We start from the raw sequence: 68,159 nt of genomic DNA, 5'->3' as shown, positions 1-68,159 counted from the left end.
AAATCATTAAAAGCACATCCACCTGAGAGAGGTGGCCTCAGGCCAGAAACAGAGAGAATGAGTCCCTGCCCGGAAAGGAGTGCCTACTACGGGAGCCTTTCCCTTCTCAGGGCCTCAGTTTCCCAAAACTGTAATCACAGGACGGTAGACCACAGCGCCAGCTCGAGCTCTCTTCTGGGGCAGAGCTGAGGTTGTTGTCTCTACGCCGCTCGGGCAGGTGTCTCAACCCGTGGGCCTGGTTAAGGCAGAAATCCTGCTCGCGTCTCTCAGCCTCGACGGCCCCTACGCTGCCACCCTAGCCCATCATGTACCTACCTCTAGTCAGCTAATGCCTCTGAGGACACTCCAGGTTATCCGTCCGTCGTCCGCCCCGCCAGTCAGCCCCTTCAGGCTGTCGGGTAAAAGCTGCGATTCCCTTCTACGCGAACTCCGGTCACCTGACATAGGTCCGCCCCTCTCCTAGGGACTTCCGGCCACAACCGGAAAAGGTTGATTCGCCGCGCCCCCGCCCAGGTCGGCTCTAAGGTTCCGCCTGAGGGCAGGAAGCGGAGAAACGGGGGCTGTTTGGCAGCTTTTTAGAGAACTTGGGTCCGGGCAGGGAAAGTACCAGATAAGGTTGAAACATCATGTTGCCCCAGAATGTAAGGATAATGGACATCAGAATGATGGGAGCATGTTAAAGAACACGGTCGCTAACTTGAAAGAGCAGGAGCTCAAACACAAACTGGCTGCTTGAGCATCAAAGTAACATAATGATAGTGACAGAGTCGAACTAATTGAATAAAACGATAACCCATGAGTCTTTACTGAAATAAGGAAGTAAATAAATAAATGGGGAGAAAGAAAAATGCTTTTTTAGTAGAATGCCAACTAACAAGCATGATGTAGTTAGAAATCAAGTATAAATGATAAAAATAGAAGACTGGTATTATTTATTAAAAGTGTCTCATAAGTTACTTATTGATTACAAAAGGAAAATGGTAATTTTACAGAGGTATAACCTCGAAAAACAAGTGAATCAAAATGATCAAAGTTAACATTACCAATTATAGGTCAAGTAAAGATCTTGTGTCTCCTAATAGGATGCACTCAAAAGGACACAACGTCTCTTCTGTGATATTTCTGTCAAAAATGTATAACCCAAATCTCATGAGGAAGCATGACATAAACCCAAAAAGAGGGCACTCTACAAAATAACTGTCAGTATTATGAAAGGCAGAGAAAGGCTGAGGAACTATCCTGGTTTGAAAAAGATTAAAGAGGCAGGACAACAAAATGTAGTGTGTGATTGAATTCTGGACTGAGAAAACAGGAAGTAGAATAGGTATAAGGTACAATATTGGGACAAGTGACAGATTTGAATATGGATGTGGACCAGCTGTTAATGCATATTCTTTTTTTTAATATTTTTATTTATTTCTAGGAGAGAGAGAGAGAGACAGCGTGAGCAGGGGAGGGTCAGAGAGAGAGGGAGTCACAGACCGAAACAGGCTCCAGGCTCCGAGCTGGCAGTCAGCACAGAGCCCGACGCGGGGCTCGAACCCACGAACCGCGAGATCATGACCTAAGCGAAAGTCGGACGCTTAACCGACTAAGCCACCCAGGCGCCCCTGTTAATGCATATTCTATCAACATTAAATTTTCTAAATTTGATCACTGTGTTGTGGTTATGTTAAAAGAAAGTCCTTGTTCTTAGGAAATATTCACTGAAGTGTTTAAGGATTAATTACAATGTCTCCAACTTGAAATTATTCAGAGAAAACTGCATGTGTGTGTGTGTGTGTGTGTGTGTATTGGGGGGGGGTGATTAAGCAAATAAGGCAAATATAAACAAGTAGTGAAGTTATTTATTTTATTTTTTTCTGAGAGAGAAAGACAGCATGAGCAGGGGAGGGTCAGAGAGAGAGGGAGATACAAGAATCTGAAACAGGCTCAGGCTCTGAGCTAGCTGTCAGCACAGAGACTGACGCGGAGCTTGAACCCACGAACCGTGAGATCATGACCTGAGCCGAAGTCGGACGCTTAACTGACTGAGCCACCCAGGTGCCCGAAACAAGTAGTGAATTTAGATAAAGTGTACATGGGGTTCCTTACATTCTTTTTGCAATGATATAAAAATTAAAGTTTATCCCCCAAATGGGGGTGTTGCAGGATTCTTGCTCAGAGAGTCGTGACACCGAGACTTTTCTTTCCAGGAAGCAACTTTATTTTGCCGGCACCGCTCAGTTGGGTTCGTACCCAAAAGAACTGAGCGGCCCACATCATATGGCATAGGGTTTTTTTTATACATTTTCTATTTCTTTGTCTCCCATATATGGTAACACACATAAACATGCAGTCTGATTAAGTTGTTTCAGTTTACAGGAACACCGGGGGATGTAGGCGGCTGGACTCATATCTAGGTGACCTTGAAGTCTTCTCTTCTCTCTTCTTCAATTTTTTCTTTCTCCTTAGGGAGGGGTTCCTACCACAGGGGCAGTTCCTGGGTTTTAGCCAATTTACTTGTTTATTTATCAAACATTTGTTTATGTGCTAGGCATTGGTGATATAGTAAGAGACAAGACAAGATCTTTGCTTTCATGCCTAGTGAGGAGAATATCAAACATGATCACAAAGCTAATGGACTACTTATCCTGAAAATAACAATAGCTAACATTTGCAGAGCTGAAGTAAGCGCACTCCACACAACAGTTCATTTGACCCTCACAGCAGTCCTTTGAATGTTTTTGGTGATTATCTCCATTGTACAAATGGGTAAAGAAAAACCTTTTAAAGTTCACACAATTTTATCATTTAATTGAAAATTTCCAAATCACATATTGATAAGTGGTGGAGATGCAATTTGCACCCAGGCAGTTGTTCTCTGGAATTCTTGACATCTTCATTGTTTCATTAATTCAACAAACATTTATTAAGCGCCTACAATGATCCCAGGGACAATGATCTCAGGGACTAGAGATCTGAATAGGTGGTGAAGATAGTAGACAAAATAAGCTCATAGATGAAATTTCTCATCTGCTAGTCTTTTCAGGTTTCCTGTGAGTAACAAAGGAAATGTTTCCAGCCACACAAACTTTGTTCTGAGTTCAGGCTCTGAGAAAAAGAAAAGCAATCCCTGATATCCAGGAGCTGGCCTGGCACTCACAGGTGGTCTTGGTGTTCTGTTGAACGTACCCCCTCCCCCCAAATTATTTAACACAAACTCAAATCCTAAATGTCCTTTCTAACACTCTGGTACTGAGATGTCCCGTCATTCCTCATGGTTCACATCCCCTGCTTTGCTATAATAAAGTAATAAACCCAGCCTGTCCAACCACAGGTGTGTTTCTCATGGTCTTTGCTTGGAAGGCATTTAAACTCCCCATGCTCACTAGCTATGTGATTTTAGACCAGCAGTTTCACTTACAGAAGCCTCCATTTCTTCATCTGTTTAATGGAGAACTTTGTTTCTACAGCAAATGATTGTTGTGAGGATACAGAGCAGGCTTAACACTGAGTGACCTCTCAGTATACTTTTAAAAATTCCTGCTTGAGCTCCTCCTTTGAAAAAGTCACAAAGTACCATCACTATGAAAAGACATTGAAACATTAGCTTCAGTTAAGACAAGCTCATTGTGGGGCACCTGGGAGGCTCAGTTGGTTAAGCATCCAACTTTTCCTCACAGTTTGTGAGTTCAGGCTCCGCATTGGACTCTGTGCTAACAGCTTGGAGACTGCTTTGGATTCTGTGTCTCCCTCTTTCTCTCTACTCCTTCCCTGTTCACACTCTTTCTCTCTCAAAAGTAAATAAACATTAAAAATAATTTTTAAAAAAAGACAAGCTCATTGATTATACTCTCCTTTGCTGTATTTGTTGGGCTCACCAGGCAGATTTAAAGGCAAAAGTTCAACTTTTCCTTTGTCAGAAATCAGCTCATCTTCATGGCCTCTTCTGGAAAATAATAACCACATTCCTGAATCTTTAATGTTAGGGAACCAGCACTGTTTATTTCTTCATGTTCCTGTTATTAAAGATGTTCCCAAGAAATAACAGAATTGGAACTACCAAACTTGGAAGCACTTCAGCTTCAAAAATACATCAAGTAATATCTTCTCTATTTTAGCACAATAAGGCATTTATGGACCATAAAAGTACTGTTGGTGATGCTTGCATTCATCCTGCTAGGACCTGGCCTGGATTTCATATTATTTAATGCTTACAACAAATTATGCTGAATAAAAAATACTCATTCAGTGGGAAAGAATAAAATAAAAAGAAATGTTCTGATTTCTTCCTCTGCTTGCTCTGAGAATCCCAAGGGTTCTCATTTTATTTATTTTTTTAGATTTTTTTTTTTAATTTCTAGGGGAGAGAGAGAGAGACAGCGTGAGCAGGGGAGGGTCAGAGAGAGAGGGAGTCACAGACTGAAACAGGCTCCAGGCTCTGAGCTGGCAGTCAGCACAGAGCCTGATGCAGGGCTCGAACCCACGAACTGCGAGATCATGACCTAAGCGAAAGTCGGACACTTAACTGACTAAGCCACCCAGGCACCCCCCAAGGGCTCTCATTTTAATAGCTCTAATCTTTCTCCTGCTCCCTTTCCTTCTTTCTCCTACCCCCTTTCCTTCTCTCTCCTTACTCTTCTGATACAACACTAATATTAATACTAATGCTAGCAGAATATTTGTTGAATGTTTATTGATTTGCTACACATTGTGCTAAGAGTTTTGTGCAATTTAATCCTTACCCTCAAGTTGTGAAGTATTACTGTATATAAGGAGCTAGAGGCCCAGAGAAGTTAAATTACATACCCAATGCCACACAGCTGGTAAGACTCAAGCTCAAGATTGGAATCTGCCTACAAAACCTGCTCTTATTGAAATGCTGCCTCACCACCCAGGGCCTGTGAAGGGATGGAGGGAGGGGTGGGCTGGAAAGGAAGGAAAAGAAGGGGCGGGGGGGGGGGTAGGGGAATGGGAATCCATGGTGAGGCATTCAGATCTTCTCCAGAGTACAAGCGGGGAGAGATGGAGATTAGGAGTACAAGGCAAGTAGGAGGCCACTGCAGAGCCTCAGAGGGATCAGGAACCTCAGTCAAGGAGTTTGGGGGCCAGGAAAGTTGTTGAATAGTGGGAAAAGAAAAGTAATTAGGTGGAGAAAGCTGTGATTAACGACTTGAGGCCTCAGGTGTATATCTGTCAGATGAGGAGAGGCAAAGAATCTGGTAGACCTATTGGCTTATTTGATCTGTTGAGACTCACAGGTCCTTGCTCTTCTCTGAGCCTGTTTTTTCTTCTGTTCAGTGCCCAGAGAGAAGATTCCAGAATCCTAGGAACCAGCCCAGTTCCATTAAGGTAGCATCACTTTTTTTTTTAATACTGAAAAAAAATTTTTAATGTTTATTATTTTTGAGAAAGAGAGAGAGAGACAGAGTGTGAGCAAGGAAGGGGCAGAGAGAGAGGGAGACACAGAATCCAAAGCAGGCTCTAGGCTCTGAGCTGTCAGTACAGAGCCCGACGTGGGGCTTGAATTCACAGACCATGAGATCATGACCTGATCCAGAGTCGGATGCTTAACTGACTGAGTCACCCAGGTGCCCCAAAGGTAGCATCACTTTTTCCTCCAGTCTCCTCACATGACATAGGGGAGAATGTTCCCTGGGCCTGGCGCATCCCCACGCTCATCCAAGGTTGGGGTCAGTTTCTTCTCATGGATATAGGAAGCTCAGAGAGGAAGACCATGTTTGCAGCCAGAGGGTGAATAAGCTAGAGAAAGTGTCCCCTAATCCTACTGAACTCTAAAGCTTCCACAGAGGAGGTTGGCGGGTTAGGAACAAGATCTCATTTGTTACCCAACCAGAGGCAAATGCGCTGATCTTGCTGCATGCCTTCAGGCATGTTACCAAAACTTTAGGATCCTTTCATTCTCTGCCACCAAGCCTTGCCCCAGACAGCTCAGGGTCAAGCTCTTCTGCCTCCTGCTGGGCTGGCATAGGTCTCTGCCAAGATGGTGACCCTGCTGGTTGAGGGCACAGTGAACAAGTCTGAGTTCCTAAGTTTGGGTCTGAATAGTATTATTTGTTTAGGAATGTGGCCACTAAATGGTATCATGGCCATATTCTGGAATCTGGGAGCTAGATCAAGAAGACCTTATTCCTGGGTGATAGGCTCTTCCCAGAGGATTCCGGTATGTTCTAAACCTTTCTAGACAAAGGTCTAGAAAACCAAGGACTGGAAAACTAATAAAGAAGAGGAAAATCTAGAAGGCACTAAGAAATCATGGGGTTCAACCCCTGGACAGTGTAGGGAGGGAGGTGGGGTACTCACCCATCTCTGCCCTGCACCTCTGGAAGCCCGTGAAAGAAGGGTTGAATGTTCACTCAGGGCCTAATAATATGTGCCAGGCCTAATATGTGCTAGACATTATGGAGAGATCCTTCTTTTTTGTTATCGTTGGAAATTTTTTTTTCAATTTTTAACGTGTGTTTTTGATAGAGAGAGAGAGTGAGCATGGGGGGGGGGGTAGAGAGAGAGGGAGACACAAAATCCAAAGCAGGCTCCCTCCAATGTGGGGCTTGAACACAGAACTGTGAGACCATTACCTGAGCCAAAGTTAGATGCTTAACCGACTGAGCCACGCAGGTGTCCTGGAAATTTTTTTTTTTTTTTTAGTGCTTATTTATTTTGAGAGAGAGAGAGAGAGAGAATCCCAAGCCGGGTCTGAGCTCTCAACGTAGAGCCCAAGGTGAGGCACGATCTCACAAACCATGAGATCCTGACCTAAGTTGAAACCAAGAGTTGGATGCTTAACTGACTGAGCCACCCAGGAACCTCTGGGAGATCCTTCTTAAAAAATTTTCTCAGTGAATCTTCTCAATAAGGTCTTTAAAGAAAGAATTGTTGACGATTTTACAGAAGAGAAAGCTGAAGCTCAGAGTGATAAAGAAATGTGGCCAGCATCACACAAGGAAGTAGAGCTGGATTCCTTCCTTCAGAGTCGTGAAGATGAGATAAAAGTCAGATTGCCAGGTAAAACACACAACATCCAGTTAAATCTGAATTTCATGTAAACAAACATCTGGGACATAATTCTACTAAAAAATTATTTGTTGTCAGGGTGCCTGAGTGACTCAGTCTGTTAAGTGTCCAACTTCAGCTTAGGTCATGATCTTACAGTTGGTAGTTCCAGTTCCATGTCAGGCTCTGTACTGTCAGTACAGAGACTTCTTTGAATTTTGTGTCTCCCTCTCTCTCTCTATGCCCCTCCCCTGCTTGTGTTCTCTCTCTCTCAAAAATAAACATTTTAAAATTTAAAAATTATTTGTTGTTTATCAGAATTCAGATTTAAGTTGGTGACTTTTATTTTTTGCTAACCTAGCAATCCTAGGTAGAGGAGATGCCCAGAGCCCCAACATGAGAACAGGCAGAACCTAGGACTGTGGAGTCTAAGAGAAGTTTGAGTGGCACTGTGAACCCCCCTCTCAAGTTTTGGGGATAAGTCCCAGGCACCAAGGCCATTTATTCTCTGCCACCTGCTACCTGGACAGCTCCTGGTTAGGTGACCCTGGAAACTTTACTAGGGCCTGAGGGCAACAAAGACCTAAAAGAACAAAGATCCTCAGACCCTCAGCTTTTTCTCACCCAGCACCCCATCTGTTCACCTTAAACCTCTCCCATTCCAGGAAATTGTCTCACCCTTTGTCCATCTCTTTTCAGGCTAGAAACCTGGAATTACTCTTTTTTTTTCCTCAAGACTAGATATAACTTGCATACAAAAAAGTCAAAGTCTTAAATGTTCAGCTCCACAAAATTTCACATATATACACACTCATGTAACAGCCACACAGATCAAGATACAGAGCTCTGCTGTCCAATACAGTGGCTTTTAGCTTCATGTAGCTACTGAGTGCTTGAAATGTGGAACCCAAACTGAGACACATAGTAAGTTAAAATACCAGATTTCAAAGACTTAGTGTCTTATATTTAAATAATTTAAAAATATTGATTACATGTTGAAATAATATTTTACACATGGATTACATAAAAAATGTGTCATTAAAATTAATTTCCCTTGTTACTTTCACTTTTTAAACTGGAGCTAGAAAATTCCAAATTACTTTTGTGGCTCACACTAGAGTTATATTTTTCAGCACTGGTATAGACAGAGTCTGATTTATTCATCTGTGAAAAAATGACTCTGAGAGGTGGAGCTGATATTCACACTGCCCAACTGTGGCAGAATGGGATGGGAAATCAGGTCAGTTTTAACCCTGAGCCCGTGATTCCCCACATGGACTGAGTGGATTGCCATTTGACCTCTTCCAGGGTGATATCTCCTTTGAGATCTAAATCATTCTTTAGTGGGAACCTAAAGTACACTTGCCCATCCTGGGTTAGGGGCATCAAGGAAGAGGGGGCTTCCTGGAGGGGATAATTGACATTTGGAGAAAGAATAGGAGCAAGCAAGCCAGGTGAAAGAGTGTTTGGGGCAAAGGGAATAGCATATATAAAGGCCCTAAGAGGGACCGGTGATTGAGGAAATGAATGTAGCAGAGAAGTGGGGATGTGGTAGGTCAGCCAGGCTCAGATCTGGAGGGTATGACAGACTTCAACCTGAAGTTCAGGGTGGGTCAGGGGACAAACCTGGCCAGGTCTGTGTTTTAGAAAGATCAGGCCAGCTGCAAGTTGGAGAACTCTTATTCTAAGAGAGAAAACTGAGACCCAGAGAGGCAAAGGGCTTGTCGGGGTTCCACAGCAAATCAGAGGGTAGAGCCCAGGCAAGAAGGACCAGGCAAGTGCAAAAAGGGACCAGGAACTTGTAAAGACAGCCTTCTTTGTTCAGTTCCTTTCTAAGAGGTGTTGGTTTTGGGTGCCCACCAGATGGCAGCAGAGGCTCAACAAAATACTGGAGCCTATAGGCTCCAGAAAGGCCTACCCTGCTCTCCCACAGGCCTTCCTGCTCCCATCTCCCAGGTCTGGGCATGAGAGGGCTCCTCCCTGGGACCTCTTGTCCAGGCCCCATAGCAACAGGAAAAGTGCTGGGGGTCCAAGGGCTCAAAGTCTGGTTCTAGCTCTGCTGTTGACCTTGGACAAATTCACAGATAAAACTGTGCTTGAGAACTTGAGTCCTTGGCTGTAGAAATGGGAGATTTATTGGTCTACCAGGGCCTGAATTCTGCAGTCAGATCTCTTCTTGCCCTCCTGATCTTTCTTTTATGCTCCCCACCCACCCTCTTAATCTTGTTGAGTGAGTTAAACTTACAGGGCCTCTCAAGGACCTCAAGGACCAGTCCAATGGTAAAAGAGAAGGAGAAGATGTGAGCTCTGAGTTAGAGCCAATAAACAACCCAGGTTTCAACCTCAACCACAGAACCCTGTGTAGAATGAAAAGGTGAATAAGCAGCAGAGGTTTGGGCAAGTCCAATATCCCCTCTGTGCCTCCTCTGTGAAGTGGGGCAAAGAGTTGCTGCCCTGCTTCTCCTCACCTCACTGCTGGGTAAGGTTACCAGATGTAGCAAATAAAAACACAGGAAACCCGTTTAAATTAGAATTTCAGATAACCAAAAATAATTGCAATGTTGGGAGCATACACTTACACTAAAAATTATTCACTGAGTTTTGAAATTCAAATATAATGGGCATCTCTGTTTTATCTAGCAACACTACCACTTGGGCTTGGTGAGAATATAAAGGTCAAATGCCATCTGAATAGAAGAGGTGTAATTCTTGCACTCAGTGTCATTCTGTCCCATACCCCAAGGCCCTCTGTGGCCCCCATGTTGAGCTATACAGAGCTCAGGGCCTATTCTGCCCCCTTATTCCTGTTGGGTTCTCCTACAATTCTGGGGGTGGGATCTCATGCCACATGAGTGTCTCATGTGGGCTATTCTTGGCCTAAAGTGAGGTTTTCCCCTCAGTAAGCTCCTTTTCCATTCTTTCCATTCTCTGATCTTTACCATAGCCCCTGGGAAGTGAAAAAAAAATCTATATCAATCAATAAATTAATTCCATCATGGGGACTCAGCCAAGACAAGGAAGTTGCCCTAACCTGCCCAACGAGAGGGAGTGGAGCCAGAGGTTGAATCCAGCATATGGATAAGGATCTACTGAACCTCCTAGGACCCTACTAGTAGGCTGGAGTCAGTTGGAAGAATGGAAGGACCCCACATTCTGCAGCCTGGGGAACTGGGCATTAAATTAATCACACTGCAATCCTGCCTGCGTCGTACCTTCAAATCCCCTTCGACTTATCAAAGCCTGCTGTATGTCAGCCACTGAAGTACCTTATATACACTTAACATTAATCCTCATGGTATAGTATTATTCTCATCTCCATTTTACCAGTGAGGCACAAAGGGGCAAAAGGACTTGCCTAACATCACAGAAAGTAAGGGAGAAGATAGGACTCAAATCTGGGTCTGTCCTGGGCTTCTTCTATTCCATTACTGTGCTTTCTCTACATAAGGAATTGGATACACCTGCAGTTTCTAGGTAGCTAAATCAATTTACAAACAATGACAGTTTTGTTTCTTCCATTTCAAACTTGACGATTTGTATTTCTTTTTCTTATGTTATTGCATTGGCTGGACTTCCAGTAGCATTAATAGTAGGCACCCATGACATATGTCCAATCCTGCCCAATCCTGCTTATTCCCTACCCCCTTTATCTTTCACAGGCATTTCTTCCAATAAATCTTTTGCACTTTAAAAACATTTTTTAATGCTTTTATTTTATTTTTGAAAGAGAGACAAAGCTCTAGTTAGAGAGGGGCAGAGAGAGAGGGAGACACAAAATCTGAAGCAGGCTCCAGGCTTCAGGCTCTGAGCTGTCTGCACAGAGCCCGACACAGGGCTTGAACTCACAGACTGGGAGATCATAACCTGAGCTGAAGTCAACCACTCAACCAACTGAGCCACCCAGGCACCCCATGCACTTCTAACTCCATCTTAGTGGTAGCTTCCTAGAGGACCCAAGTGACACTCAGGCCCTGGCTCCCCTGGGCTGCCAGACCCTGTCCCCTCAGGGGATGACTTCCTCTCCCTCTCTCTACTTGAGCATGCTCTCTCCTTCTCCCTCCCTATCTGTTCAGGGCCTCTCCCTGCACCTGGCAGTAGTGGACGCCCAGTAACTATCTGTTTTTGAGTGAATGCAGAATGTTCTGGAGCTAGGCACTGCCCACACCATTCTCCTGGCACAGAGAAGTGCAGAGAGCCCTCCTGGTGGGGTAGAGAAGGCAAGCTCCAAGGGCTCCAGGCAGTGGGGAGAAGTCCCTGAGTTAGGGAAGTGGTAGGGGAGCCAAGAGTCTCCCAGGATCATAGGAAATCCTCCCCACAGGCCAAGAAAAGTCTGATCTGGCTTTTCCCCACTCTTCTGTGTGACTCCTGGCAAGTTACTTACCTTCTGGAGACTCACTCCATCCATCTCAATAATGGGATGAGAAGCCCTATCCTGCCTGTCTCCCTAGGGAGGGGCAGGGGTTGTGAGCATCAGATGAGGCCATGGCTGGGAAAGGGTGGAGTACCCTGGGTCCTGGGCCTGGGGTGAGGGTGGGGAGGGAGAGAGAAAACAGAGAAGGAAGGAAGAGAGAAAAATGAAGGAAGAGAAACAGACACAGACACACACACAGGGAGGAAACCATGAGACATAATGAGGGAATGAGCGAGAAAAAGAACAAAAAGGGAAGAGAAAAACCAGAAGACACCAAGAAACAAAAAGAGAGGAAAACAGAGAGAGGGATAAAAATTAAGAGAGAAACAGGAAAAAGAGGGAAAGAGAGTCAGGGGAGAGGACAGGGATCCTCAGAGACACAAGGGCACAAGAAATGAGATAGAGAGGGAGGGAGGGAGGGAAAGAGGCAGAGACAATAACAGAGGGAGGGGCAGTGAAAAGCCACACAAGAGAGACAGAAGGGAGGAAGAGAAAGAAATGGAGGGAGAAAATGAGATGGAATATTAGAGTCAGAGAAAGATGGAGAGAGAGAGGGATGCAGGAGAGAGAAAGAAATGGGGAGAATCAGGGCCAGAGAGGGAAACAGACCAAGAGAGAGAAGGATGAGGAGAGAAGCCAAAGGTGAAAGAGCGATGGGGACTGATGCTCATAGAGAGCGATAAATGATCAGACCCCACAGACCCCTGACCCTCACTGGGGCACCCACTGTGCACCCTGCCCCACCCCAGACAGACAGGGATCGAGAGGAAAGCCTCAGCTCCACTTTTGTCTACAGGGTCTGGCCTATCCTGTCCTGCTGGTTTGGCTCTTGCCATCCTCTGTGCCAAGGCTTCTGAGGTGCACCGAGTGGGAGGGAGGGCTCTAAAGCCTGTCCTGTAGGTTGACTGACGTGGCCACTGGGTGGAATCTGAAGGGAAAATCCAGTGACACCTTCCCTTGAGGCCTGGGCAGGCCCCAGCCTGCCTTCTTTTGGGGCCCAGACTAAAAGAGACCTCAAAAGTCACCTCCATCATGCTTTTTACTATACAGAGTAGGAAACTGAGGCCTAGAGAGGGAAAGGGACAAGCCTGAAGTCACACAATCAGGTCATGGCCTAGCTGGGACTAGCTTTCATGGATGTTGTAGCCTGAAAATCTGGGGACTTGCTTTCTCCTGGTTAATTTGCTTCCTGCCCAGGGATGTCCTGAGGGTTTAGTGACAGTGTCCTGGATGCCAGTCCCTGTGCAGAGAGTCTTACCCAACATCCCGTGAACTGACTACTGTGATTAGACCCATCACCCAGATGAGGAGACTGAGACTCAGAGAAGTTAAGACTTCAAAGCCTGTGGTCACACAGTGTCAAGACCCAGGATAGGTCTGTCTGACTTTGAAAGTTGGATTCCTGCCATGGGACCTCCCAGCCTCCCTGGGTGATGAGCTCTGTAATATGGAAAAGGTGGGCAGAGGTGGGTTCCCATTCCTATAATTAAGGAAAATTACCAGAACAATAGTTTCCAAACATTAGAATTCTTCCCAGAGGGACCCACCTTTGTTCAGTGGTGTTCCTACCTTTTGGGAACCCCAGGTCTCCCTACCCTTCCTATCACCACACTCTCTATTTCACACCCCTTTTCCCAACCTCTGGAGAGAAGAAGTTTGGCTCTGGGCTACTCCCATCCACTCTCCCTCTTCATTGTCCCCAGCTATGACCTCCTGAACCCCAGGCCCAGGCTGGTTCTGAAGCAGAGATAGGCCTGCACACCCTAAATCTCCCTTCTCGCTGCTGTACACAGTGAGCTTCTCTTCCCCAGCTCTGCCCATGGCTCTGCCTCACTGGGGCTCACCCTCCTGGAAGAGATTTGGATGGAGATTGGGAAGAATGTTGGGGGAGCAGTAGGCTGATGGGAAGATGGACAATCACTGTCCTAGTAGCTCTGATCTCCCACTAAAGCTTTCCAAGAACTATACTGACAGCTTCTAACCCCTCCCTAGCTGGAGCCTGTCTCCCAAGGCTTCCTTACCCTCAATGATCCTCAGTTTCTTCTTCTGCTTTATGAGTGTAAGCACCCCAGCTTCCCTGAATCATTGGAAGCTGAATGATATGTTAGCTTTGGGACACAGGAACACATGCTGGCTGTAACTCTTCCCTGGTGGAGAGGCCACTCCTCTTGGGGAGCACATGATGACTGCTGTGTCCCACTGGTGGCCATAGTCCATGGATGGATGGAGATGGCTGCAGACTCAGCCCCCTGACCAGCCCTCTGCTCCTCTGGGGACCATAGTCCCTTTAAGTCCAGAGCATAGCCCTGCCCCATGTTGCTTGCAAGTTCTGCTCTGGCTGTGTCTCCACTCCACCATCTATCAGATCAGGAAGGTTGCTGCTTGGCCAGGCCTCTGACTTGGAGTCCCAGGAAGTAGAGAGCCCTGGGGCACTGTCCCCTGATTATGCCAAGAGGTTTTCTTAGAACCAGCCCTGGGCAGTGGTGGGAAGGTGTACTCCAGGTAGCCACGGGACAGATGCTCCCTTTTCCAGAAACTTCAGGAGCTCCTTGGGTGGGGGTGGCTATGGAGCCCAAGCCCTGCCCTCACCTCTTTCACCCAACTCTGGTAGAGGCCATGGCCCTCTGCCAACTTCCTGGAGGTGGGTGTGGCACCCACTACTGGGGTCGGGGGTTGAGGATAAGTTCTAGGAGCTTCCTCTGAGCCCCTGAACCCTCTTCCCTCCCTAGGAAGAAAGAGATCCCTCTCCTAGCCCCCTGTCCCAGGGCCCAAGGCTTTGGCTCCCACAGTCCCCATCCTGGCGGGGCTGGTAGTAGGTGACTGGATGAGAAAAGCATGGTAAATGGGGGCGTGGGCCTTGGCAAGTACACTCCTTGGCCAATCAGCGGCCTGCCCAGCCGGTGGATTCAGTTACAAGCCAGAGATCACCCCATACTCCAGTCTCCTTCCTACTCCTCCCAAAGCTCCATTCATTGGCCCTGCTGCACCGGGTCTGCAGGGCACCGCTTCCGCTCAGCTGCTAAAGCTGCTGCCTCGTGGGCTGCCAGCGGTAGGTGTTCTGGGGGCTTTGTCTGACTGGGCTGGGCCAAGACGGAATGGGGATTCTGGTAGTGCTGTTAGGGATGCTGAGCTTCCTGGGAGTGGCTGTGGGGGGCTCATCTGTCCTCCTCTGGGACAGCACCTCCTGTCACTTGGCCAGGCCCATCTCCGGCAGCCCCTTGGGGACCCTGAGCTTTTTGGGCAAGAATGCCCAGGGACTGGCCCTGTTCCACACCCACTGGGATGGGCACGGGAGGCTGCAAGCTTGTAGCCAGCAAGATGAGCCAGAGCTCACTGCAGCCTTCAGTGCCCTCTGTGCTGGTGAGATCACCCGGGGCTCCTTTATCCACACCCCTGGACCTGAGCTGCAGAGAGCCCTGGCCACACTTCAGAGTCAGTGGGGAGCCTGCCGAGGGACTGAAGAGGGTCCAGCAGCGGCTAGGGAGAAGCGTGCAGCAGGGGCCGGGAAAGAGCAAGCAGAAGGACACAGAGGAGTACCCAGCGGCATAGGACACCAGCGGTTGAAGAGAGGCTGGACCATGCCTGGCACGCTGTGGTGTGGAGTTGGGGATTCTGCTGGGAACTTCACAGAGCTGGGTGAGTGATGGGGATGTGGACAAGGGGGCAGGGGAGGGAAGTGCAGGCTTTTGCCCTGGCCCCCATTCTCCCAGGCTGTGTGTCCTTGGGGGAGTGAGTGACTTAACCACTGTCAACTTCAATGTCCTCATCTGTAAAATGGGGTGACCATAATAAGTCTCATCCTGGGTTGCTTGAATTAGGTCATAAAAGGGAAACATCCTAGTCAAACCTCAGAGTCCTCATTAACCACCATCCTAGGGAGGGGGTAGACTGGGGTGCATCCTAGGTTGGCTGGGCCAAAATGCCATCACCTAAGAGGCTTTATGAGGACAAGGCGCCCGGTGGAATGGATACTGAGACCCAAAGGCCTGGGTTAGCAAATTCAAGCTAAGAAGGTCACTTCCTCTCTCTGAACCTTGGTTTTCTCACTTGTACAATGAAAGTGACATTTCCCTCACAGGGCTGCCATTAGCTTGGGTGTGGGAAGTGCCAGGCACTTGGGAAATGTTCAGTAAAAGGCACTATTGCTCAGATGGTGACAAACACAGATGACTTTTTTGCACCATCAGTACAGCTGTCTTTGTGCATGCATTGAGGGCTGGGGGAAGGCTTTGGCACCTGAGTTGGAGCAGACTGGCATCCTGGCAATGCCTCATTGTGCCAATGAAAAAGGTTGCACCCTGCCTGTTTGCCATTCCATTCCATACACATTCATAACTTTGGAGTTTTATTTGGGGTGTGAGCTTGGGAGTTCTGGAGGCAGACTTTAGTTCCCCTGAGGAAGTCCCTTTCCTGGATAACCGCTCCTGGGTGGGCTGCCCAGCATTTGGACCTGCCCAGTAGAGTCTGCGCCTGAAGGCTCTCTTCAGGTTTTGAAACTGAGAGTCCCAAAGATGGAGAGTGGCCTGAGGCCACCCAGGGCATCTGCATCAGGGCTGGGGTGAGAACAAGGTCCCTGCTTCTTGCACTGGATGGTGGGTATAGCCCGTGTGTGGTGTCCAGGACCCTGCTGAGCTGGTGCCCTGCCCACCCCCCTCCGCTTCCTGCAGGGATCTTCCAGGGCCCTGATCTCTGCTGCCGGGAACATGACCAGTGCCCACAGAACATCTCGCCCTTCCAGTACAGCTATGGTATCAGAAACTACCGATTCCACACCATCTCCCACTGTGACTGTGATGCCAGGTTGGCAGTGGGCAGAGAGGGTTGGGGACTCAGGGGTGGAGTAGTTCCTGGGTGCAGAAACTGGAATTCTAAAGAATCCTAAAGGATCAGCCAGCCAGACCCTCATCATGCAGGTGGGAAAGCTGAGCCCTAGGAGAAGAGACTCTGGGATCCCAAACCACCTGTATGGTAGTGGATGGGTGGGCTGGAGTAGGAGCCAGGTGGCTGGCTCTCTGTGGTCCAGGGACCTGAGTACCAGCTCTGGGGCAGGTTCCAGCAATGCCTGAAGAACCAGCAGGACTCCATCTCGGACATCGTGGGCGTGGCCTTCTTCAATGTGCTGGAGGTCCCCTGCTTCATGCTGGAGGAGCAGGAGGCGTGTGTGGCGTGGTACTGGTGGGGAGGGTATGTAGCTTCCCCCCTCAATCTCCTTCCTAGCCAGAGACGGAGCCCAGCCTCCAAACCCAGGGAGGGAGGCCTGTCTGTATGTCTGTCCTCCAAGGAATGATGCCTCCTCCTCCCTGTCTTCTCCTCAGGACAGGGCCCAGGATGCAGACCTTCCCTGGGTGCCCAACACAACCCAGTGGGACAAGGGATGGGACTGGCAGAAACTTGGTCTCTATGGAGATGAACCTGGGGCTTATTGGAGGGGTATTGTGAGTTACCAATTGCCACCTTTCAGGTGCAGAACATATGGCTCCATACCTCTTGCCCGCCTCCAGCCCAGGACCCTCTATAATGCCTCCTGGAGCTCCCCTGCCACCCCCCAGCCTCCCAACCTCCAGAACCCAGCCCCTAGCAAGCCACGACAGAAGCAGCATCCTCAGAAGCGACCACCACAATGGAAAGGGTCTAAGCACCCCGGCAAAACCAACACCACAGCTCTCTGGACCCCTGTGTCCTCCACCCAACCTGATATGTCCCCCACAGCCTGGCTGGAAGTCACCCATCCAGGCCTCCAGGGGCATTGGAATGGCCTAAAACCTCAGGGTGAGTTCCAAACCTAACTTCGGGGGTTCCTGATGTGGGAAGGTGTCCCTGCCTCTGTGCAAGGTCAAGGAGCCCTATGTTGCTTCCCTTCCTGTTCCAAACTTCTCCTGGGGTCTCCCAACCTCTCCCATCAAATCACACTACAGCCAGAGGAATTTTCATAAGCCCTAAACTTGACCATATCACTGCTCACTGAGCCCCCACCATGGCTCCTCTTACCTCAGATGATGATGTCCCAGCACCCAGGGGGCTTAGGTACTGGTCCTGCAGACTCTCCTCCCCAGCTGAAACTCACAAACCTCATTTGGTTGTTCAAAAACAGCTTGCTCTCTCCCACCTCTGGGCCTTTGTGCATGCTGTTCCTTCTCCCTGGAGCACTCTCCCAACTTCTTCTCCTTGCCTTGGTTTAGCAGTCTATGCCTCCAAAAAGCCTTTCCTGACCACCCTCTTCCCCTATGGTGGCACTGCTGTGTGTGTCTGTGTGTGCGGTGTGTGTATGTGATGTGTGTGGCACTCTGAGGGCATGAAGGGCATGAGACAGGGGGACACTGTGTTTGTTTGACTGAGTGCGTGTGCCTATGTTCCTCCTAAATGGCAGTGGGCATTGGAAGGCTTTGCTGGGGACTGGGCTCCCTTCATCACCATGCTCCCCCCACCCAGATGCCCGCCGGGCCTGCCGCAGCTTCCGCCACCTGGATCAATGTGAGCAGCAGATCGGACCTCTGGAAACAAAGTTCCAACTGCTCAATAGTGCCCATGAACCCCTCTTCCACTGCAACTGCACTCGCCGGTGAGACCTGTTTGGACCCCTGGGGGTAGGCAGCCTTTTGCCAGTCACTGAGAGGGGGCTGCTAGGTGGCCAGTTCCTGCCCTATCCTAACGCTGCCTCTGCCCTCAGCCTGGCACGCTTCCTGAGGCTCCACAGCCCACCTGCAGGCACTAGCATACTTTGGGAGCTGCTAGGCACAACCTGTTTCCAGCTGGCCCCTCCACTGGACTGTGCTGAGGGCACAGGGTAAGTCATGGAAGCCAGTAGGGAGGGGGCACTTTCCCAAGGGGTGGGCAAAGCCATGGAGAAAGGGGTTAGGGCACCTCTGAGCTCCATTTTCATCATACCCTACTCCCTGGTGCCCCGGGTTAAGCTCTGCAGTTGGTTCATATGGGTTGATGTTGACTCTCTCACTTCCTGTGTGACCTTGCAAGTTGAGTCACCTCTCCATGTCTCCATTTTCTTATTTGTAAAATGGATGTAGAAGCCAAAGAAATGGTGTGTGTGACACACATAGCCCAAGGCCTGTCTGGCACACAGTAAAAGGCTTGCTTGCTTGACTCTTACTTTTAACCTAAAGTCTCATTTCAATTCTGATTCCCAGGGCAAGCCCCTTGTTACCTCTCCCTTTTAACAAGTGAGGAAACCGAGGCCAAGATTGGCCTAGGCTTCTGCAGCCAGCTAATGGCAGAACTGGGGCCTCTAGATGCTAGCCCAGGTTTATTCTGCACCCTTCTAGATGTAATCCACCCTTCCCTGGCTCCAGCCTTGCTCCTCTCTAGGCCTTGGTCCCCTGTCTGCAGAGCAGGGTGGGATCCTTGGTAGCCATGACCACCTGCTCCACCTTTCTCTGCCCACAGCTGTTACAGAGACCCTAGGGCCATCAAGGTGTCAGCTCAGCACTTGCGGCGACTTCAGCAGAGGCGACTCCAGCTCTGGGGTACGGGCACAGATGAGGGGCAGGCATGGCCTTCAAATCACCCAAGAGCCCCCGTGTCATTCTATGACCGGTGTCTGCAGCTGACCCAGGCAGCCTGGAGACCTGATGGGCAGCAGAAATCCTAGAACCAGTGACCTCAGTTCCAGCTCTCCTGGGCACCAAACTGGACCTTGCCCCTGGCTCTGCTAGGCCCTGGGGGTCTTGGCCTCCTCTCCACATGTTAGATTGCAGCATGGCACAAGCCCTTGTAGACAGCCAGGAGGCTGGATGGGGGGAAGGGAGAGCAAGGCTGAAATGCTGGACCACATCTGCTGTGCTGAGCAATCTTGAGCTGGTGATACAACCCTTCTGTGCTTGGATGTGGTGTTCAGGAGCTCATTCTGGGGAATGGGGAAAGGGTAACTTATTACAGCAGCCTCAGGAGGTACTAGTAGGAGGTACATGTATCTCCAGGTTGCAAAATTAATACATGTCTCAAGACCCTGCCCAGAAGAGCCCCAGCACCTATCTGCTGAGGCCTGAGGCAGCAGATCAAGGGATGGGATGTCACAGAAGTGCCTGTGTCTGACTACAGGAAAGGGGAGGGTGGCTAGAGAGAGATTCCCAACTCTTCTCCCTGTGGGGGACTCCCTTCTCTTAACAGTTGCCGTGCCCTTCTTGGCCCAGCCCTGGCCCAAATCTCCTCTGTTTCCTTGAGCAAGGGGCCTCTTCCACTCTGAGCCTTAGTTTTCTCCTCTGAAAAAGGGGAGTGTAATCAGGACCTACCTCATAGGATTGTTGAGGATTAAGTAAACCAATACATGGACAGTGCTTAGCACCTTGTAAACGTTCCCTTCCTGCAACACAGAGCCAAACTGTGGTTAGGTGTCTGATTTCAAGAGGTTTACCTCCTGGAGGGCTCAGTTTGCCCATCTGTGAAAGGGGTTTAAGAACTGCACTGAACTCAGCACCACAACTCAGGGTTGTGGTGCATATTAAAAAGAGATGGCATGTGCCATATATACAGCTGGTGCCTGGTAATTGTCAGATCTGTCATCCTCTTGCCTCTTTTGTCTCATTCTCTGACTACCCCAACCCCCAGACTGCTAACAAGTTAGGAAGGAGTCAGGAGTGATTCTGGAGAATTTAATTTCTAATTGATGACCTCCAGGATTACCACCCCCATCCCAGATGGGGGCCAATAGGTGACTGTCACAGTGGAGGTGCCAGGACTCAGTTTGGGGGACCCCAGTTGGCCACCCCTGGCCAAGACAGAGTGGCAGGTGCAGATAAAGCTGGAGCAGCAGCAAGAGGGACACGGGTGGGTTTACAGACGATTGGGGCACAGTGGGAGCCACCTGGACCATCTGCCCATCCACCCTCAGGGCCCCAGGCCCCCTTCCTCCAGCCCCTGCCGGCCCTGAGGACTGGGAGACAGGCTATGGGGGGCTAGGGCCTCCCGATTAGGTCTCCAGGAACCACCACCACCAGGGTCAACAGTCTCCAGGCGCAAGGCAGGCAGCAAGCCCAGGCTTCGAGGCATAGATGGTGGGAAGGCCCAGGGACCAGGCAGCCCAGAGGGCCCCTCCTCACTACTGCCCCGGCTGCCACCATCATTGCCCCTGTCAGGGGCCACCCGAGGCAGGCGGCGGCTCTGAGGCGAGGGGCTGCGGCTGGCACCGCGGCGTTCACGGGATGAAGGCCGCAGGGCAAGGCCGGGGAAGCGGGCCAGGCCCGGGCTGCGGCTACGGTGTCTCTTGGACTTGCCAGGGCTGGGGCTGCGGGACTTGGGTGCAAGCAGCTCTAGGGTACTGTCATCCTCGTCCTCTGAGCTGGCACTTGAGCTATCTGTGCTGCTGCTGGCCAACTCCGAAGTAGGCAACGAGATCTGGGGGGAAGGCTGGTTACTGGTGTGCCCCACTCCATAACCAGCCACTGATAGCATCTTGGAACCACTCCAGCCCTTCCCATTGGCAGACCCAGGAAGGTTAGGCTACTTATAGGAGATCATGGAACAGAATGTGGAGGCTGTGGCATTTGAACAGGGTCTTTTAGCACCCCAGATCCTGTGGTCTGACCTACTCACCTGGAAGGGCTCAGTGACACCGATGAGGATGCTGTGGGTGTGGCTATAATAGCCCAGTATGAAATCTCCATGGCCCTTGGGCAGTGACTCCTCACTGAAGGTCACCTGATGGGCCCAGGGCATAGGCCCAGGTTGGGGTCAGGGAAGTAGCCTCAAAGACTGCCCAAACCAAGTCCTGAGCCCCAAGGGCCACAGAGACTTCCTTCCACTCTCCCCCTCCCCTTAAGTACCTGGTAGATGTTCCCATCCACATCCTCATGTTTGGCCCAGACATAAGCCACATAATCCTTGAAGTGGCGGAAACCCACCTGGGATGAGAGGAATCAGGGTTGTGACTCCTATCACCTTATTCCAGTGACCCAGCCCCCCAGTGTTAACAACAAACTCTGGAAAAGCCAGTGATTCCCCCTGGGTACCCAGTTCCTCTTCCAGGCCCTCCCTTCCCCAAGTCACTGACCATCTATGCCCTTCTCACCCGGTACAAGCCGATCCAGTCCCAGGAGCTGCGGGCGAACACCGTTTCTATGCGGTACCTCACCACAGCCTGCTCTGGCCGCACCCACTCGTCTGCCACCTCCAGCCGCACTAGGGGCACGTCGTCTCTGTAAGCAAACTGCGCCGGGGCAGGGGAAACATCAGGGAAGACCCTCGAGTATCCCATGCACCTAGGGCCCTTGGGCCTGAGTCTGCACAAATAGGCTGTGATAAAGGGCCTTTGAAACCATGTTACAGACTGGGAAACCGAAGCAGAATAGGTCTAGGATAGGGGCGTCCGTCAGCTAAGCACCCACCTCTTGATTTCAGCTCAGGTCATGATCTCACTGTTAATGGGTTCAAGCCCCGCATTGGGCTCTGTGCTGACAGTATGGAGCCTGTTTGGGATTTTCTCTCTCTCATTCTCTCTCTCTGCCCCTCCTCCCCCCTCTCAAAATAAACAAACTTAAAAAAAAACAAAAACAAAAACCCAAGCAGGTCTAGGATAAATGCCAGGCTTCCTGCCTCCAAATCCAGGGCTCTTTATGCCCATAGCCTCCTTAGGGCATAAGAATACAGCTCTGAAGTGAATAGTGTAGCCCTGTTTCAGTCATTGCTCTATCTCTGTCCCTCAGGAAAGGACTCAGATGGTATGTCAGCCTCCAGCTTTTGTTTGCTCCCCTGTTTATGTGGTTTCAGGTTTCCCTCTCTCCTCAGCTTCTGAGCCAGGCTGTTCCGGAAGAAACCAGCACATCCTCTCCCTGTCCCTAAGTTCCTAATAGCAGGAGTTGGAGTGGCCTGGAGTGGCCTCTTAGAAATGCTCTCTAGGGCCTTGCAGGCCAAAACTCCCACTAAGCCCCATTCTGATTGTGTTGCTTTGGGTGAGAGACTTAAGTTCTCTGAGACTCAGTTTCCCTGACCAGTAAAACTGGGAGAAGAATTTGGATACCACAGGGCCTACTAAGGCATTCAAAGGGATGGCAAAGCCACAGGGACTGGCATGTACTAGGTGCTCAACAGGTAACATTCTGCAAGGGTCAGAGTCCTTGAGGAGGTAAGGTCAGGGTATCCAAAAGGAGCAGCACCCAAAAGGCACCCAAAAGGAGTGGTTCTGAAGGTGAGGCCCCTGATTGAAAGTGAAACTTCACACCCGAGTCTTTTACCAAAAATCATGGGAGGCCAGATGTGGGCAGATTCACATTCTCAGCTGAGGATACTGACCAATGTCCCCCTGACTGACCACATGACAAAGTAACCAGGGAAAACATTCTCTGGTCTACAGGGCTCCCTCTTATCAGATCAAGGGAATTGGAGAGCCCAGAGTTGGGTTTCAGGACTGGAAAGGCAGAATCTACCCTCCTCTGCTGCTAAGAGTATATGCAGCCTGGAGTACATGCCTACCCCACTGGAAGGCCTCAGTTTCCCCTATAGAAAAACAGAATGTTGGACTACATGGTCTCTCAGGTCCCATTCTGACATTCTAGCATTTCTCCTTTTTACTTTGCCAACCAGAGACCTCAAGCCTAAACACAATGTTAAATTATTTTTTTTTATTTTTTAAATATTTTTATTTATTTCTAGGAGAGAGAGAGAGACAGCGTGAGCAGGGGAGGGTCGGAGAGAGAGGGAGATACAGACTCTGAAATAGGCTCCAGGCTCTGAGCTGGCAGTCAGCACAGAGCCCAACGCGGGGCTCAAACCCACGAACCATGAGATCATGACCTAAGCGAAAGCTGGACGCTTAACCAACTAAGCCACCCAGGCGCCCCACACAATGTTAAATTATAGTAACTAGAATTTAGCTTTGTATTTTTCATGTCTCTACTCCTCCTCCCTATTACTACCTCACTCATAGCGCCTGGCACATGGTAAAATGGTAAATAAATAATGAATGAAAACTATATGGAGTTTTGATTTTGCTGGTCTTATTACATACATAATACATAATGAATACATAAAGTGAACTTTAACATAAATTACCCTAATCCTTTCTCAGAACAGAGTTAGGGATTAGTGGAAAAGGCATGGACTCTGAAATCAGGCTAGCTTGGGTGCAAATCCTGGTTCTTCTGTGTATCGGCTGTGTGACCCTGTTGTGATGCTGTGCCTCTGAACCTCCATCTCCTCATCTGAAAATGGAGATCATAACCCACTCTCACTCTGCTATGATGAGTGAATGCTGCTGAGGGCAGATACAAGGGATTACTGGTGGGCCATGGGATGCTGAGCTGGACCTGCGGATATCATGAGGGGAAGATAAGGCCAGGACTCACCTGCAGGACAAACTGGGCAGCCACAGGCTTGTGATCACTGACTGTGTATTCCATGTGGCTACGGTAGCTGTGCTGGGTCACCTGGAGACGGTGGCTTTCACGTCCTGAGGGGCTGGGACCCACACCTGGAGCCTTGACCTTCCACAGGATACGATCTGTCCAGGCTGGTTTCCGCTTCTTGGCACTGCAGTGGGCAGGGGTGACCCAAATTTCAGGGGATGGGGGTTGAGACATGGCCACCAGCATTACTTCTTGCCCCTCTTCCCTTTCTTCCCTATCCAGAAGACCTCAGCCCACATCTCCACCTCATCCCAGTACGGAGCTCACCTGGTATCATATTTGTTAGTGCCCACATCAAACTTGAAGGTGGGTGCAAAGTTGAGGGGCCCCTCCTGGAAGCCCTTCAGGATGGGCCAGGTGTTCTTGGCCATGTTGAGCTGTGAAGGTCCAAAAGGGCAGAATTGGACAACAGCTTGGATAGGGCAGATAAAGGCAAGGGCCAGAACCTAGGATACAAAAATGTGCCAGGTCATGCTCTGTATGCTTGGTTTTGAGGGTGCAGGCTGGGATTCTGCACCTGGTCCTTCTCCCAGAGCTGGTGGAGCTGATCACTGTCAATGGCAAACTTGACGAAGTGCAGGTCATAGCTCTCAATGCGGAAGTTGAGGTCCCCAAACCAGAACACGAGGCTGTTGAAAGATCTGTTTGAAAGATCCTTCTCTACCCCCATCCAATGACAGCACTGGATGCCCCTAGTGATGATGCAGTAGGTGGGGTGGGTGGCAGCAGATCTAACCTGCCAAGGAGCAGCAGGGAAATGTGGATCTAGAACAAGGTTAGGTTCTGGGGCCCTCAGCAAGGCCCCACCCCTCAGCAAAGCTTCACCCAACAGGCTTGGCCCTACCATCAAACTTACCAGCATTTGTGTTCCTAGATGTAGTTTGGGTGGTCACCCACCCCTATAGGCTCTGCCTCTCCCCACAAGGCCCACCCACGCTGGCCCTCAGGTCCCTGTGGCCAAGGTTTTGTATTCTGTCTTAAGAGAGCCACCCCTCCTTCACCAGCCCCGCCCATACTCATGATCCAGGATGCCATGAGCCCCAGGCCCCTGGAACTGCTGGAGGCTAAGGATGGTCTGGAAGTTGTCCTTGCGCTGCTCTGCCTTGTCCATGTGCGCTGGCAAGTGGCAGTTCAAGAAGCAGAGCATGTGCCCAAAGGCTGCCAGTCGCACGCTCACTCCACCCTTGTTGCCCTTGGGAGACAGAGTGGAGCAGTCAAGGGCGGGTCCTAGGCAAATAGCTGAGGCACTGAGGGAGGCATAGAGAAGGGTGAGGCCAGCCAGCCCTTAGAAAAGGCTTAGAGAGGGGTGGGTTCTAGGGAAAGGACCAGAACACTGGGATGGGCCAGGGACAAAAAGAGGGCTGGGTCTAGAAAATGATGTGGGGTATTGGGTAGGGTTAGGAATCAGGGCAGGTATCAGGTTAAGGGGTGGAGCAAGGGGAGGGGACCTTGTCTATGCTTGGGGGACCAAGGAACTAATCTATAGACCCCTTGGGGCCCTGTCCCCTCCCAGGCTGCTCCCATGCTCACCCAATAGCCACCCAGGCCAGTGCGCGTGCAATCAGTCTGCACATCCCTCAGGAAGGGCAGGTGGTAGTACTTGGCGAACAGCAGCAGGATGACGCCCTGCATCCGCACAGTACTCACCTGCGGCAGGAGGCAACGAGGCTGAGAGACACCACACAGCTCTCCCGCCCCACTGTGCCTTTTCCCCCAGTCTTTCAGATCTGCTCCTCTATCCTCCTATTCCACAGACCCGGCAACAGAGGCCCAGCAGGCCCCACAGTAAGTCCAGGCAGAGCTAGGGGTCTCCAGGGGTCTCCACCCTTCCAGGGGCTGAGGGAGCCATTACCAGCACAAAGTTGAAGGGTGCCAGCGCATCCATGAAGAGCTCGCTCCACTGGTCTGTGAAGAGCGCATCCTTGAGCCGCTTGTTGATCATGGAGTTCACTTCCTGCAACCTGGGGGTGGGGTGGGGGTGGGGGATGAGGCCGCTATGGGGTTGGGGGTGACCTAGAAGCCCCTCCCATGGGCAAAGCTCTGGGAGGCACAAGGGGTTCAGGAGCGGGGTCCACATGCCCTGCCCCCTCACCCAATGGCAATCATGTCCGCCCCTTCACTGTCATCGCCACCGCTGCCCAGGTGGAGGAGGGATGTGACGTCATCAGGGGGCATGGCGGTGCCCACGTTCCACGTGACCACAGTGATCCTGGGGGTGGGGGTGTAGGAGGGGTTACCACTGGGCATCACTCCCTCATATTCAACCTCCCTCCCATAGGGCTCTTTCTGGGGAAATAAACTGAGGCAGGTGTGGGTGTAAACTCTCAGAAGGACTGTGGACCCAATATTCCTCCTATCAGATTTTCCCAGAGGCAAGGACGGGCAAGACCCTTAGCAAGAGATACCATCTTCTAAAGATCCCACAGTAGGCCCGGCACCCGCAAGGAATCTTCCTCATGGAAGTAAACTGGGGCAGTGTAGGGTAAGCCACACTAGAAGAATAGCCACTTTTAGAGCTCAAGTCCCACCAACCCTCCTTGGGAGAGGGCCCCCTCACCAGAAGCCGGGGTCGCTCTTGCAGGTAGGCTGAGCTGACCAAGAGGATGATGAGGTGGATGTAGAAGGGGAGGTGGTGACCGGAGCTGGAGTTTCTCGGGGCTGAACACTGGGGCTCAAGTGCCCACTAGTCCCTGCCCCCTTGGTGCTAGGCCTGGGGAGGGCCATCTCAGGGGCTGGGGGGACACAGGAGGAGCGGTTGGGGGAGCGGCTGGGGGAGCGGCTGGGAGACCTGGGTGGCTTGGGCAGAGGTGGGGGCACAGTCTGTGCCAAGGAGGCCCCTGGCCGGAAGGTGGGGGACAGAAGTCCTGGGGAACGGGTGGTAGGCTCTGGAGGGCTCTGGCTCACATCCAGAGGCAAGGTCTGAGGTGGTCGGGGCAGGACAGGATCCTCAGGGCTGTTGCGGGGGGCCTCAGGCCGGGCTCTGAATGAGGGGGAGATCCGGGAGTCTGGGGGTGTTTGGATTAAGGATGTGGAGCCCGTAAGATCAGATGTCTGAGCTGAAGGCTGGAGATGCCCTTCAGAAGAGGGGAGAGGTTTAGGGGCTGGGGCATCCCTCTGTTTAGCTGGTGTCCATCCTACAGAGGCCGGGGTTGGTGTCACAGATGCTGGAGCCAGGGCCTGTTCCTGAGAGGATGACAAAACTGGACTGGGCACTGGGGAAGAGTTGGAGGGGGGCTGTGGGGTCTGTTCCTCAGATGCCAGGGCCAGGCTCAGGCCCGAAGCAGCCAGTGCTGGCTTGGGTCCCACGGAGGCAGGTGGCACCTGCTTCTGGTCCCTGGATGTTGGAGTCAGCCTGTGCCCCAGGGTGGCTGGGGGAGGCCTCGGCCCTGCTGAAGCAGATATTACCAGCTGCCCCAGGGATGTTGGAGGCAGGACTGAGCCTGAGGTCACTGGGGGAGGCTTCGGCCCAGCCGAGGCAGACATGACTAACTGGCTCACAGAAGTTGGAGCCAGGCTGGAACTGCGGCAGGCAGGAGCTGTTTTCTGCCTGCCAGGGGTAGAGAGTGGAGTCAGGATGGGTCGGGGAGACACCAGAGCCAGCCTTGGCCCCTCTGTGGTAGGTGGCATAGCTGCTCGTGGCCCCACAGGTGCTAAAGCCAATCTTGGTTCCGAGGGTACTGGGGCTGCATTCTCCTTCGCTGGGAGCTGAAAACTTGAGTCCACCTTGCAGAAGACAAGTCAAAGACTCAGGGTAGCCCTAACCAGAGGCTTGTGCCCCAATTTCCATAGAGACCCCAGCCAAGTCCATCTAGCTAAGAAAGGCACATCTTTGCAAGGAAGTTCTTCCTAATTTCTCACCTCAATCCATTCTGCTGCGAATCAGCTTCTATTTTGGAGGAAACAGGATGCAGAACCTTATCCTTTCCCTCAAGTTTGACACCTCTCCTAGATGGGGAAACTAAGACCCCAACTCAAATGAGGCAGGGTATGAGTTTGAACCTAAGGGTTATCTCCTTGCCTTCCTGACTGACACGGCTGGGGCCGTCTTCCTTCAGCAACCTTCCTTGCATTTCCTGCTACTCCCCTGGCTAAGGGGTACTGACCTGACATCCCAGATCTGCTCTCTCTGGACACTTTGGGTCTAGCTTACTAAATACCCCTCCTTCCCTTCACAGGACTCAGGAACCCTCAGGTTCATTGCTGCCGAGCATCCCAAACTTCTTGGTCCTGGTCCTGTTTGTCCTCCTCACCAGTACGCATAGTTTCATAAAGGATCAAGACCCTAGGGTTAAGACTGGCCACGAGGCCAATTCCAAGCCCAGGCCAATTCCAAGCCCAGCTCTGTGTGACCTCGGGCAAGCATCTCTCTGCCCAGGACCTCAGTTTTTGTCTGTAAAATGAAGGAATCTGGTGAAGGGTCCCTGGCTACACCTTGTTTCTGAGAAGCCTTGGTCTCATAGTCTCTGCATTTATGACCCCAACATTTGCTAGGATTTCATTTGAGCCCATGGAATCATCCATTCTCATCAAGTGTGATTCTAACATTCAAAGTCCAGAATTCTGTTGATTCTGGCATTGCACTTCTCTGTGCCCAATTTGTACCCTCTCCCCATCTCCCCTACCTTTGAGGACAGGCAAGCAGGTATCCTCTTTTTGTCTGGCAGGTGGAGTGGCCGGGGGTGGGGGGAAGGGATGAGGCCCTGCCAGGACCTCCTCCCCCTTCCCATCTGTCCTCTGTTTCTGATGCCCCTGTCTCCAGAAGACAGGATAAAACGTCCTTTGCCAGGGAGAGCAGAAGGTTTACGCTCACCCTGAGGTGGCCCCATTCCTGCCTCCAGACATGGAGCTTTGTCTGTGTCCGATGTCCTTCTCGGTTCAAAGAATCTGAAACTCTGCCTCCACCTTCCTCCCCAAACTTAGCTCTTTGAGGCTGCATTTTGGGTATCCTCCTTGGCTCCAAGTGTCCCCCCAACCACCACACCGCCTCCAGCACTAACAACTTAGACATCCCAGATGTCACTGTTTTAGTCTTCAGGGACAAACCTCCTCATTTTGCATTGGTTCAGAGAGAACAAGCAACTTGCCCAAGGTCACACAGCAAAGCTGGAGCACAGCTGGATTCCCTGACACCCATTCCAGGGTTCTCCTGGGGGCTCCTGGCTATGGGTAACTCCATCTCTCTCTGGGTGTCCCATCACTGCCCTCTCAGTCCCCAAAGTGTTCTATTTGCCTAGCCCCTGCTTGGGTAGAGGAGAGAGCCAGCCCCTCAGCCAGGGGCACCAGGGTGCCTGCGGTGTATGGGGGTGTGTGGGACCAAGGATCAGGGATGGGAGGGCTAGGTTTTAGGGGTCTTACCTTGGAAGGTGCCTCAGTTTGAGAAACCCCATGGGGCATGGGCAGGGGACCCAGGCCAGTCCGGGTCCCTGGCCTCCTGCTGCCACTGCTGCTCTGGCCCTCCATGTCTGCAGCCCCTAGCAGCCCGGGCTCCCTTGGGCTCTGGCTCTAGCTCCTCCGCTCCCGGGAACCAGTGATGTCATCAGCCGTTTCAACCTGCTGTGAATTTAAAGGCACAGGCACCCACTTCCCAACCTAGAAGTGGCCAAGGCAAGGTGGCCTACCCTCTGGGAATGCTTCAGGCTGATTGCTGAAGCTGAAATGGCCATGGGGCAGGGTGGCGAGTGTACCCATTGGCCTGGCCTGGGTCCCAACTGGCAGCATGGAAGAGGCTGTCTGTCTGTCCCCACCCTCCTGCCAGTAGGCCTGGTTGGCCTTACTCAAGGGTAGGATACTACCACACCTGAGGGTAATGTAGAGACAGGTAACTCAGAGGTCAACACCCTTTTCAGGATGGCAGAGACACCTGAGTTCCTGCCATGACCCTGTGACCTTCCTGACTCCCTGCCAGCCCAGGACTTGCTTTGGCCCCAACCTTTGCCCCATTTTCAGGCCTTGGTGCCTGCCCCTGTCTGGCTTGATTCTTCCCATCCCAGAGCCAGACATTCAGGCTCCAGCCTCTGGAGTCCCCTCCCATTTCAGCCTCAGAGCCGCCCCCTGCTACTCTGCAGACATTTTGTCATTAGCCCCAGTTGCTTCCACAGCTCGGCCCCCTCTCATCTTTTTCTCCAGTGCTCACTGGGTGTGTGGTTTGGGTGAGGGACTAACTTAAGGTCACCTGGTGAGCTGGGGAGGTCTTGGGAGTTTCAGTGAAGAAAGGGAGATTTCTTAGTGACCTAAGACCATCAGGAGCCAATTGGGGTATCTGGGGGTAGGGAACTAGGGTGGAGAAAGGCCCAGCAATGGGGAAACAGACTGGCAGGTCAAAAATAGGCTTGGGAAACATCGAAGGCCAGGACCCAGCATTGGGTCTAGGGAAGTGTTTGCTGAATGAGCGGTTGACTCAATCACTGAGTGAGAAGAGTGAATGAGTGACAGGGCTCAGAGGTGGCCAGCTTCTGCCTCCTTCCCTCTCATACTCTTATCTGCTAAGCAGCCCCTGAAATCCTGATTCTTCTGGAATTGCTCAATTGCTCCAAGAGGAGTGATCTCACTCAGTTTAGGCAGAAAATGTGCAGAGTTTTGTACCCAGAGCTCTCTGTTGGTCAACAGTCACCTCTGTATCCCCATGGGACTGTGTGGTCCCCTGCGTGAAAGTCATGTGGACACATGCCTCTTCCCCTTCTCCTGGATGGGCTTCCCACCTCTGTTTGACTGTCTCTAGATGAAGCCTGTGTTTCTAGGCCAGTGTCTCTGTGAAGCTGGAATTTGCAGGGGCAGAGGCCCAGGGCATGTTAGAGCCCTGGAGTAGAAAGGATTTGGGGTGATGAAGGGTGGTGGAAGTGATGGTTACAGGGGAGGTGACTGTAGTGGTGGAGATAATGAGGTACGTAATTATGATGTTGGAAGTGGAAGACTGACACAGATGATGGAGGCTGTGGCGATGGTTTGGATAAATGAAGGTGCTACCAGTTATAGACGTTGGCAATGGTCGAGAGGTAGTAGAATGAAGGGACGGTGGTGATGGTGATGAGGGTGATAGTAATGGGTGGAGGAAAGGTGTGGGCAAGGAGGCAGTGGGGGGGTTATGTTGATGCAGGAAGAGGTGGTGGTGGTAGAACTGAAGGTGAAGGTGGAGGTGGTGTTGACGGAGGAGGTGAGAGTGGACATGTGGTGGTGCTCAGGCCACCAAAGAGGGAAGGACAATTTGAACTTAACTCTGCCCAATCCTCTAACTTCTATTGTACAGAAGAGAAAGCTGAGGCCCCCATGAGTACTGGCCTTGGATGCAATCCTGGAAATGGAGTGGGGGCTGGGACTGGGATCCATCATAGGGCTCAGCCATCCAGATCTGGGACAGGGTCATCAATGTCCTTCGGAAGCCAGGCAAATGTCATGCAAATGAGCAAGCAGAGGGTTCCTGCACATTGCAGGGCAGCCCAGGACTTTCTATCATCTTCCCTCCCTGAAGTCAGATCCCATAGGGAATTATGTTTCTGGCCTTGGCACTGACTTACTTGGGGAGGGCATTCAGGTTCCTGATTTGTGTAAGGGAGATAAAATGGTAGATACCACCTAAGGTTGCTGTGAAGATACAAGATAACACACATGAAGTGTTTAGCATGGAGTCTGGCACAAGCAAGCCTTCCATAAGTGCAGCTGGTCTGAAGCTATCATCACTAGTGCCATCATTGTCATCAATATCACTATCATCATCATCTGCTCCAACCTGCCCATTTGGTAGATCTGAAACTGAGGCCCAGTGTTAGTTGCATTCCTGGGAGGAAGGGAAAGGGGCTCTGAGACCCAGACAGCTTTGTCAGGGAAGGGGACGGGGGGCGGACCATGGCTGAGAAGGAAGCAGGGTGAGAGCTATATTTGAGCTCCTGGCGTGATGACTAAGGAGGTTGATAACAGGCTCTGGGGCTCCGGGCGGCAGGCTGGGGGCAGCTGCCAGGGAGAACCGCCCCCCTGGAGACGGCTGTCTCCAAAGGCCCCTCCTGGCGGCCTCCCTTCCCTCACTCCAGGGAGTAGGGGGGTGGTGTACTGAGACATAGGGTACATCTTGTCCAACCCCCTCTTGGAAACTCTTAGTGTTACCCTTCAGGCTGTTTAGGTCAGGAATAGGAAAGGAGGGAGCTGATGATTGACAAATTATCTCACTCATAGTAACCCTGCGAGGATGGTAATAAGATTCCCATTTGACAGAGGAAGAAACTGAGCTATAGGGATTACACAGCCAATAGGGAACAAAGGATAAGGTTCCTGGGGAGGGAGTGAATAATTCTCTCCCATAGAAGTGACTGTTGAACTCCTTCATTGAAGGACAGTCAGTGTTGCCAAATTGGAAAAAGGAGAAGTGTCCTAGGAAGCAGAGGCAAAAGAATGGAGTGTGGAAGGTCTGGGCTATGAAAGGGTGCAAAATTTGGATATGTGCCCTCATGGTCCTTTGGTTCAGAGTAAATCCACCATAACAGGGAAGGCAGACTTTCTCTTTCCTCTTCCTCTTCCTTGAGCCACTTCCTAGGTGCCCTGAGGATGGTAATGGTACAAAAGTGTCTGCCCTCCTTCCTTTGGTTCCCTGGCCACTCTGACCCAGGCACACAGTTGGGGAGGTCATACTATGGCCACTAGCTGATAAATCTCTGAAGATGTACAGTGTGCCATAGGGTATTTTGGGAAGGTAGAAGAGGTAAGCATTAAGGATGGCTTCCCTGAGAAGGAAGTATAATATATAGGACACAGAGGAACATTTCTCCTCCCTTCACTCCAGGGTTCCTTACTGGAACTGAGTGCCACATGTTATGTCATTGTCTCCTTATTCTCATGAGAGACAGAGAGAGAGAGAGAGTCATCCTCACTCCCATTCTGCCCCATGGGAAACGGGTTCAAGGAGGAGTGACTTTCCCAAGGTCACACAGCTGGAGCTGAGCTCAGGCATCACTTCTCCCTCCCTTTAGCTCCCCCTCCTCCCAGACAGCCCAGCACCCGTTGTCAGCTGCTCTGAAGTGAGTGGCTATTTTTACTCTGGTGCGAGGGGATCTTGGGCAGCAGAGCCATGTAGGTTAGAAGGCTCTAGGACACTGGTCTCAGAAGGAAAGAGGAGGCTTCCTGCAAAAATATAAGCTTGCTTGGGGGCTGTTTTTTTCCTGCAAGCTGATCTGCCCCTCGCGCCCATGCATCCAGAAATTGCTTTTCTAGATTTCAAAACAGTGCATAGAGTCAAACTAAACCCTGGCCCTGATCCCAGATCCAATTTGAGCCCTAAATTTGGTGTTAACAGTCTTGATCCCATGCCACAACTAAACCTAACCCTACCCTGACCAAAGTCATAGACTGAACCCCGACTCTACTCACGTACTGAGCCTGATCTGAGTCCAAGGCTGATGCATCCCCTAAGGCTGATCCCAACTTGAGACCTTGATTCTAGATCCAGATTGAGCCCTGATCCTCACCTAAGACTGAGCCATAGTCACAGACTGAATTCTAATCCTAGTCCAGACTTACCCATGATTTAAGACTGAGCCCCAACCTCCGGTCTAGACTGAACTCTGAGTCTAGTCATTAACTAAACCCTGAACCTGGTGGCATATTGAGCTATGGTCTTGGTCACAGACTGAGCGCTGAGCCAAATCATTGATTGAATCCTGACCTCAAAATGAGCTCTGACCCAAAGTAATACAATTTTGGTTGCACACTGAGCCTGGCTTCATTTTATGCATGGAATTTGGTCAAAGGCTGAGCCCTGAGTATAGTCATAGACTGAGCATTGATCTTAGTCACAGACTGAGATCCAAGCCCAGTTATTGACTGAGTCCTGCCCCAGATTCAGTTCTAAACTTGGCTTTAAACTAAGGGCTGCCTCAGACCGTGAGCCTGACCCCATCACAGACTAAAGCCCAAACCCAGACCCATTTGAGGAAGGCTGCTAGCCTAGATTACAAAATGCCACATAAGAGCATGGATTACAAGCAGAAATCTGTTCTGGGAGATCCTGGGCCTCCCATGGGTACTGATGCCAGAGTGTTCCTGGTATTGTTATGGCCAGTGTCTCTACCATTGGTTCCACTGGCTGGCTAGTCAACCCTCAGCAGCCCAGGCTGTGGCCCTTCTAGGCCACAGCATCTAGGTTAATGCAATGAGAGTGGTTTGGTGGCATGTGTCCAGTGAACAATGTGGGCCCATGAGGCACTGAGGTTTGGCTCTGTCAGCAGAAAAGCCACAGGCTTCATAGGGCCACGAGCGTCAGCCACTCAGAGCCACTCTGAGGCTCTTGCTAAGGTATGGGGTAAGGTTGGGGGAACCCATGGCATTTGTCCCATTATTTTGTAAATAATGTTTATGGTTTATATTTTGGTGATACGTATTTATTATGGAAAATACACAAAAAATATAAAGGAGAAAAAATTAACCCTATAATTTCATCTACCAAGAGATGACCATTTTGGCTTCTTGGCTTGATTCCTCCTAGATTTTGTTATTTGGTATATGTATCTTTATATATATATTTTATAAAATTGGTAGGCTACTCTGTTGATGCTACAACATCCATTGGAGCCCCATAGCCTTGATAGGCTTCTGGAATGGGTCTCAACTGGTTAAGCCAATGAGCAATTTCCATTCCCCTAGCCACATGATTGGATCATGTATGGACAAGTGAGATATAAGGAGACTTTTTCTAAGGGCTATTGGGAAAGAAAGCTTGCTTTCTCTCCTAAGAAGTTTACCAAAAAAGATCATCTTCCCTTGATTAAATACAAATAAAGAAGTCTGTGGTCCTGTTGGCAGCCATCTTGACATCATGCAGGTAACTGGCCTAACGACAAACTGACACTATGGAAAGCAGAATGGGGAGAGATCAGGTCTTGGTGACTTTGTTAACAGAATCAAACTTCACCTGAAGCCCTCCCTGCCATTGAACTTTTTTGTTATTTGAGACTTCCTTTATTTTTTAAGTCAGTTTAACTTGGGATTTCTATGACTTGCAGCCCGAAGCATCACAACTCCCAAATGATATTACTCTTTTATAGCTTAACTTTTATACCATAACTATGAACATTATCCATGTCATTCAACACTATGCAGCATCATTTAAAACAACGGCATGATTTTCTATCCTTTGGATATCCTTAACTCATTCCCTGATGTGACATGCTTAGGTTGTGTCTCCAGTTTTTCACTATTATAAGCAGTGGGTTTTTTAAAAATGATATATATATTTTTTAATATTTTTATTTTATTTTTAAGTAGGCTCCACAGCCAATGTGGGGCTTGAACTCATGACCCCAAGATCAAGAGTTGCATGTTCTAGGGACTGAACCAGCTGGGCACCCCCGTTGTTTTGTTTTGCTTTGTTTTTTAATACACAAAGAGATTTATTGCAAAAAATTGGCTTATATAACTGTAGAGGTGGGTAAGGCACATCTGAGATCTGTAGGACAGACCAGTAGTCTGGAAACTTCTGGGCAGGAGGGGCTGCTGCAGTCCAGGGGTGGAATTTTCTCTTCCTCAGGGAAACTCCAGTTTTGCTTTTTCTTCCATAAATCCATGCCTCAAAACCCAAAAGCCAGAAGGTACAGGGAGTCCAGTACCCATTTACACTCAGCAGCTCCTCCCAAAGGCACTGCTGCCCATGCCTTGGGCACCAGAATTTGAGCCAGAGCACAGACCCCAAAGTCCACGGCTGAGTAAAACAATGTTTTGATAACCTAACAATTGGTCCCTTCTCTGATGATTATTTTGAGTCAAATTCTGACAAATGGAATGACTGGATAGAATAAATGTTTTTAGGGGTTTGATTTATTGAGTCAAATTGCCCCTTGGAAAACTTGGATGAATTCACATTTCCACAGCAGTAAACAGAGTGTTAGACAAAGCTTATCATGTCAATAGCTGGACAAAACCAATTAAATTTACAGTGCCCTAATGTATTTACAAAGAATGGGTAGTAAATAACAACTTTAATCCCATTATTATTATATCTTTACAATCAAGTCAATGAATGTGAGATAGCAGAGTATAAGCAAAGAAACCTGACTTCATCTATTAGGCTCAGTGTCTAGGGCCCATGATACTTTCAGAGGTTATGCATATGTTTTAATTTTCATTTCTTTTAAAATTGAAAGAAAAAATAAACATATAATAATGAATCCAGTCAGGATTGTATTCATTTTTTTTAAAAATCAAAGCAGTTTTAAAATGCAATATTATATATATATATATATATATTTTTTTTTTTTTTAATGGAGGAAAAGGCCCAGAAAGGCAGAAATGCCTAAGAGTCTATGAAAATCTCACTTACTCTTACTCAGCTTTGGCTTGATGTTGAGAAGGATTCTGATTCCCAGTCTAGATTCAACAAGAAAGAGCACTGTGAGTAATTTGCTGTGTCTGCCTCAGGCTTAAAGAGGGGAGATAGTGTCCTTATTTATCCAGTCATTTTTGGTTTGATGAGATGACTACAGCGATGTTTCAGGTTCAAATCCCAGATCCACAACCTCATTGTTCTACTTTTCTGAGCCTGTCTCTCAACTTGCAAAACGGAGTAAACAGGACCTTTATAAGGTAAGAAATGAAATACTGAAAGCTAACACTGTTCCAGGTACTGTTCTAAAGAGCTTTATGTGTATTAACCTCTTATCCTCCCAAACCCTACAAAGTACATAATTCCGCCATCATATGTACTCCATGGATTTGAAACCCAGATCGGAATTTCATCCAAAGCAATAAAAGATACAAACAAGAATTCCTCAAGCCTTAGTTTCCCCTATCTTCGAGACGAGTGGCTGACCCAGAAACTCCCTTGTCCGTCTGCATCCCTCCCGCGCCCCCTGCCGGCGTAAGGGAGCACTGTCTGGCCGCATCCTGCCGTAGCTTCTAGGCTCTCTCGGTAGGCGGAGGGAGTGTGGGCACTCTCGGCGCTGGAATAATAAAAGGCCTAAGGGCCAGAGAAGATTTCGGACCAGAAAAGATCCCCAGCTTCGCTGGGAGAGAGCTGGAGGCCCTTGCGCCGTCCCTGGGAGGAGACTGACAACTAGGGGCGTGGTCCCTAGCGGGGTGGGGCCTTGTGCGGGGGCGGGGCCATCCGGTGGACCCAGACGTGGCGCAGTTCCTCTGGGGTTCGCCTCCTGTTTTGTGGATCATCTTCGGCCCGGTTCCGATGCACCTCCTGCTTCCTCCACCGCCCCTGCTGCTGCTTCTCGCGGCACTTGGGGCTGCCGTCACCACCTTCCGGCCAGACTGGAACCGCTTGCACGGCCTGGCCCGAGCCCGGGTAGAGGTGAGTGCGCTGGTCCCTAGCTCAGGGACCGCTGCCCCCAACCCTTTGGCCCTTAATTTAGCTTTGGAATCACCGCTCACTTTGACCCCAGAATCCTCCCGACTCCCAAGTTCCACTCAGGGCCGGGACCATCCCACCCTCTCCCCAGCCTCAGGACGCCCCAGCACCCACTGTGGTAGCCCGATCTTGCCGCCTGGGAATACGAACTCCTCCCCAGTTTCCTATCCGTCTGGACAGCGGGGCCCCAGACACACTGGCCCCGTCTCCTAACTCTACTCCGGGCCTATGACTCTTCTAAACCTGCCCTCTGGAGCCAACTTTACATCCTCCTATCATTCCACTTTTTTTTCCCTGGAATTCCTCTCCCACCCCAGTTCCGGTTTCTCTCTCCCTGGCCTGAGGGAGGGAAGACTTCGCGATTGCCCCACCACGCAGAAGCCAACTGCATTTACTAGCACTTACTCAGCAGCAGTCCCTCATCCTCCTCTGTGAGGAAATTACTGCTAAAGTCCCTGTTTTGTGTGTGACTTGAATCATCACAAATCCTCTCTGGGCCTTAGTTTCCTGTCGGACAAAAGGGGGGTGGAGGAGGAAGGAAGACTAGAATGGGTGTTCCTGGGGTCTCAACTCCTGCTGGGAGGTGGCACTCCTTCTCTGGGAGTGCTGGGGTGGGGGGAACACCATGCTTCCCATGTTGGGGAAGCAACCAAATGGAGGGGCAGTTCTGCATGGGGTTAGATAGGGACCAGATGACAGGTATCTCTAATGGGGTCTTCCAGGGCAATTCTGAGCTGTTTCCTTCTGGTCTGCCTCCACCCTAAGGGGCCAAAGACCAGGCCCAGGTCTCTACTGCCTGAAAGAAGTAATCCTTTCTTTTGGGCATTGATTAGGAGTGAGTCAACAGTCAGTAAGGTGTGCAGGCAAGAGCACCAAGGCTGGTAAGTGGCCCTATGGGTCTCTGGCCCTACTCCTCTGTCTCCTGATGTCCATAAGCCTCAGTTTTCCCATCTGTACAGAGTTCCCCCTTTTGCCCATAAGGAACCTCCATCTCCATAACTTGGGAGCTGCTGTTCCAGGGGTAATCCACAGCTCCACCCAACTCTTGGATGAGGGTAAAATGGTCTTGAGGGTGTGCTTGGGGCAGATGTGAAGGACTCCTGACCTATCCCTATTTGTCTCCCTACAGACCTGTGGGGGATGACAGCTGAATCGCCTGAAGGAGGTAAGTTTGAAGGAAGGGGTCTCCAACTCTGTTCACACTGAACTTGAGGGATGGGTAACATCCCAAAGATTGGGTGGGGGCGGTTCCCTGGAGTGGGAGTCAGGAGTGTGTGACCTCAGCAGGCTTCAGTTTCCTGTTGGTGTCTCGAGGTGGTTGGGGTCTGATGCTCTGGTTCTTCCCCAGGTGAAGGCCTTCGTCACCCAGGATATCCCTTTATAGTATCCTTTTTCTGTTCTGGGGGAGGGAGAATCTCCTTCCACTTAACTTTACAGGTAGGGATGACAAATGGCTTTCATCTGACAAGTGGAATTGATTGATAGTGACTGGCCAGAGAATTTCTGGGTGGTAGTCAAGAGAAATTGACTAGTGATGACTGCCACAGACACAGGAACAGAAAAGAGGGCCCTTTACTTCTTTGAATTCTTATTTCCTCACGTGTAAATAGGGATGTCCTACCTGGACAAAAGAGGCATTGCTGTTCACCTGCTGTTCATAGGTGGGAGATCCCACCTGCCTCAGGCCACCACTACACGCCTTAACAACTCCAGTCACAACCTGGTAATGAAACATCTTCCGGGGGCAGACCCAGAGCTCGTCCTGCTGGGCCACCGCTACGAAGAACTGGAGGTGAGGCCTTGGAAGCCGGAAGGGGCGGGGCTAAGGGCGGGGCGAGGGTCACTGACCCCACCCCTCCTCTACTTCAAGCGAATCCCACTAAGCGAAATGACCCGCGAGGAGATCAATGAGCTGGTGCAGGAGCTCGGCTTCTACCGCAAGGCAGCGCCTGACGAACCTGTTCCCGCGGAGTACCTGCGGGCTCCCGCCAGGCCTGCTGAAGGCCCTATGGCCCGCGCTGACCTTTAGGTCCAGAGATGAGGGCCCGCTCCCTCCCCCGCCTGAGCCCTGGGGACAGAATGAAGCGCTCAGCGTCCCGGGAACATCTCCCTCGCTGAGGGCCGACTCTCCGTCCTAGAGCCGGTAGAGATGGAGTTGGGGGTTCCTCCTAACCCCTCTTTCTTCCCTCCCCAGCTCAATTAAATCCTTTTTCGCCCTAACGGAGACTCGACTCCTTCATTTGCTGCAGGAGGGTAGGGAATAGGAGCCCCCCTACGACCTTCAAGAGACCCAGCATCCCCAAATGCTCGGCTGCTGGAGTGGGGATGTGTGCACACCTTGCCAAGCTGCCCTCCATTCAACCCAAGAGAGGCAGAGAGGAGTCAGGGTCGTTGAAAACCAATAATTTATCAAAACGCAGTGTGTGTGTGCGGGGTAAGGTGTCGCGACAGAAAGGGCAGCAGTGGGCAGGCGCACAGGGATGGGACGGTGCCTGGATGGTGGGGGCAGCTTGCCGCAAGCTGGCCATGCGGGCAGGGAGACTAGACATTCTTGCCGCGCAGGCGCAGTTCGTGGCGCCTCAGGTGGTTGTAGAGTGACTGCACATAGGTGAAGACGCACTTGGGGTCCGGCTTCTTGCCCATGATCATCATGTCCTCCACCTCCACCAGGGGCACGCAGTCCACCAGCATCCTGCAGGGAGGTGTCACGGGGATAGTTGTCAGCGCTGGCCCTGTTTCATGTGGCTACCCTCTATTCAGAGATCTTTTCACTGCTTGCAGCCTGTTGGTCTTCCAGATTCTTGAGTGAAGGGATAAAAGCTTTCTGGGAAGGCAGGAAGCCCCAGGGCCCACTGACCCAAGCCTAGAGGCATCACTATGGGGAACTAGGCCTGGCAGGTGGAGGTGGAGATGGGAGGAGAGCCACGCCCCATCCCACTCCCCGCAGGGTGCAGGTCTCGACCCTTAGCCCTGGGGGTTCCTGACTCCAGACCTCACCCATGTTCTCTCTAGAGGACCACCTCCTGCATACCTTCAATGGCACACTCCAGCTGGCACAAGCCTCTGGGTTGGGTCATTGGAGGGGCCTTACCAATGGCACGTCTTTCTCTGCAGCCAGGACCCACCCCAGTGATCCTCTCTCCGATGCCTGGCCTGGTACCTCCTGTAGAGAGGCCTGTGAACCCCTGTCCTTGCCCCAGGGACAACCCTGTTATAGGAGATGGAGGACTGTGTGTGTGTGTGTGTGTGTGTGTGTGTGTGTGTGTGTGTGTTCTTTAGTTCTTTAACCCTTACCACCCTCTTTGGGTAGAGCAGGGGAAGCAGATGAGGTCCCAACCAATACAGACAGGACCATCTACAACATGCTCAAGAGTGGGACCATCCATCTGTCATCCTCCAGAGTATCAGCCGTATGTTACAGATGGGGAGACTGAGTCACAGAGCAGAAATCATTTGTTTCAAGCCTATAGCTTGAACAAGGGCTTGAAGTACAAGGCTGGGCCTCTTGGGACTTAAGTGCCCCAGCTCTGGGTGTTGTCACCTGTCCAGAGCCTACTCTTCCCTACTGCAGAGTCATCTCCCCACTCTGGGGTGAATGGGCTGCACCTACTAAGCAACCGACAGCCACAGAGCTCTAAAGCTGGAGATTGCTCCCTGGCTCCATTTCCCCTCCTCTCCCAAAGCAAGACCTCTTCTGCCTTGCTCCTTCCCATAAGTCCATGTTAACTGAGTTTCCTTTGGCAGGGAAGGTATACAGGGAAGAACTGTTCCTGTGGGTAACACAAAGGGCCCAGGACTACCTCCCATCTTGTACCTTCAAGGTCAAACCTGGGACCGTGGTAGGACTGGGCCTACACCTAGCTCACCTGGACACTTTCACAGAAGCAGCTTGGGAGGCAGAAGACCTCTGTTTCAGTTCACATTGTACCCCTTACCAGCTGTGTGTACTAGATAAAGCCCTGCTCTGTGACTCAGTTTTTTCATCTTTACAGCAACAAATTCTCTGCCTCATTTGAGACCTTGAGAACACTTAGATGAGTGAGGGGGTTTCTGACTGTTGCTGATGTGTTATGTGCCCTTGGGGGTCATCTCTGCCCCAGACTGGACTTATTTCCTCAGCTATACTTTGGCAAAAAAGGCAGCCTCTCTCTGTGCAGTTTCTTCAAACTGGCTATCTCCCCTGGGCTCCCCAATGTGGAGCTCCCTCCCACCTCTGGTGTCTTCCCTGGAGACCTTATAAAGCCATTGTTTACACTGGGGCTCACAACTCAGGCCTTCAGCTGCCCCAGTGACAGGCCAAACAGAGGGCAATTCGAGCAACAGCACAGCTGAGTCACACTTTCCAACTGGATCAGGGATGGGCCCCTTTCCCTACAGGCCAGCCTGCTGGGCAGCAGCTCCTAAGTCCATATATGACCTGGAGACAGAACCAAACCCATCCTCCTCTCACCTGCACGGCTTCTCTGGGTGGACGTGTACACACGTGGGCTGCTCCCCACATGGCTCCAGGCCTTGAGGGGCATCTGAGTGCATCCCTAGCTCTGTCCCTGACTTACTGGGGAATCCCCTCCCTACTGGGCCTTTGACTTTTCTTCTCTCTGCACAATGGGTGGGAAAAGTGATGGAGTAGGGAAAAGTGCTAGTAAGTGGGGAGTCTAGAGTTCTAGTTTCTAGCCCTGTCTCTGACCTAAAACCTCCAGGACATTGACCACCTCTCTCCTGTCTCTGAGCAACTTGTCTGGAATGGACAATTAGCTCAGGACCTGAATTCCTACTGTGGTCATGAGGTAAGGTGACTAGAGAGAAAATGCCATAGCTGATTTGAAGATCCAGATCCCTAACCAGAAACATCTTCCTGTTAAACTGGCCCTGCTCCTGAGTTCTCCAGTGAGTGTGGCACTACCAATTCCCCAGTGCCCAAACTGGAGGCCTACAAGGCTTCCTTGAGCCTCCTTCTCCCCCTCCATCTGGGTCCATCAGGAAGCCTGTCCTACTTCTAAGTTGCTCCAGCTATCTAGCATATTCCTTCACTCCCCACCCCTCACCCAGGCATTGTTCTAGAAGCTAAGCAGACCACATATATCCTTTCTCTGTTTGGAACTCTTTTATGACTCTTGTTTTTAGGAGGAAGTTCAAACTCCTGTGGCCCCTTCTTTTCAAACCCAGACTAAACTTCCTTCCCTTCATACCCAGACTAAACTTCCTTCCCTTCTCCCCTTCATACTCAGACTAAACTTCCTTCCCTCCTCCCCTTCATACCCAGACTAAACTTCCTTCCCTTCCTGGGTATGCCACACACTCCATTCTCTTGTCTCCAGCCCTGTACATAGATTCATCCCTCTGCCTGGGACTCCCTCTCCCTTCTTTAGCTTGAATTTGTTATTAAGATTAGCTTGGTTTGTACTTTTTTCAGATAGCTGTCCTGACCTGCAGGCCGGGTCAGATGTCTCCTGTAGGATTCCTTCCTGGGATTCCTCAATCTCAGTCCTGCTCATGTGGGTTATCACTGCCCCATTAGAAGAATGGTCTTGCCTGCTAGGCTCCTTCTGGCTCTTCTCGGGGTCCCCTTGCTACCACCACCCACCTCCTGGTCTCTCTCTGGGCCCCTCTGAGCAGATTCCAGCATACAGTGCAGGAGGCATTTCTCACCGTGGGGCCCCTGAGCAGGGGTTAGGACTTTTTGGTTTTTACCAGCCCCTTCTGGACCAGACAGCGGTAGAACTCCTGGATGTACGTGTACACGCACTTCCAGTCAGGCTCTCGAAGCCGCACCATGTCCTCTGTGTCCAGGAGCTGCGGGCAGTCCGCATGGGTCCTGGGGAGGGTAGGGGGCCGGGAAGGGGCAGGGAGGCAGGGCCCAGGAGAGGAAAAGGGGGAAGAGGCAGAGAAGAGAAAGGGGAAAACACAGACACACACATACACATACACACAGAGACAAGAGTTCAGTTACGTTCTCAGTGCTGCAGTCTGCCGGCCCCCCCGCATGCCCCTTTCCCATGGTGGACGTGCCGCTCACTACCCATCACTAATGGTGTGCAATGCAGACAGGGGTGGGGGGCCAGACCAGTCATAGGTGCAGAGAACTCTTGGGTCAAGCGGGAACGGGGTGGGGGGCAATGGCGTTGGCACTGAGGTTGGAGAGGAGGGCTGTGCCCCAGGGAGGGGGGGTGAGGGAGGCGTGAGAAGAGGTGGGGGAGAAGAAGAGGAAGAAATCTGGGGGAAACAGAAAGAGAAAAGGAGAGAAAGAAAGACAGATGGAGGGTGCTGAGGGTGAGGTGAGCAGACGGGGCAACGATTCCAAAGTGGAGGGCTTGCTGATGTCCTATATAAGCCTCTGGCAACACCTATATAGGCTGGATGGGCACGGTGCCCAGGCCAGGAGCCTCCTTTTGGAATCTCCAGCCGGGATCCCGTGGGAGCAGGAAGCTCTGGTGATAGTGGGAGGAGAGCAGGACAGAGAAAGGGAGAGAGAGAGGGAGGAGGGGGCAGAGGGAGGATGGAGGGGACATGGACAGGGCCACCTGGTGGGCCTTGGCTGGGGCTGGTAGGCGGGCCGGCGGCTCCTTCGTTCCGGCGGGCACCTGGCACACTCAGCAGCGGGTGGGCGGGGTGGAGAGGACAGGGGCTTTCTGGGGAAGGGGGTCTCAGCCGCTGTCTGACAGTGCGGCTGGCCAGCTCCAAGGGGTCTTGGGGCAGCTGGGCCTGGCCTAGATGCTCAGCCACAGATGCCCAGCTGACACCAGCAGGGCTGGGGCCCACACTTACTCAGCAGATGAGAAGGCCACCTCAAAGTTCTGACGCCGGTTCTGTGGGCTGAGCTGCCCATAGTCGAATGCCTCAGGGAAGAAGTTGTGCACCAGGGCACAGAAGGCCATCCCGTCACTCCAACTTGAGGAGAAGTTCTGGATGTCCACATGCTATGTATGGGTGGTGGGAGGACTGGTCAGCTTCCCTATGACTTCTCTGCCCCCAGCATTTGACATTCCAGACATAGGGCAACTGGGGTCAGAAAGGGCCTGTAGCTTGTCCAAAGCTTCAGAGCGGATGGACAGTGGGAACACGAGCATCCTTTAATTCAGTTTGTCAGCTCCCTTCTCTACTACTAATAGGCACAGAGCAACCAGGAGGCCCACACCACCCAGCTAAGACCATGCTTATGCCTCCTTCACTCCTTTCCTTACTTACATTAATTTACCAAGTCCCCTGACCCCCACCCCCAGCAAGAGCAATAAGGGAGAACTCCAAGGGTGAGATCTGGCTCTGAACTGGGCCCTCATTAGGCCCTACCACTCAATCACTTTTTCTTGGATCTAGGGTATGTTGTGTGTTCTCTTTGAGTCTGTTTCCTCATCCCAAAAGAGGGCTTCCATCCTCCCTGCCAGGTATGGGGACTATGAAAAGTACAGGGGGTAAGGAGTTCTGCCAAGAGGGAGGTGCAGAGCTGCAAGGTGGGGGATGGGGGTAGGAGAAAGAAGCCAAGCCGCCTGGCCTTGTGGAGCTCACCTCATAACCACGTGTCTTTGCTCGGCACCAGTCCAACAACATCTGCTTGATGCTGTTGGCGTTGGGGACCCCAAAGCTGGTGGAGCGCTGGACAGCGGCACGGGGTCCACCAGGGCTGCTGCAGGGTCACATCGGGATGGGTCACGAGACTATAGGGGATGCTGCCCTGGTGGCCAACCCAGTGGGTTCCAGGCCCCGCCTTCCCAGGCCTGCAGGCCCCTCCCAGCCCAGCTTCCACGGCTTTTTCCCGTTTCTGGCCCCGCCCCATGCGGTCATTAAATAGGCCCCGCCCCAGCCCCGCCCACTGCCTCTCACCCAGAGGCGCCTTCCTTCTCCAGCTTCTCAATCATGGCCTTGCGCGCCTGGGAGGCCGAGGTCTTGGGCAGGCTCTGCGCCTTCATCAGCTCTTTCTTCTTCTCTGCCTGGCGTTTCTCTAGTGCGGCCAGGCTGCCGGGCCGTGGGCTGGCCTCATCCTCGCGGTCGAAGATACTGGGGGGTTGGGAGGCAACTTGTTAGCCTGCTCCTGAACTTTGACCCCCAATTGCCAAGGGAGGGGGCTTGTGCTCTAGACTCTACACTCTATTGTATATCCACAACCCACAAGCTAGCCCTCAAGGGAGGGTCCTTATTATACCCATTTTACAAAGTAGACTGAGGCTCAAAGGTGAAGAAGGTGGGAGCCACGCTTTTCAACAGACTTGGCACCTGGGGAGGTCTCTGAGAAGGTTCACTGCATAATCAAGTTACAGATGAGTTCAGATTCTGGGCACTAGAAACTAATAATGCCCACCAGCATAATAATAATAATAATAATAATAATAATAATAATAATAACTCATGTCTATAGAGCCTTTCCTTTGTGCCATTTTGAGTTTCACAAGGAGGGAGGGACCCTTATCATTTCCACTAAAGATGAGGAAACAGGCCCCTGGCCTCAGGTTTCAGAGGGCATGGGGGCAGTGCAAGAACACAGGTCTCTCTAAATCAGAGTTCTTGCATGCCTGTGGTTCCAGTCTGAATTCTGATCCTACCAGCCTTAATACACTTTGTATGATAGAGGCATATTCCTCCCTCATGGGGCTAAAGTGCAAAGGTGCTCAGTGACATGGGATGTGGTCTGCAGACACTGGGAAGTGGCAGTGCCATCAGGCAGTTCCATGGCAGGCAGGCCTAAGGGCTCAAGCTATCACTGCCACTCAGAGTTGTGAGACCCTGAGCAAATCTCTGGCTTTTTCAGTGGTGTGGTTGAGGATTAGGTGTGATCAAAAGGGGAGCAGGAGTGGTCTGACTCCTATTCTGACTCTCCCTGGCTGAATGCTTATCACCTCAAAGCACCTTGGTCTACCCCTCTGCAGAATGGGTATACAGTGAGGTCCCATATGGCACTGGCTCCTCTGTGGTCTAGGGAAGGGTACCTGTGCTCACCTGCCCATCTTCTTGGATGATGAAGAGGAGAAAGTCTTGGTTTGCACCATAGTGCTGCCACTACCATCTGCAAGAAAGGGGAAGAGGAGCAGGGTGAGGGCTTGGGCTGGACAACAGGAGATGGGGCAGGGGACTATGGCAGAGGGATGGTGGTAGCCACAGGCAGAGAGGAGAAAGTGACTGCTGGACACAGAGACACACAGATGAAGGTACGGAGAGAGAGCTTGAGGAAGAGTCTGAAGAAGTGGGCAGGCAGTCAGGCACAGGGCGACACCAGGCGGCCTTACTCTCCGAGCGCCTCACAAAACTTGACTCCACTGTGGTGGTGCGGGCTGTCCGTGTGCCATCATCTGGAGGGGCGGTGGATGAGAGGAAGAATGTGAGCCATGGGGCCAGTGGGGTGGATATATTCCCACCTAGAGCCCTGAGCCTTGCTTGGCCTCTTACTGGAATGGACGAGCCGCTCAGTCTTGGTGACAGTGCTGACAGCTGAGCCATCAGCTGCCCGCTGGCTGTGCCTTGTGGTGGTCTCAGTAGCTGTGTTGCCACGGCCCTCCCCTGGCCGGGCCCGTGCCTCTTGCAGCCGCCGTTCCCGTTCCTTGTCCCGCTGGTCTAGGCCGGGGGATGCCCCATGCAGGCCCAGAAGGGCCACCCATCACCCACAGAGCACATATGCACGGGCACACAAGATGGGGTGGGGGGCAACTTGTTAGAAGTACTGAAGACATGGGGGACAAGGGCCCTCTCTAGGAGTAGCTGAGGGTGAGGGGATAGCTATAATTTGGCAGGGAGTGGGGGAGGGAGGTGGTGTGTGGCAATGGACTCAGGCAGAACAAGGGAATATGGAATACCTGAACTCCAAGGGGGAGTATTTAGATCCAAGAAGGGAATTTCTATGGGAATGAGTAGCTTCCCGAGTGAATATGCAAAATATACTTCCAGGGAGGAAGTAGCAGAATTCACAGAAGGAGCAGCTGAGTGAGGCTAGTAGCTGAGTGGGTCTTTAAATGAGTCTTAGGTGGGAGGAGAGCAGCTAGAGAAAGAAATATCTAGATCCAAGGAAGGAGTAATTGGAGGTACCTGAGAAGTAATTTAATCCAGGGAAAGACAAGTTGAGAGAGAAGTTGGCAAAAGGAGTGACTGGGCCTAAAGAAGTAGGTGGGCGGGCATAGGAGCCAGGTGGCCTGGAGGAAGCAGTTAAGTTCAGAGAGTATCTACAGAAGGAAATAAATCTAGAATCCGAGGGAATGAATAGCTGGGTCCAGGGAGGAAGTAGCTGTGCTTCAGGGAAAGGGAAGCTGGGTGGGGGCAGAGCTACGGTGGTCATCAGTGGAACTCAAGAAGAGAAAAGCAGCTGCTGGGAGGAGTATCTGAATTCAGGGAAGGAGTAATTGGCAGTATGTGGAGAAGCAATGGAATCCAAGGAGTAGCAGCTAGAAGAGGGAGTAACTGGGTCTGGGAAGGAGAAAAGAAGCTGGTTGGGGACAGTAAAACTGGGGTGGTTTGGTGGGAGATGTGGCTAGGGAAGGGAGAAGCTGGATCCAGGGAGAAGGAGGCAAGGGAACATCTGGGTCTAGAGAAGAAGCTGGGTAGGGCAGTTACTGAACTAGCAGGTCCATGAATGGACTCCAGAGTAAGGGGAGCAGCTGGGGAATGGAGCAACAGGATCTAGGGTGGGGCAACAGGCTCTCTACCTCTCTTCTTTTGTCGGAGCTCCCGTAGTACAGCCCGGATGAGCTTCCGCTCCTCAAAGTCTGTAGTCTGATCCAGCTGCGGATAGAGCCCCTGTCATTACCCACCTGGCGCCTGCTGGCCCCTGCCTCCTGCCAACCCCTAGTCCACCAGATCTGGCCATACCATCTTGTCCAGGATGCTTTCATCCTCGATGGCCATCAGCTCCTCAGCGCTCAGTGGGCTCCGCATCTCGGGTGCTTTGTCTACCCGGGTCTGCTCAGCACCATTAGCCACTTCCACTGCCGCAGAGGGGAGCCCTGCTGGCTCTGGCTCCATCTGCAGGGTGGGGAGAGGGCATGGACTTTAGGGAACGGTGTGGATGAAACCACCCATGTCCCAGTGGACATGGGACCGTGAGCCCTGGGTCTGCTGGCACAGCCTTGGAAATAACCACTAACCAGTCAAACTGCCTGCGCAAAGATGATTATTCTGGAGGCACTGATAGCCTTGTTTTAGGGCTTCCCATGTACCCAGAATTGCATTAATACAATTAATTGTGCCAATAATGGTAATTTTCATTTGGTAGTAAGCATTGAATAAGCACTAGGGATTTTACTGTCCCTATTTAACATAAGGGAAAACTGAAGCTCAGGGTAGCTGCATGACTAGCCTGCAGTCCTTCTAGAAGTGTGACAGCCTGGGGTCTGAGCTAAGCTTAACTCCTAAACTTGAGTTCTTTCTGCTACTTCACTCCCAGCATCCTCCCAGGCAGGCTGTGCTGTGTCCTGGAAGTTCCCAAGGCCTGGGTCCTCCTGGTCCAGAGCCCAGGCAGCACATGCCACACACAAACACACACACACACGCACGCAGGCACGCACGCACGCACGCACACCCCAAAGGAGCTGGACCAGGGCCCTTGGGCTCCTGACCAGGTGTCTGACTGGGACTGCCCAGCGCCAAGTTCTCTCTAAAGCTTGCCCTTGCTCCCTGTTCCACACTGGGGACCACCCTCTAAGGGGCCTGCAGCCCCAACCTAGCACCTTACCCCTCCCAAGACATCTTCTAAGCACTTGCAGACAAGCCCCCAGCCCGACTGTCACAGCCCCTCTCCTCCTGGCAGGGCCTCTCAGTCTGCTGTAAGAGTAAGGAGAGCTGAGGTGGCAGCTGCTTTAGGGAGACTCAGCCTGACTGGGGGAGAGAAGGGGTGGGGGTGGGGGCTGGGCCCTGGCCAGGGGCTGCTAGGGCAGCCGCCATGCATGCCTCAGGGCCAGGAGCCTGTCACCCTCTTGCCTGAGTGTTGAGCACTAGCATTCCAGTCACCTCTGCAGATAGGTAAACTGAGGCTCAGAGAAGGTAGTGGCACACCTAAGGTCACTCAGCAGGGACAGAACCTGTTCAAAACCACCCCTCTCCCCCCAGCCCATAGGGACTTACGAGACTGCTGCTGCGGGCAGGGCCAGCAGAGGAGCGGCGGCGGGTGCTGAAGGCAGGCGGGTGGGCCACGGGGGTCCCAGCATCCTCAGCCGCCTGGAAGAGGGCCTCGGGGTCGGCAGCAGCCAGGAGCAGCTCACTGGGCTCCAGCTCAGGCTCAAGGTCAGGCACAAGCGGGACCCCCAGGCGCAGGCTCAGCACCTCCACCTGCCTGCCCAGTGCATCCAGCCGCCGACTCAGTGCTGCTGTCTCCACCCGCAGCTCTTCAGCTGCCCGGGCCACTGGCTCCATGGCCGAGGCAGCTGCCTCAGCTGCCTGGGTTACTGCCGCCCGGCCTGCCTCAGCCACTGCCCGCAGCTCCTCCAATGCCAAGCCCAATCGCTCCTCAAGTGCTGCAGCCAGCTCAGACCCAGGCCCTGGTACCCCCGGCATGGTGATGGCAGGGGTTCTATGGCGGGATGACGATGGGGACAGTGGTAGGGACAGTTGCCTCTGGCTGGCAGTGTCAGAGTCTTTGCAGCTGGCCTGAGGGCGAAGGCAAGGGCAGTGGGCCTGCCCCGCCCCTACTGGCCTCCCAGACTCCCAGCCTGCCACCCGCCAGCTGGGGCTGTGGCCCAAATAGAAACCTATTCTGGGCTCCCTGTGGAGGGGATGGTGGGGGAGGGGTGGCCTGCCCAAGCAGGCAGACCGCCAGGTCTGGCCCTGGCCCTGGCCCTAGCCCTGCAGAGATCACAGACTGGCAACACAGCAAAGCTACACAGCTTCTCAAGAATTACCTAGACCAGGGCCCCATGCCCCACAGATGGGGAAACTGAGGCAGGAAGCAAGAAATGGGCCTGCCTGGACCACCATTTGCATTAGCTCTGAGGATCCAGTCTGCCAGACTCCAAGAGCCTGCACTCCCCTGCCTTCATGCCATGCTGTTTTAGAAAGCCTTGAACAAATGGGGGAAATGGAGGCACAGAGAGGTGGGACTTTGAGCAATCTGATACAAGTATCTTGTCTCTGAGATGAATATCCTCTGGCCTGCCGGTGGTGCTTGGATCCAACCACAGACTTTGAGCACATTTTAGGCACTTTTCTGCTTCCCCTTTATTCTAGATGGGGAAATTGAGGTGCCTTAGTGGTATCATATGCAGGGCTCACTGTTGCACCTCCCACCCACCCCAAGGGCCTCAGCCACCATCCCCTCACTCCCTTGGCAGAGAGTGGTTAAGTCCTGCTCTGTGGGGGTAAGAATGCTTTCTCCCAACGCTCTACCTGGTACCCCTGAGAAGGCCCAAAGCTGGCTCTAGCTGGCTCACCTCAACCAAAGTTCCATTCAGTTCCAGGTGCAGCACAGAGGACATACCTGGGCAGTCGGGCAGCCCACTGGGGATCCCTTCCCCAGCGGAGCTCCCAGCCAGCTGATCCCAGGCTCAGGAATGAATAATGGAAGGGTGCGGTGTATTCAGTTCCCGTGGCACCTGCAAGGCTGCTGCCTCACCTGACTGGAACCCCCTTCCTGTCCCCCCAGCAATGTTTCTGTTCAACCCCACCCCCACCCCAGAGATGTTGACGCAGATAGTAATCACTAATCTCCAATCTCCTAACAGGCCAGGCTGATCTTGGATGAGCAGATCAGTGGCTTTGCTTCTTGGGGCTGAGCTCCAGTATGGGGTAGGGACAGGGGCACTGGGGCCATAGGAAGATGGCACAAGCCCTCACCACCATCTTTGAGCTTCAATTTTCCCATCTGTTCATCAGGAATCATCCAACCAATTTTGGACTAAAGACCAGAGATCAGCATGTGAGAAACTTGAGGCCGGTACAGAGTAAGCTTCTGAAACACCTAGTGGCTAGTACACTAGGGTCTGCCTTTAGTTCTGCCACCAACTGGCTCTGGACTATAGGTAGCCACCTTTTCTCTCTGGGCCTCAGTTTCCCCATGTGTGCAGCAGGGAGGAGTGGAGCAGAGGAACCTTGCTAGCCCTACATCCTAAAACAGTTTATATAAGATTGATGGATGGCAACGTTAGTGGGGCAAGAAGGGGCTCACCTTAATGCTGTAGCCTCCCCGGCTATCAGGGGAGGCATGGCTGAAGCTGGTAACATGAGTGACGCTACCCAGGTGTGTCAGAGTCCCGGGGCTGCTGATATGGGTAATGGTGCTCTTGCCCCCACTGCTGGTGCTGAGGAGGGTGGGAGGCGCCCGTAGCCCCAGCGTCAGTTCTGGAGGAGGAGAAGGGCTACTGTTAGATCAGCTGGGGTGAGGGTAATGCCAGCCAAGGTTAATGGTGCCCGTTGTTCCCAGCACACCCTTTGGAGACACCCTGAAGCCTGACCACAGCACTTGTTCTATGTGCAGAGCTGGCTGCAAACACTCATCCCCAGCAGTGGGGAGACAGCGGGGAGGCCTACCTGCCCTCTGGTTGCCTGTGGGCAGCAGCACTCGGCCCGTGGATGCCTGGCCACGGCCATCCTTGATCTCGATGGTGAATGTGGTCTTCATACTGGCCCCTGGCTCAGCAGTGCCGACAGGCACGGGAAGCGGGGCACTGGGCTCCTCTGAGCGGGCCACGGGCCCCCCTGCTCTGTTTTCAAGGGGCCTGGCAGCCAAGCCCCGCCCCCTGGGGCCCTCCTCCCGGGGGCAGCTCTGAAGCTGGGCCAGGGGCCTGGCTGTTCCTCGTGGCTCCTTGCTGAATCGGGAGGAGGTGTCACTGGGGCCCCGTGAGGAGGAGCTGTTGGTAGAGGAGGCAGGGGTAGTGCTGATGTGGGAGGGGCCCAGGAGTCTTGTGGGGGTTGAAGGACCCAGGACCAACCGGGGTGGACCCTCCTGAAGCCCAGCAGCCATAGGAGAATCAGATGTGAACTTGCGCACACGATCCCGCACAGAGCCAGCCCGCTGGAATGAGGAAGGTCCACTGGCAAGGGTGGTAGGCTCTAGAAGGGACAGAAGGGTTATCAGTGACTGGGTGGGACAGGGACTTCCCCAAGTCTGCAATAGTGGGAATAGGTAGTACCTCGGTTCCGGGCTGGCTGGCGGGGACTGAGCACAGACAGAGAGCGTTGGCAAGAACGGGGTCCAGCCAGGTCTGTCAATTTAGAGAGATGGCGGTAGCCAGGAGAGGAAAGATAAAGGAGAGTGGATATGGGGGTTCGGCCTCTCATAGTTCTCTCCTCCACAGCTCTTCAGCTTCCCAATCACCTCCTGTAGTTCAGCCTCCCGGTCCCACGTTGCACCTCCCATAGCTCCTGGCTTCCCCACTCAGCTGTATCTCTCTTATAGGCTCCTCCTTCTCCTCCTGCACTGACCCTAGGATGACTTGGACACTCCTGGGGGCCGGGGCTAGGCTTGGGCTGGAGGAAGGGTGCCCAGATCCTCCCTGCTGATGGGGATGCAGGACACCCCCCCTGTCCAGCACTGCCCATGGCCTCAGCTGGGAGATGGGCGCACTCCCTTATTGGGGAAAAGAATGTGCCTGAGGCCTGTTGCCTTTCAAGGCTGCAGGGAGGCCTCTGGCCATGGGGTGGGGGGTGGGGAGGGCCAGGCTGGGGGTGGGGACACTTCAGGGCAGTGGGAGGAGTGTCAGGGACTGCCTCCCCTTGAGGAACTGAAGCTGTCTAGGCATTAGAGCCCATTTTCCAGACAGGGAAGGGGAGGCCTGTAGCTACTCCTGCAGGGACCCTCACCTGCTCTCTTTGTGTCGGAGGGATCTTTGGTGAGGCCTTGGACAGCTGGGGGTTCTGTGGGGCCAGGCAGGAGCTGCAGGGGAAACACAGCATGGGCAGGGCCTGACTCCCAAACTGAGGACCTCACCTGCCTGGCATCCCTGTCCCTCATCCAGACTCACCTTGTTGACCACCTGCCTCTCAGTGCTGGGGGTGGCTGGTGGCTCCTGGGGCTCAGGGCTGGTGGCCCTGGGTGGGCTGGAGGGTGGCTCAGAGCTGCCCACAACCTCAGCAGCAGGACACTGGGCCTCAGCAAGCTCTAGTGGAGGCTCAGGAGAAGCAGTGGTAGGTGAACTGACGGGTGAGGCAGGTAAGCTGGGTGTGCCCCCAGGCGGGGCCCGCACCAGGAGTGTCACTGTGGTCACATCCCGGCTGGTGTCCTGGGGGGTTGGGGTTGACTCTGGGACCTCTGCCTGCTGCTCCTGTTTCTCTCGCTCTGGCACCTGTGGGAGACCCACAGGATATAGTCAAGGCTCCCCAGGCTGGCAGGTGCCCAGGGCAGGGCATGCAAAGCAGAGGGGTTAGGCATAGCTTCCTGTGGGCACACCTGCACATGCATGGGCACTAGAACTGGATCTCCATGGGAGATCTCTGATACTCACTTCCTAACCTCCTGGCACTGCCTGGTCAAGGGGGATTGGGGATGACAGGAGACCTCCTGGGGACTCCCAGCCTTAACTGATCCCAGGAGCAGAGGCCTCTGACCCCTGATCCCAGCCTGGTTAATCAGAGTATGTGTGTGCGTGCGTGTGGGCAGCTTGGTTGGGGTGGGGAGCTTCTTCAAGGACCGGGACCAGCGGCCTCTGCTGGCCACTGAGGGAACCTCCATGGCCTGACCTCTCACCCATACTCTCTGGAGAACAGTGCTCCACGGAGTTAGCTGGGGTGTAATACGTAGAGCCAAGGTAAGATGTGGGCTGTCTGGATGGAGAGGGACAGCCTCAGGATGGGTTTAAGCTAGGGAGGTACCCAGGGTCAGATCTGCATTTCAGGGAGATTGCATTGGCTACTGAGTGGAGGCTGGATGGCCACAGTGGGGTGAAATGTAGTTATGTAAGTGGGGAGGCCAGCAGGTTGGTAAGGGAGACACACTCAGGAGTTGTGTAGACAGTCTGGCTTTGAGGGGAAGGCCCGAGTAGACACAAGGTCTGGACTGGGGGACATATGGTCGGAGGTTACCCAAGAGACTAGGCAGAGATGTGAGATAGAGCCCTAGTGTCCCCCCAAAACCTCCCCACCCCGTCAAGTACCAATCTAGCAAAGACACCTAGGTGCTCTGTGCTGCTGGCAACTGTGCACACAGGACACTGGGCTACCCGCCCACCTTGCTCACATTCCTTACCTCACACCGTTCTAGCCTGTGTGCTGCCCGCCCCTTGCTCTCTTCTCTTGAGCCACTGTTGGGATGCCCGCTGCACAACCTCCCAGCCAATGTGGCAGCTGGAAGGGAAGGAAAATGTGTCAGGTGAGTGGCCAGGAGGTGCTGTGGGTGGCCTGCAGCAGTATACAGGGCAGGGCCAGGGCAGGGCACATACCCTCAATCTCCTGGGCCCTTATGCGGCGGATGGCAGCTCGGATCAGCTTGCGTTCCTCATACTCACCAGCGCCTCGCAGCTATGGATGAGAAGCAGGCCGCAGGTGCTGGACTGTGGAGTCCAGGTCTTCACCTGCCCTGCCCCATCCCCTGCCCTGGCCTGGGCCTCACCAGTGCAGTCAGCTCTTCCACATCATTCATGGACTCCAGCCGCCCGGCCAGCCGCGCCAGAGCAGCTCGCTGCTCCGCCTCCTGCTGCTGAGAGCTGCAGGGACATCATCACTATAACTCCTATGCCAGAGGCAAGTCAGGGAAGATGTGGGCTGAGGGTAGGGGCCACGACAGGGTACCCAGATGAGCAGGTATATGCTGTGCCTACACATGCTGGCACATGCATGCCCATGTACGTGAGCACTAATACCACAGCCTCAGACGTGCTATCTATGTGGGTATGCCCAGGACTCCATGACTGGTGAGTGGTCCATGCCCATAAACATCCCTGTGTATTCCATATGCCTGCCTATACTGCCATTTGCATGCCCACAGCAGACACACCGGTGCTCATGCCTGCCTGTACAACACAAGCTGAACTCTGGCAATACCCCCTGCCCCCCACCCCCTGACCATCCCTCCCTGGCCACTCACTGCAGCCAGTTCTCCTTGTTGTCCTGCCGCTCAGCACGGAAGCGCTTGGATGCCAGGGCTTCCTCCTCACGCTGTAGCTCCTGCCGCTGCAACTCCCGGATGGCTGAGCGGATGCGCCGCCGCTCTGCCAGATCCGCTGTGACCTCCAACTGTGGGGCAGGCGGGGGTGAGAAGCAAATAACTTCAGCTGCCAGGGGCGGAGGGCGGGCACCAGCTGCCCACAGCTTGGCCTGGGCCACAATGAGTGGTCTGTCTCCACTCTCTCTGCCACATGTCTGTCACAAGCCTGCCCTCCCACCCATCCAGGGTCTCAGGGAGACCTGTCTTATGGAACCAGAGCTCTTGGACAGCCTATTGTGCACTATGGTTCACAGACTGGGCAGCCAGCAACTGCCCACCTGTGCCACGTGTCAAGCCAGGCACTTCTTCTTGAGACTCAACTCCTGTCGCTCAGAGTCTTTCATCAAATCCCCAAGAGCCAGGGAATCATTGCAGGAAGAAGGAAGCCACCCTATGGGGCCCTAAAAGTGTCCCTGGGGAAGGAAAGGTGGTTAGGGCAGATGGAGCCCACCCTGTGAGCAAGGAAGACTCCCATGTTCTAGCCCCAAAGCATTACAGTCTTGCTGGGAGTGGCAGCGTCATCCACATTGGACTGATGGGAAAACTGAGGCAGGGGCAGGTGCTCAGGAGTCCTAGTTTCTTGCTTAGCTGGGGTCTATTTTTTCCTGCCTATACTGGCCCAGTGCTATCCACCATCAAAGGGGCCGACGCTCAGAGTAGGAGGGTCAGTCCTTTAGATAATGGATATGCTTTAGGGTCTACCCAGGGCCCTTCAGAGGGCATCAATGTGGGACAGGTGCTCCTATCAGCTTCTTAGCCCTTCAATCCCTGGGAAATTGGAGATGGCTGGTTTAACCACTTACAGGAAAGGGCACCTTTTATGGACAGAGTCAGCCAATTTTGTTGCCTCCCCTACACCGCTATTGCTCATTCCCCCACCCTCCCAGCCCAGTCTCTGAGGCTCAAGAGAGAGAGAGGACTGGGGGCACCTGGGTGGCTCAGTCGGTTGAGCGTCCACCTTCCGCTCAGGTCATGATCTCACGGTTTGTGGGTTCAAGCCCCGTGTCAGGCTCTGTGCTGACAGCTCAGAGCCTGGAGCCTGTTTCAGATTCTGTGTCTCCCTCTCTCTCTGACCCTCCCCTGTTCACGCTGTCTCTATCTCTCTCTCAAAAATAAATAAAACATTTAAAAAAAGAGAGAGGGAGAGAGAGAGAGAAAGGACTGGCCCAGGGACCCCAGGAAGATAATGGTTCAGATAAATCTCCAGTGTGGGCCTGAGCCAGATGGGAGCAAGGACACGAAAGTGATTTCCTCTATCCCCACTCCCTAAATCATTCAGGAGTAGGGTCTAGAAACCCTCTACGTCGTTTCTTTATAGCTCTTCCCTCATCATTCCTTCCTGCTCCAGGATGGGAGTCCAGGTTTCAGCAGCGTACATGGGCTGGCCCAACTCTGCCATCACTGTCCTAGTCTGAAGAGTAGGGAGAGCCCTGGGGAACAGATCCCTCCATGGTTCCTTCAGGCTCCACATTGCTGAGGAGCTATGCTGAGGAGCTCCTCAGCTTGTTCCAGCTTCAGTACAGTCCTGGCTGGAGCATGTCCTTAACCTCTCTGTCTTGTTTTTCTCATCTGCCAAATAGAACAATGACTCCCACCTCAGGGTAGTGGGTGGGGATGGGGGCAGTGACTTGGGGTCCCCCTGAATTGCTGTACGTGCAGTAAACATCACCCCTTCCTTGGTTCCAGCCACTCAGTAGGAGGGAAAGGCAAGGGCAAATGAGTACAAGATAGGAGATATCAGTAACATTGAGAACCTATCTAACAGATCCTGCGCTGAGTCCCCAGTTTGTCCTAATCTCAAAGAAACCATAGGTACTTTATTACTCACATTTGACAAATGAGGAAACTGACTCAGTGGGGAGAAGTCATTTGCTCAAGGCCAAATGACCTGAGCCAGGATTTGAACCCAGGTTTCTCTGACTCCAGAGTCTGCCTTGGGCTGAAGATAGCTGTTGCTGGGGTCCGTCGGCCATGATGGGCACCTCAAGGACCCTAGCACACTATGTTAGGAACTTTCTCTAGTCTAGCCTAGAGATAGACTAGAGGGTAAAGAGGTTAAGAGATAAAATGACTAGCCCTTTGTCTCCTGGGTAACCCTTCCCAATGCCGTGGGTTCCAGAGATGGGGTTCTTGTCTCTGAAAACAGCCGGATATGGAAACTTGGCTACCTCTATAATCCCTAGGAGCCTCACTGTCCCCATCTGGAAAGTAGGAGTCCCTAGTTCCTGTCTGATCCTCCCCCCAGGTGAATGGGCTGGGGCTGGGGGAAGGACAATCTCATTCCACTGGACAATCTCATCCCCCAGCATGACCCTTCCCCTTTGGGCCTGAAAGCAAAGGTCTGCCCACAGTAACCTTGCTGTGTGTCCTATGTTCCCTGCTCTCTCAGGCCCCACCGTTGTGTGCGGAGGGGGCTGTGGGAGGGAGGGAAGGAAGTACAAAGCACCATTGTCCACCAGAGGGAAGGGGAAGGGGATAGGGCGGTTTCCGAAACTGCCCAGTGAAATTCTCCCGGGAGGAAAGAGGGTGCTTCCTCTTCCTGGAGGGGGGGGGGGGGGGGGGGGCGCGGGTCTCCGGGCCTTTCTGACCTCTCCATTGGAGAGAGGAGGCTAGGGTCTGACAGGCTCCGGTTCCGTCTGGGCCTCAGTCTCCCCACTAGCACAACACAGGAGGCTTTCTAGGCATTCGCTCAGTCCCTTGCGGAACTGGCCGGCAGTAGAGCGAGGCCTCGCCAGGGGGCGCTGAAGGCCAGCAGGCTCTGCAACCGCCCGCCCTCCCAGGGTGCGGCTCACGCCTCTCCCGGGGAGCCCAGCACTAGGCGCCCGGTCGGGAGCCAGACAGCATGACCCCTGCCACCGCCTGTTTTAATGTCTCCCGCTGCGGAGAAGAACACGAAGTTCACAGAACTTAAGCAGCTTCCCTAGTGAGCATTGGAGCCTGAACTTGAACCCTGGACCGAGGCGGAGGGCGTCTGGGTATGTGGCAGAGGGGCACGCGGCGTGCCTGTCCCCAAGTGCCCCCATTTCGCGCAGGCATCCCGCCTCGTCCACAGGAATGTGCGGGAGCATAGGCCGGAAGCGGCTGCCCGGGTCCCCAATCGGCCTGAAGCTGGGGCGCCGGCCAGCTTTCCCTTATAAGGCCCGACCCCACGGGGAGGGGCCCGACTTGGGACGCCCAGTTCTTGCCACGAGGCCGGCGGGAGCGTCGGAGCGAAGTAATGGCGGGCGCGCGGTGGAGGAACCGGTCTGGGGGTGGGAAGGACTTTGGGAGGCTTTGCCGCCCCCCGACGAGGGGCAGCGGGCAGCATGTAGTTAGTCCTTTCCCAGGGAGGAGGCGGGGCTGGGCTGACTACAGCTACCGCTCTGGCTTTTCCAGCACCCAAACTCTGCATGGGGTTAGGGAGTGGCGACTGGATAACCCTGAGCCTCAGAGTGTACTCCTAGAGATGGAGACCTGGTGGAGACCTGGCTTTCTCTCTGGAACGCTCGGCCTCCATTACCCCCATCTAACTTCCTGACTTGAGGGGGGAGGTCGAGCTAAGGTGGTGGGAACCCTTGGAAAATGAATCCGGCACACAGCTGGCTGTGGCAGTGGCAGACACTCAGAGAGTCTAAGGTGCTGGTCTGACTGCCTTGGGTAGGTTATGGCAGCACTGGACACTGCCCAGTGATCTCTGCGTCCAGAAGAATGGCATGGGGGTGGGTAGGTCACTTGTCTTCTCCTAGGAAAGCTAAATCTTTAATCTCACCCCCCTTCGCTACCCACCCTCACAAGGGTCAAGGGCGGGGCTCTGGCCCCTCCAGTTCAGCAGCAACCTGCCCTTGATAGTGATCACACGCCTCCCCTTTTTTGTTGCCCTACAGCCTTTCAGTGCATGGAAATGGGGGTGGGAGACTATGATTAGATAGGACACTCAAGAAGGTAAGGAAAGAGTGGGCTCATCCTTCTTCCACCCTGAGATCTGGGCCCATGCCTCATTCCATCCCCATGCCACCTCTAGGAACTACATATATGTTTGCACACATCTCCTGCTCCCATTTTACAGGTAAAGAAACTGAGGCTCAGAGATGAAAAATGACAGACTAGAAGTCACAGAGCTTATAAGAGGCCCCAAATCCTGTCTGTCTTTATGGGCTTTTCTCACCTTGACTTACCCAAGATACACCCTCTTTGGGGTTTGTTTGGATCCTGGCACACTATCTTCTGAGCAGAGTGCTCTCAGGGAGGTTATTTCACCTCTCTGAACCACAGTGCCCTCTTGGCTTTTGGAGCTGCTGTGACCATGCTGTGAGATGGTCTAGCACCCAGCCTGACCCCTACTGTGCCCTGGCATTTTTAATCATTGCTGCTACTATTATCATTGGGCCAGCCTCCAGGGGTGGACACTGCCCAGGTGGACACTGCTTGGGAGAGCAAATCTAGCCTCCCCACACCTGTGGCTACACATGGGCGAGTCCTCAGAAGTTACTGTTTAAACAGGTGGTGGCAGTGGGGGGGCTGGGAGGGGCTAGGCCTCAGCACCTGGCACGGACAGGCACATGCTACTGGGTCCTCTGCATCAGCCATGCATAACAGGTTTAGTTAGCCCTGTTCCCCTGAGCCTTCATCCTCCCTCCTCTCCTCTTGTCAGCTGAGAGGTACCCTGGACAGATTCTGCCTCTGACCTGGCTTGCCTGTCATCACAGCAGGGATGATAGGGCCACTTACCAGCTTCCGCAGGGCTCCCTCGTCCAGCCCGGCTAAGGCCTCATCCGCCATCACGATGGCCCCTAGCTCTGTTCGTCCCCTCCTGGTGAGATCCCCAATGCCCGTAGCACCTGACACCAGCTCAAGGAATCTGCAGGGGACAGATATGAGTCAGGCCTACTGGGGCCTCTAGAAACCACAGCACTTGGGCCCTGTGCCTCAGTTTCTCTCTCTATCCCATGATGATCTGTTGGTGTACCATTGTTGCTACCTGTAACTGCTGGCTGGGGGTTGCTCTCTGCCCAAGGGTGGTATGTTGAAAAATTTAACAAACCAAGGGTGGAGTCCCTGGTTCTAGCACAGCTAACTTGATGCCAGCCTGCTGTGTGGCCTCAACTGGGCTCTCACGCTGTCTTAAACATCAGAGAACAGAGAGACCTGGATTGAGAAGGTCCACCACAGCGGTGCTCACCACCAGGGGGTGCCTGCCAGACTTGCTTCCTGCCCCACCCACCTATCCCCAGAGCCTGCCCAGCCCCCACTGGGACCAAAAGCTCAGTCTCTGTGGGCTGAGCTCTTATCCAAATCCTTGCTGCCACTACCCGTCCTTCCCCCAGGTGGTTTAATCCATTAGAGGTAACCTGTCTTCCAATTCTTGAGGGAAGCCCTCTATACACACTCCTCTCTTCTCCCTTTTCTGCCCTCCCCTTGATGCCAGTTGCCCAGACCTCATGAAGCCAGGTGTCCAGGCAACTGGCTCCTCCTGCTACTTTACACACTTAGAATTGAATTCCCTAGCTAAAATGGCTTCAGAACCTGACACGTCCATCCCCCGGATAGGGAAATTGAGGATTGGAGAGGGCCAGGGATTTGTCACAAGGGAAAGGAAGATCCCAGAGACCCAGAGAGCAGGAATTGATTTAATCAAAATCTTGGCCGCTTCTGGCTTCTGAAGCCCCAGTCCAAAGTGCCCCTAGGGACTCAGGACACTCTTGCCCCATCATTGCATCAAAATGGACCCCTAACTCCTGGCCCAACCTCCTACTGCAGCTCCTTCCTTCTTCCTGCAGCCCTCATGTCTATGGAATTTGAGGGCCCACAGCCTGACACATCGTAGGTGCTTAGTTAATGTATGGTGACTGAGATGGCCCCAGGAATGCTCCTCACACCACCCTACCCCCCCCCCGCTACATTGATTCATCTTTCAGTCATGCCTTCCCCCTCCCCAGAACAGTCACTTGTGGAGTCTCCCCATCCGGTAAAAGAGCCTGGGGGCGGGATGGTCCCAATCCACACAGTTGGGGTTCTTCAGACCCTGCCTTTTCAAGTCGCTGCTTGCTTTCCCCATACCCTTAGGCTCGGGTGACCACCCATCTTTCATCTGTGGGAGTCTTTGCCTCTTATATACCTACTTTGCGGTAACCCCCAAGGGTGTCACTCAGCAATCACCAGACTTAGTTTCCATGGGCACTCTGAGTTCCCTCATGTCTACTGAAGGGCAGGGGTGCCCCCCTGCATAATTTAGGACGCCCAGGAAGTGTCTTTCTCCTTAGGGACTCCCGCTGCTGAGGGCTCACTGTCATACAAACAGTCTGGGGTCCCTGGCGATTGAGAGAAGCCTCAGAGTAATGTAAGACCTTCCCCAAGGCGTGTGCCCTCACAGTGTAGGGCCACTGGGGGTAGAGGAACCTCCTGGAGGTCCTTGGCATCCTTTCCAGCGGTCTAGAACCTTATCTCATGGCTTAGAGCCCCCGTGGATGGGTGGGAGCTCCCACATCTGGGAGTCCCAGAACCCCTGTCCAGATATCCGGGTTCCACCCCCAGGACCCGTGGTCCTGGTGCCGCCCAGACGCCTGCACACCCACCTCTCAGTCCGGCCCACCCGTCCGGTGCGGGCTCCGGTTAGCTCGCTCGGGATGCGACAGATAGACTAGGAACGGTCAGGCGGAAGGCGCCGCGACCGGGATCCCAGCCCCGCTCAACAACCGTCCCCGAGATTCTGCAAGCGCCGCCCGTCCAGCCGCGCCAGCAGCCCTGCCAGCCCCGCCTCGCGCCGCCGCGGCAGCCAATCCTTGGTAGGGTCCCGCCCATCCTCGTGTCCCATTGGGAAAATTCAATTTGGCGGCCACGCCCCTGTGGCGGGCCCCGCCCTTCGCGGGCAGGATTGTAGGGGTTTGTAGTCTTGGGGCCACTGCCGTCTGGGCCTTGGCCGGTTGGGTGGGAGTCGGCAAGAGGACGCAGCTTTGCGCTAAAGTCGGGGAGGGCGCCTAAAGCCGGGATAAGTGGCTCGTGATCGTCGGATTCGCCGAGTCTTCAGAACAGCCCCTCTCCGCCCTCCTCTTTGTTCGTGAGACCTTGTCCCTTCCCCCGACTCCGCCCCCTTCTCGCGTTAGCGTTTGGGCTTGGCTACCTCCCAGTCTGCTTTCGGGACACCTGGTTCCGGCCACCTCAGAGCCGGGACTGTGACCGGCACGACCTCGACCCTATGTTGGTGTATCACAAGGAGCATCTGAAGTGGAGCAGGATCAATCACAGTTAACTTTTCCCCAGTCGACACACCATTGAACGGACGTTTCATTCATCTGTCATGCTTTTTCCTCCCCAGCCCCTGAGGGTCCGCCTCTGGTTGCGCTAGAGTCCTAAATACGGAGTCCATGGTATCATTCAACAAATGGGGGAAATTGAGGCCCAGACAGAACCAAGAAAACACCTGGAATCAGCCAGAGACCCTGAGAACTCAGACCCACTGGGGACAGCCACTTCGTCTCGTGCTGGAGGCCCAGAACCCTCCCACAGATCCACAGATCCAGGGTCTTTGGACCCTGCCTGTGTAAGGAGCCTGGAAAGTGGGGTCTGGAGTCCTGTCTATCAAATAAAAACAATACCAACAGATTTATTTTTCACTTGCCATGTACCAGGCATATAATCCCTATAACGACTATTTTGAGCCCAGGGTTAATGTCCCATTTTATAGTTGAGGACAACAGCTGATAGATAGTGTAACTGTGATTCATATCAACAGCTAAGTCCAGAATCTGCTTTTATCCACTGTGATGTGGGGTTGTGGGGGAGTGGTTTCAGCCTACTGAAACTCTGTAGTCCAAATCCTCTGTGACCTCCCATCCCACCTCACCCCTATCTAGAGAGACTCCCAGACTATTTTAAAAGGTGTCATTTTATTTTATCCCCACATTCTTGAGAGGTGGTTCCACTTTACACATGGGAAAACCAAAGCATAGAGAGGGAAGAGACTTGTGAAGGTCACACGGGAGGAGAAGCAACCAGAGCTCAATTTGGAAGGCAAAGGTTCAAAGTCCCTTTCTAGGCGGGTCCCATCCCTAGATGCCATCTTATTCTCCGGAACGAGGGTCAGCGCTCTCCAAGGCTAACTTGGTTCTACTTCAAACCTGGAGCTCCCCTTGGAACAGCCCGTTCGGGTGGGGCACACCTAGGCTACCTGGGATTCTTAGGGCCTGGCGGAGAATATGGCTGTCAGCTCCAATTAATGGCTTGCTTCGAGCTAGTCCCGCCCTTCACCCCTCGCCCCCTCCCACAGTCTGGGAGGAACCACGAAGGTGAGTGTGCTCTGGCGGACTTAATCTGTTGCGAACACTCTAACCAGGTCTCGGAAGTACGGAAGAGATGGTAGGGTCCTTTCCCGTCCGTCAAGCCCTCAGGGCTGGGGTCCTCCTCCAGACCTATCTGCCTGACTCTTCCTTCCCCCCTGTAAAGGGTGGGGCGGAATGGTTGTGGTGGTGAAACAAAGATCACAGAGTAGCTGGGTGCAGTGCTGGAGAAGCTTTCAGCCAGTTTAGGAAGGAGTAAACATCCCATAAGGAAGGCCTGGCATTAACTGAGTACATGTTGCATGTCAAACACAGAGTTTGCTCTATTGCAAGTTGAGCACTGTGCAGGACAAGTATTACCTGGATTTTACAGAGGAGGAAGTTTAGGGAGGTGTAGGCACCTTGGGCTGGTATTGCACTCAGATGAGTAGAATTTTTGCCTCATGTCTAAGGCCCTTTTCTCCATGTTGCTGCCTGTAGGAAGGGGGAAATCCTGGAAGACTTCATGGAGGAGGTGATGTGCAAACCAATCCTTGAGGAAAGATGCATATAAAAATTCACTGCACAGAGAAGAGGAGGAAAGGCATTGTGGCAGGTAAATATTGTGACTAAAGGCCAGGAGGTTTGTAAGCAGAAAAAGGAGGAGAGATAGGTTGTGGATGGAGCAGGAAATGGAGATGAGGGTCATCCCATCTGTGAAGGGCCCTGAATGCCAAGTGAGCCGAGTGAATATATCTTGTAGGTACTGGGGAGGCCTGGGCCTCATTCTATCCATCTGAAAAAGGGTGAGATTGGACTGGCTTGCTTCGGGTTTTCCCTGAGCAAGGAGCTAAAATAGAAAGGATCCAGATCCCTCCAGATCTAATCCTGGACTGGCAGAGTGGGGAGTGGCTGGAGCAGCTCAGGGGCCAAGGGTAATATTTTGCTCCAGTACTTGAGTCTGAGAATAAATATTTTACCAAGCCAGCAGCGCCAGATCCCTGAATTACCCTGGCTTCCCCTCCCCCCCGGCTAGGGTCCTGCTGAAAAAGCCAAGGCCTGGGATCAGGAAGATAGAGAGGTGATGAGTCTTAGCCCTGACTCTGCCCCAGGCAAAGTTTTGGTCCTCTCAGAGCCTCAATTCCCTTATCTGCACAATGTAGGAATTATGGCCTGAATTTCCTAAACTCTCTCCCCCCAGACTAGACAACATAAAATCCCAAGACTTTCAGGGAGACCCCACCTTGGGGTGTCAGTGACACCCCACTTACCAGGGAGATATGTTCACAGGTAACTGAGGCCAGCCAAGGCCAGAACCTTGGGCCTGTGAGGGAGTCCAGAGGCTGTTGGTCATGGGGAAGGATGGAAGGGTAGGGATGGGACAGAGTTGGGCCTGCTGGCGGGGTCTTACAGCCTAGTCAGAGTAGGGGGAGACACGGTATCTGGACCCTAAAAGTTGTACAGAATTAAGCCCTCACTTGCAGTTTGGCATGCTGAAGAGATGGGGGAAGAGCAATCTGGTAAAGGGAACAGCATGAACAAAGGAAGGGAGGTATGACTGGGAGGACTTTGTTGGGGAAAAGTCAAGCAGGTGAAGTTAGAGCATGAGGTCGTTGAGGATAACTGGTCCTTACTGGGGTTGGCAGATCCAAGGGCTGTGACCTTTCTCCTCATGGGCAGAATTGGAGGCTTCCCCATGGTCATGGCTACCAGCTCCAGGAGTAGGACTAGGGACCTGTTTGGCAAACCAGTTTGGCAGGGCTCTCTCCTCTATGATGTCATCCAGCTGCTGTGTTCTCTGAGCAACAGTGCCAGATAAACTTCCGGCCTTGGAGTAGAAGGGGGCCTGGCCTTAAGTGCTGAAGGATGGGAAAGGAGTGACTCTTCCTTGGAAACTTAGAGGCAAGTGGGCTGTGGGAAGGAAAAGGATGCCTGAGATGCCCATTGTGCAGTGATGAGCCCCAGGAACCCAGCCTCATAGAAAAAGGAGAGGATTCTGGATGGGCTGGCCTGGGCATCTTATGATTTCTGGCAGTTTCCTGATGCCTGACATCCATCTAGGTTCATGACAGGGGCTCTGTGTCTTGGAGCCTGGATCTAGATCACCCTTATAATACATGAGAGGCTATTTTGTTATTACCAAGACCCTCACAGCTTGAGCCCTGTGAGGTAGGACCATCATTATACAGAAGAGGAGACAGGCTCAGTGAGGCCAAGTCCTGCTAGCACCGCATGCAGGATTTGAACCCAGACTCTTTATTCTTTTTTTTTTTTTAATGTTTTTTATTTATTTCTGAGAGAGAGAGTGAGGCAGTGTGAGCAGGGGAATGTCAGAGAGAGAGGGAGACAAAGAATCCAAAGCAGGCTCCAGGCTCTGAGCTAGCTGTCAGCACAGAGCCCGACGCAGGGCTCAAACCCACGAACCATGAGATCATGACCTGAGCCGAAGCTGGATGATCAACTGGCTGAGCCATGCAGGTGTCCCTAGACTCTTTATTCTTAACCATAGTTCCCTGTCGTCTGCCATTGGGGATCTGCACCTGCCCACATGGGCCATTGTCCTATTTCTTAACCATTCAGCATAGCAGCTGAATCTTGGCATCAGAGAATCCTAGATGCCCACCTTGTGATCCAAATAGATAATCTGAGTCCCAGAGAGGGCAAGGAACAAGCTTCAGGTCACATAGCAATTTGGATATGGAACCACTCTGCACCCCAGCCTCCCAAATATCTTATTTCCCCCTTGGGCTGGCATACCCAAGCATGAAATAACAATAACTGACACAGACTGAGTGCCCATTATGTGCTATTCACTCATTTAATCATCATCACCACCCTGTGCAGTAGGTACTAAGATTATATCCTTTTGATAGATAAAGAAACTGAAGCTCAGAGAGGGAAGGTCACTTATTCAAGTTGACACAGCATGTTGGTGGCAGGGCTGAGATTTGAACCCAGCTGTGTGTCCCTTTCTACTTGGTGGACCCAATAGGCCTCATTGAAGGCATGAAGACCTTTAGGTTGGAAGATAGATGGCCCCTTTGCAGGCTCCAGATGTGAGCAGTGTCCAGTTCAGAGTTTCCACACAGGCCTGGTCTCTCTGGGGTGGGTAAAGTGCTGAGGCTGTGGAAATGTTCTGAATCTTCCCAGAGGAGGCGGCCACGGTGGGAGGAGTGTTTGGTGCAGACCTCAGAGCCAAGTGTAGACGTGGCGGCTGGACCCGCTGCAGGCAAGGGAGGGCAGGCGGGGTGGGGCCCAAACCCAAACCGGCCTCCGAGCAGCTTTCCCAGCCATCCGCCAGCCGGGCCCAGCCCTGCTCGCCCTTCCAGCTCCCCATCTGGATTTGAGAGGAGAACTCTGGGTGTAATAATAGCTGAGTGGCAGCAAAGGCAATGCCTGGAGCTGCAGCCAGTGGATCACCAGGGTCCCCCATTGTCTTGTGCTGGCCTGGAACGGGTTTCAGGACTTTAAAAATAAAACCAAGTGCTTATGAAATGCATATATGTGTCAAGCTTTGTGCTAAGGCTTAGCCCACAATAACTCACTTATTCCTCATGGCCACTCCAATAAGATAAGACTATTATTAGTGCTATTTGATGAATAGAGAAACTGAGGCACAAGGAGTTAAGCAACTCTCCTCTGATGATTATGGCAGCCTCCAATTGCTGAGCACATGTATACGTCTGTCCTGGATGCTGCACTGAGCACTTTCTGTGCATTTTCCCATTTGAGGTATTATGGACAGATCATCATTTATTTTGATGAGGAAAAACAGACCCAAAGAGAAAAAAGGGACTTGCCCAAGGTCATGTGGCTGAAGGGGCAGAGTTGAGACTCAAACCCAGGACTCTCAAACTGTAGGGAAGTTAGGATCTTGGCTGCTGGAATCAAATAAACCTGAATATGCTGAGGGCATCACTGCTCCTTAGCTGTGTGGCAGGCTTAGTTCACCTGCCTGAACTTCTGTTTTCTCATCTGCAAAATGGGGGTTGAGATGATACTAATACCACCTGCCAGATAATAGGCCCACCTTGGGGATAGTTGGTTGTTTACGCTGTGCACTTACATTATACATTCACTCATTCAATTCTTAAAACAACCTCCATGGTGGGGACTCTTCTAGTACCTGTTTTATAGAAGAGAGAGAAATGTGAGACTCAGAAAGGGTAAGGTACTTGTCCAGGACAAACAGCGAGTGAGTCAGGATTGGAGGCCAGTGCTGTGATTCCAGAGGCTGAGCTCTTATCTCTGTATATTTTGCCTCCTGATACTGAGGCACAGAAGGGAATGTGGGCTATGCCTGGGTCACACAGCAAAGTAGGTCTTTAGGGACATCTGATGTATGAAGGCCAAAAGGGGAAGACCTGTCTGCCAGCCCCAATTTACTGCAGTCACAGATGCTTCAGGCTTGGAACTCAAGATGTTCTCTGTAGTCTTGAATTTCTGTAAAGATGCCCAGTTCTTCTAAAAGCCAGAGCAAGTTCCAGATTTGGGGGCCTCTTTCCCCAGGAGGCTAGGGTGCTAGATTCTAGGTTCAGTTAGCAGAAGTGAAAAGGTTCCTTCTGGCCAAAGAGGTCCAGTTCGCAGAGTCACCAGTGAAACTTGGGACATGAAGAGGGCGTCAGGCTTTGCTTAAATCCCAATTTAAGCAAATTTACTATCTACTTCATTTTCCTGGGCCTCAGTTTCTTCATCTTTCAAGTGGGGGCACTAATGTTTCCTGTAGTAGATTGTTTGCAAAAATAACTTCAATGCAGGATGCCTGAGTGGCTCAGTCTGTTAAGTGTCTAACTTTGGC

The 68,159-nt window shown here is 52.5% G+C and overlaps 5 protein-coding genes across 6 annotated transcripts in view; 2 read left to right on the top strand and 3 right to left on the bottom strand.

Moving 5' to 3' along the window:
• The window catches only part of RNF185 (ring finger protein 185), a 35,626-nt gene extending 35,193 nt beyond the window's left edge, over positions 1-433 (bottom strand). The window contains exon 1 of the mRNA XM_039225849.1: positions 316-433. The gene's annotated coding sequence lies outside the window, so the exon portion shown is untranslated. The remainder of the gene's footprint in view (positions 1-315) is intronic.
• Positions 434-14,502: 14,069 nt separating this feature from the next.
• On the top strand, positions 14,503-19,545 carry PLA2G3 (phospholipase A2 group III). Its single transcript, XM_039225927.1, has 7 exons — positions 14,503-15,043; positions 16,075-16,207; positions 16,457-16,591; positions 16,869-17,176; positions 17,837-17,966; positions 18,075-18,191; positions 18,806-19,545. Exons 1-7 carry the CDS (start codon positions 14,503-14,505, stop codon positions 19,008-19,010), a joined length of 1,569 nt encoding a protein of 522 aa, XP_039081858.1. The 3' UTR covers positions 19,011-19,545.
• A 451-nt stretch (positions 19,546-19,996) lies between these two features.
• On the bottom strand, positions 19,997-29,217 carry INPP5J (inositol polyphosphate-5-phosphatase J). Its single transcript, XM_039225888.1, has 13 exons — positions 29,113-29,217; positions 26,315-27,480; positions 25,850-25,966; positions 25,610-25,718; positions 25,288-25,404; positions 24,774-24,949; positions 24,275-24,386; positions 24,025-24,134; positions 23,698-23,881; positions 21,426-21,563; positions 21,181-21,258; positions 20,951-21,055; positions 19,997-20,752 (listed from the first exon to the last, which is right to left on the bottom strand). Exons 1-13 carry the CDS (start codon positions 29,215-29,217, stop codon positions 20,246-20,248), a joined length of 3,024 nt encoding a protein of 1,007 aa, XP_039081819.1. The 3' UTR covers positions 19,997-20,245.
• A 7,603-nt stretch (positions 29,218-36,820) lies between these two features.
• SELENOM (selenoprotein M) lies at positions 36,821-39,311 on the top strand. The gene is made up of 5 exons (XM_039225182.1): positions 36,821-37,030; positions 38,217-38,252; positions 38,436-38,470; positions 38,801-38,879; positions 38,958-39,311. Exons 1-5 carry the CDS (start codon positions 36,911-36,913, stop codon positions 39,114-39,116), a joined length of 429 nt encoding a protein of 142 aa, XP_039081113.1. The 5' UTR covers positions 36,821-36,910; the 3' UTR covers positions 39,117-39,311.
• Positions 39,312-39,475: 164 nt separating this feature from the next.
• Positions 39,476-61,811, bottom strand: SMTN (smoothelin). 2 transcript variants are annotated; one of them, XM_039225450.1, is made up of 21 exons: positions 61,682-61,811; positions 59,838-59,967; positions 55,011-55,159; positions 54,537-54,630; positions 54,367-54,445; positions 54,174-54,271; positions 52,954-53,274; positions 52,793-52,865; positions 52,123-52,194; positions 51,521-52,042; positions 51,159-51,331; positions 47,873-48,025; positions 47,710-47,785; positions 46,463-46,627; positions 46,303-46,365; positions 46,016-46,082; positions 44,906-45,079; positions 44,591-44,708; positions 43,853-44,004; positions 42,737-42,902; positions 39,476-39,779 (listed from the first exon to the last, which is right to left on the bottom strand). In XM_039225450.1, exons 2-20 carry the CDS (start codon positions 59,886-59,888, stop codon positions 42,758-42,760), a joined length of 2,745 nt encoding a protein of 914 aa, XP_039081381.1. In that variant the 5' UTR covers positions 59,889-59,967; positions 61,682-61,811; the 3' UTR covers positions 39,476-39,779; positions 42,737-42,757. The 2 variants fall into 2 exon arrangements, with proteins under 2 accessions (XP_039081381.1, XP_039081385.1); XM_039225454.1 differs by lacking the exons at positions 46,303-46,365; positions 46,463-46,627.
• Positions 61,812-68,159: the final 6,348 nt, after the last annotated feature.

The sequence above is a fragment of the Hyaena hyaena genome, unplaced genomic scaffold, assembly GCF_003009895.1.
Source record: "Hyaena hyaena isolate Hyena2069 unplaced genomic scaffold, ASM300989v1 scaffold_19, whole genome shotgun sequence".
NCBI lineage: Eukaryota > Metazoa > Chordata > Mammalia > Carnivora > Hyaenidae > Hyaena > Hyaena hyaena.
The sequence above is the reverse complement of the archived record's forward strand: the minus strand, read 5'-3'. Positions and strand labels throughout refer to the sequence as shown.

Coding starts and splice junctions, on each gene's coding strand:
- PLA2G3 (XM_039225927.1), top strand. CDS start 14,503: ATGGGGATTCTGGTAGTGCTGTTAGGGATGCTGAGCTTCCTGGGAGTG. Junction 16,592..16,868: donor GCGTGGTACTGGTGGGGAGG/GTATGTAGCTTC, acceptor GCCACCTTTCAG/GTGCAGAACATATGGCTCCA. Junction 17,177..17,836: donor GAATGGCCTAAAACCTCAGG/GTGAGTTCCAAA, acceptor CCCCCCACCCAG/ATGCCCGCCGGGCCTGCCGC.
- INPP5J (XM_039225888.1), bottom strand. CDS start 29,217: ATGGAGGGCCAGAGCAGCAGTGGCAGCAGGAGGCCAGGGACCCGGACT. Junction 21,056..21,180: donor TGGATGGGAACATCTACCAG/GTACTTAAGGGG, acceptor TGGGCCCATCAG/GTGACCTTCAGTGAGGAGTC. Junction 20,753..20,950: donor GTGTCACTGAGCCCTTCCAG/GTGAGTAGGTCA, acceptor CCTTCCCCCCAG/ATCTCGTTGCCTACTTCGGA.
- SMTN (XM_039225450.1), bottom strand. CDS start 59,888: ATGGCGGATGAGGCCTTAGCCGGGCTGGACGAGGGAGCCCTGCGGAAG. Junction 54,272..54,366: donor AAGGGCCCAGGAGATTGAGG/GTATGTGCCCTG, acceptor CTTCCCTTCCAG/CTGCCACATTGGCTGGGAGG. Junction 48,026..51,158: donor GGGGAGGCTACAGCATTAAG/GTGAGCCCCTTC, acceptor CCCACCCTGCAG/ATGGAGCCAGAGCCAGCAGG.